This window comes from Phyllopteryx taeniolatus, chromosome 9 (assembly GCF_024500385.1).
Source record: "Phyllopteryx taeniolatus isolate TA_2022b chromosome 9, UOR_Ptae_1.2, whole genome shotgun sequence".
Lineage (NCBI taxonomy): Eukaryota > Metazoa > Chordata > Actinopteri > Syngnathiformes > Syngnathidae > Phyllopteryx > Phyllopteryx taeniolatus.
Window position 1 is genome coordinate 20,570,684 of NC_084510.1, and position 60,948 is coordinate 20,631,631.

Below are 60,948 nucleotides of genomic sequence, written 5' to 3' on the forward strand. Positions count from 1 at the left end.
GCTGTACTCTACATTGGCTTTGCAGTACGGAGGGGGGCTTTTATTATTCAAGACATCTAGGAACTGTTTTAAATGGAAGAAATTGCATAGTATGTCCCCTTCAGGTTTTGGTTTTTAAATTACCTCTGAGTTTTCAGTGTGCCATTTGAAAAGGGACTTGTTGATGGACAGCACTTCGTCAAAGCTTCCAACAACCATAAAACTCAGATGTGAGTCGCTCCAAACCCACTCGATCATGCCGTAACCTATGTTGGGGTTTCCGCTACTGTCAAACACTAAATGATTGCCATTAATGTCAAAAGATGTGTTCCGTAATACTCGTAACAACTGCAAAACAAAACAAACACACATGCAAAGTCATTGTTAGTAACAAAACCAGAATGGCCTCTCTTCAAGGTAGATTCACCTTCCAAGGAAGAATTTTGGTCTCAGCATCCCATTTGCAGGTGGTCCGGCTGCATCCCAACATGTTGTGCAAAGACTGTGCCACACTGTAGATGGCGGCATACACACTATAAGACGCTCTCTGCACTGGAGCGTTCATGACTAAGCTCATGTTTGCAGGTGACAAGTTCCAACATTGTGGACAGGGATCGTCGAGCTGTGGTGCATTATGTGACACCTTCTTCTCCTCCGTTAGTTTGGTGAAGAGCGCATCCATGTAGGCCGGTAGCAGATCCAGGGTCTGTGTTTTGTAGGTGAATCCGATGATCGTACCGATGGTTTGGATATCAGGGATGGATGTTAGGCGATTGTGAACGACCCAACTTGCACTGGCGATCCACACGCCTTTTATTTTCCTCTTTATAACCTGTGAATGATGGCTACAAAATGTAACCCTTTTATGCATCAATTACAGTAGGAATATGGACGTTTGTGCCCAAGTTAAGCAATGCAATAGAACATTACAATATGCTTTGAATGAAATTAATTACATTGTTCATTCATAGTTACATTTAGAAAAATAATAATTTAATTGAATATTAAATAGATTTTCAATTCAATATTAATATTTTAATGACATTTGTGTTTAATAATGGTATTTTGATTTTTCATGTGCATTGAAAAGACATTTTAGAGTGCCAGTAAATAAGTCATTAAATTAATACAAGCGCCACTAATTAACAACAAACGGCATGAAATAAATACAAAAAATGTTTACGAATAATAAAAAAATATTTTAAATAAATAGAAATGTTATTCAATCATAAAATTAGTCAATAATTTCTTTAAAGACTGTATCTGAAATAAATGTACTTATTCTTTGTTTAGTAGATTCAATATAATCATTAAATAATATATTTCACATTTAAAGGGATAGTTTGTAATTAAAAAAAAAAAATCACTTGTCATGCTTGTTAAAACTGTCACTATAAATTTTACAGTAGTACATTATTAAAAGGGTCTGTGAAAACCTCAAATTAGATTTTTAAGAAACCTCCTCGCCCAGAAGGTGTGAGGTTTCAATGATCTGCCGTGCACTCGTGGGCATAGCCCCTGCACGTCAAGCTGACTTACTTGGGGCTCTGCTGAAAGTAAGAGATGGCAGGGCCACAGGCAGCTGGGAGGTTTCAGAACCGACCAGCTCTTTATGATTTTTAATTGATTGTTCATTAAAAAAACAACAACCTTCAAATCGATAACATTTAGTGTTATAGTAACAGTCTATTAGCAATAAGTGCCATGGCCGTGGGTAAAGTTGGTTTGTTTACAGTGCACGTCCTGTGCACATATTGTGAGCAACGGGTGTGGCTTTGGTCAGAGACTCGAGGGGGAGGGGGAGATTGGCGAAATGAGGCTACATTCAAATCTTGCTAGCAGGTTTAAAACTACAAACCCTCCCCTAATAAATTAATATTTGCATGTAATAATTGAATTCCCTTTATAATCCTTTATTTTTGCCACAAAGAACACTCCACATATATGGCAGCAATGCTTTTTTTTGTTACTCGTCGAAGATAAAAAAAATCTAGGCCCTACTTCATTTTTTTGCAAGGAGTTGGTGACACGTCCACATGCATTTGAACTATTAACGTATGGAATATGTTTTTAACAAAACAGTTTGTCAAACTTTTGATCTCAGAGCTACGTACATCTTTCACTACATATACTGCCACCCACTGGTCAGCCAGTCTTTAAAAATCAAGATGATGAAAGGCCAGAAGTGCAGCGCAGGGAAGGTGTATCTCTGTCCAGTGGGTGGTAGGATAACACACTAACATCCACTGGAGTTATTCAGTCACAACTTTGCCATCAAGACTCATGCATAGAGAAGAAAACTGATTTTGAAAAGGAATGGGTAGTTTATCATTACAGTTGCTTTCTTTTCATGATTATAAGTGTCGACTTGCCTCTTTAAAGAAGACCTCAGCTGGGTCTGGAAGAGAAAAGACCAACACCACTTTGACATTGGTGGCTTGGATGTTGTCGACAATAATCTTGACCGCTTCGACGGGGTCGGTGTAAATCGGAATCATGCCCTTGTAAGCCACGCACGTCGACATGGTCTCGGCTTTTTTGGTGAACTCCTGTGTGCCTTGTTGGCCGTACTCTTCATCGCTGCCCACCACCGCCACCCAGTTCCACGCGAACTCCTTCAGCAGAAGCACCATGGCATTCACCTGCCATGTGTCACTGGGCACTGTACGGAAGAATGACGGGTAGACGCGCTTATTGCTGAATTTGTTGCTCGTGGCGCCAAAGCTGATCTGAAGCGGGAACAGTCATATGATGGCACTTTTAGTAGAAATCAAATGATCCAACATAATCTGAAGTGGAAGTCGAGATTAAATATTAAACCACAAAAAAAGCTATTGGTTTGATATTCGACTAAAGCACAAACACGTGTTGTACGCTTTGGTTGTCGAATGAAATCTAACACAAGCGCTGTCTTTACAAAGATAATAACACTCAGTTTTGACTGACAATGTCAGAGAGGTATTAATTGAACTGTATGTTTTTTATTAGGACCCAAGCATACGATGGGACGGCTGCCTTTAAATTTGTTCATTTCTTTGTCGTTATTTGTAGGCCAAATAAATCCCAATTTTAAGGGATTTCTGCTTGTCAAATTTTCATTATGTTCTTCCTGGTCAAAATTTGTCTGGTAGTGCTTGCACACGTGCGACTCTGTAAGCACTCTCCAAAATTAGCCTTAGGCCCCCTGCACATCCAGTGACATGGCCAAACGCGACTCAACTGTCTTGGAGTGTGTGGGGTTTAGAAACTAGTTTTCATGAAAGGCTCACCGTCGGCCACTAGCTTTGCTGTGATTCAAGGCGTTACAACGTCACAAATGTAATAGCCAATAATTTTTTTTGGGAGGAAACCAAATTGTATTTTTAGGGAGGCTGAAGATCAGTATTAGGGGGGCTCAGATTATAAAACTTTTTGGGGGGGCTTGAGAAGTTCATCTTAGGATAAAAGTCTTGGAGCAGAACATGGATTGGACTGTTTTTATAAGAGTGGAAAAATCAGAGATTTTAGAACCAGTCTGATCCGATACTCTTTTTTTTTTTTTTTTTTTTTGACATCGGACTGATTTCCGATCTCAAATATCTGATCGGAACACCCCTAATTTGTAGTGCACCTGCGCAGCACTCGTGCACCCGTGTTTATAATTTCATATGTACTTGTGGATGGAAAAAGCGAAGTGTCGATAGTCTCTTGCAGAAAGAACTGGATGCAAGTTTTCCCAAGGAAAGATTATGTCAGTTTGGCGGTGGCATCAGTTCAGTCGCTTTTGACCGTGTTGCTCGGTGTGCGGTAGGCTTTAGCAGCATGTTATTTGGCGTCATTTCGATCATGAATTAACTCAGAAAATAGTCTCAAAAGGCCATGCCCAAAAAGACAGGAAGCCTGACATTTTGGTTTGAAGCAGCCATTTTAGAGTTATTTACCATTTTCAGGTGATCTCAAAAGTGAATCTGCCCTTGACATTTTGTCCAATTACACTTTGTACTAGATAGATGGGTGGCACTAAATTGTGAAAATATTTGTTTATGTCATTTCGTTAGGGCTGTGCATGGAAGCAAATTTTGGGCCTGTATTTGTGAGTTTTCTGTATTGCATCATACTGAAAGCTGTTTACGCCCCTCATGTATCTTAAACAACCAACATACTATGAACACATCTAAATCCCATTCCATTCTACATAATCTCAAACATTTTGTTCAATAGAGTAATCTGATAGTATCAATCATTGTACTAAGTCATTTCCATCCAATTGACTGATCATAAGTCGTTGTTAAAATAGGTCAAGGAGAATGTCTATTGAAGAACCAAACCTGCGGCATCAGAAAGAATCCCAGAACTTTCCCAATGACTGACACCATTTCGGAGTTGAAGGGCCCAATCACGGCCACCACTCTGGTCTCGTAGTCAGTGTAGTTGCACTCCACAGATAGCTCCCCGCTTTTTTTTGCAGTCAGGAAAGAGATAGTCGGCCTCACAATGACAGCGCTTTGTTTGCACGTGTCATGGATTTCATAACCAAGCTTGACGCCGGGGAGCAGTGCTGGGTTCGCGTTGACATCGTCCACCGCATATTTCATCACCAATGCAAGTCCTAGTCCGAGCTCATTCAAACTGGGGAGAAGGAAAATAAAAAGCTTTCTTTTATCCTTATGAGGTCTTTGAACTATCCACTCTCAATGTCAAAAATTGCTACATTCCTCAAAACACCTGTGAAAATATCACTACTATTTTTTTTTTACTTTAAAATAGTCAATCTTTTAGAACTACTTCAGCCTGAAATATACACGTGAATTGTTTTTTAATAATCACAGGATGCCACACGTACAGTGTGAAGGCAGACATATCCCAGTATACCTTTCACATCTGATGTCGTTCGGCTTGGTCCTCTGCGTGAGGTTGGTAGTCAGCTGGTTGATGGTAAAGAGGCCACCCAGCATAATGTCTCCAGATAAATTGAAGAGGCTGGTGGAAATGTTCTTAAACCATGCAGGTGAAGTCAAGCAGCAAGTCAGTCTCAAGGTCCAACACAGAACCAGAAGATTCAAACATGCAACCATGTTTCTTATAATCACCGTAGAAAGAGGCTGGAGGGATGAGCTCAGCGCTTGCAGGTTTACCATGAACACTTTTGGCATGCAAACTCACTTGTAAGGTGAGCGTGGTATTGCCGCTCCCCCCCCCCCCCCACCCCCCACCCACCATCAATGCTCAGCAGGACGTATTAGATGAGGTGGTAAAGTGGTCGTCTCGCAACCTACTGGTAGTTGGTTCGACCCACAGCTCCTAAGGAGCGCTGTTAATTCTTTTTTTTTTAAAAAGCTCTGTGAAGTGAAGATAAAAATGTCTTATAAATTTGACACACCACAGAGAAGAGTGTTGTTAATAAGCCTGATAAATTTGAATGAATAATAAAAGTATATAAAACGAGGCTCCAAAATCATGAAAAATAGAGACCTCCTTCCAGTTGAAGAACGCTGTGGGCGTGTCTGCTGAATGCGGTGAAAACACGCCCAGCTCGACCTTCATCTGTCACTCAAATACGTGCCTGTGGCTCACACAATGTCTGTAGTGTCAGCCACGGACGTGTGTGTTTAATAAACAACTTTAATAACTTTCCTTGAAGTGTCTTTGTTTATGTGGACCCCCACACCGACATAACACCAAACCAGGCGGTGATGTATTAGATGACCTCGCCGCTGGTCTAGCGACCTAGCTCGTTCGCTTGCTAGCTTGTTAGCACGTGGGCTAGCGAACGTAATAAAACAGTTAACTTTCCCTGAAGTGTCTCTGTTGTGTGGAGCCATGTGCAGCGCACAGAGCATTGGCCGGCCCAAAAGCCGGTCTGTGAGCCCGCTAGTGGCTACTAGCTACTAGCCACTACCGGGCTCGCGTACCTGCGGTTGGGCTGCCAAACGCTTGCTTCAAACAGTTTATTGCCACTCCCAAAGCCTACTGTCAAACTAAAGGAAAAACAATCACATAACATTGATTTTGGAAAGTCAACTAGCTCAATGCTAATACAGAATGCAAAACACCATAGACAGGTTAACGAATAACATAAAGTCGTGGTGTTGTAACCCTTTTTAATCAACGGATATTTGAACACAAACGGTGCACGGCACATGAAGACATAACAATATAATCGGCAAATTTTCTTTATCTTCTGAGAAAAACAACGACTGTTTTACTGCAGCTTACACGGTCACTTAGCTGTGAAACTCTTCTTAGTGTATTATATATGTCTGTATAATAATGTTTGCCAAGGCATGTATAACAGGAGCTGCACAATGACTTAATCATGATAAACAAACTGTTGAATCATTTAAATTATATTTAAAAGTTATTACTGTATGCTTTTATTAAATAAAATACTACAGGGTGCTATTTTTCTTATTGAAAAATGCATTCCAGTTTTTGTTGTTTGTGTCTTCATGGGGGGGGGGTGGGGGGGGGGTTTGGCTGGAAAAGATAAATAAAATTTCCATTCATTTCACTATGCCCATCCCTAGTCTTCATAAGTCATATGTCATCAAATATGCCAGCATCGCCAGCAATTGTGTGAAAAGGCAGTTAGGTGACGTCAGAAAATGGAAAACGTCGGTCAGTTTTAACCGTGCTTATTTGTACAGGCAGTGCTCAACTTTCCGCCGCATTTTCCTGACATTTGTTTGTGGTTTATTGTTTGATTGTCAGGAGATGAGCTCAAGGTCTTTATTTTGAAATTGCACTCATGACTATACATCATAGCCAAAATATTTGAACGAGATTCCTGCCAAAAAATCTAACAAAACAAAAATAAACATCAGGCCACTAAGTTAAATAACGCAAATGTGTTTGGAATTGCTTCTTCAGCTTAGTTTTTTTTTTTTCTTCCCCTCATTGTCTTGGTTTGCATGAACGTTTGCATATATTGTTCACACACGCAAGCAAATTGACACATTTCCTCCCAATAGATTTACATTAGATATACACAAGACATAGGATATTCCTCCAACAACCATACACTCACTATATTCTTGATTACCCCAAGCATTCTTTATAGTGGTGGGGTTGATTTTGCTTTCATTTTCTCTGAGTAATTGCTGCGTGTCCTCACTTGCGCACTTGTGACGTGCGATTGTAGCATTTGCAATCAGCCATCATCGTTTTAAATCATGTTCCTTTTTGACTGCTTTGAAGCTGTATCAGCTCCAGAAAGGGCTTGTTCAGAGATATAAAAGGAGGTATTCTCCTAGCTATCTCATTTGAGCATCTTGACGTAAATCCGGTGATGAAACCTCGATGTTTTTCTTTGGTGCAACTCGTCTGTCTTTTTCTCCTACTGCATTGTCAACCATGAATCAGACATGGTTGTAGCCTGTCTTTTATTTGCAGAAACATTCTTAATTGTGTAATCTACTTTTTTTGTGCAATTAGTTTTTTTGTTGTTGTTTTTTTTTTAGCATAGTGTTTATGCACTGGGCTTGTGCACAACAGGTGGTGGATTTCGATTAGCATCTGTTTCTCTCGTATTATCTAATCTCTTTTGCAACATGTACCCACAGTAAACTTAAAATGATTCCTCTTTCAGGTTGGATTTTTTTCTTCTCCATTCAAAAAAATATACAGAAAGTACACCATCAAATCGTTGTTCTATGAATTTCAATGAATAAACAATATAATACTGTTTAAACATGCATTTCTCTTGCACTGGATTGTGCAGACATACTTAACATTGAGGCCAGTGAGTGTAAATTTGATAAAAATAAATAAGTAAAAAAGTATCAATTTTCTATTGCACTTGTCCTCATCAGGGTCACGCCTGAGCTGATCGCCTGCCAGTCACAGGGAACATATAGACAACCAACCATTCATACTAACATTCATAATTATGGACAATTATGTGGCTTCAGTTAACCATACATGTTTTTGGGATGTGAGAAGAAGACAGGGTACCCAGAGGTAACCATAAATAAATGAATGAAAAATTAAATACAAATAGACAATGCATAGTCACTGACGGTTTAGGGATTCACTCTCCTGACTTCCAGTGCTGGCAGTGTGAGTTCAGTTTCCACTCACCGATGGTGTGAATGTAAGAGTTACTGATTGTCTGTCTCTATATACAATATGTCCCGTGAATCATGGTGACCAATGCATGGTATAGCCCACCTCTTGCCCTAATATTGATTGTAATTATGACTTCATCACAAAGTTAGTGATAGACTACGGCACTTTCCGACTTACTGAACGCGTCCTGACCCCCATATGTCTTTTATATTTAATACAGAGCAGTAATTAAATTCTCATTGGAAGCTGAATTAACAACAAAAATAAATGAATAAATAAAACCTCAGAGGAACTGCTTTGAAAATTGGACCCACTTGTAATATATGACGTATTTTTTTTCCATCAATTTATTATATATGGCCCTTCATAAAAACTGAAAAGGCCTCTAATAGGAAAGGGGCTCCCCACTCGAGCTTTAGACACTGCTGCATTGTGGACACTTGCTGTATGTATCTCAGCCACGAGGTGTCACATGTGCATCTTGAAGCTGCTTCACCTGCAGAGCGCACGCACACACTTTGCTGATGAAGTTGCTGGCTTTTAAAAACCAACCAAAAAAACACATAAATGGTGAATATTTATTTGAAGAGAAGCTGTAGGCCCAACACGTTCGGTGCTGGAAGAAAGGTTGAAGGCTTCTGCAGCTGCATCTGTGTGGCCATGCAGGTACACACGGTGTGGCGATCTGATAAGAGGTAATCGCATTGAATCTGAAAAAACATGTTTTGCCCTGCTAGTCTGTGTTTGTATACACTTCCATGCGTTAACAACACATCTCAGACTGAGTCTGCACTGTTATTTTGTAAAAAAAAAGAACATTTATCCACTTCTCTCTTCCCAAATCGCAAACGCATCCCTCCATGCGAAACAACCAGGAATACCAACTAATCTCTCTTTCTCTCTCTCTGGCTTTCCTCTCCCCCTCTTCTCTCTCATTACTCCCCCCGACTCGCCTAGTGGCCGGATCAGACTTGCTCTCTAATCTCCATCGCTGGCTTGAGAAACACTGGGCCTGTTGTTGACATGCTGGCCTCATACCCCGACAGGCGCTGACAAATTATTAGCCGGCCCCTCTGTGCACAGTCAGGGCTGTCAGCTAGCCCGTTCCGGCCGCAGAATGCTAATTTGCGCTCGGCTGTTTGCCGAAAATGCTCGGGAAAGCGGAGAGAAGACATGCACCTGTTGTATAACGTTGGAATTTCAGCAAAAATCTTCGACAAAAATTTTCCTTAAAAAGTCAAACAAATCTTGGAGTTCAAGTCGTCATCAAAATTTGTGAGACTCAGTGATTAACCCCACAAATGTGTTTTTCTTTTTCTTTGGCCTTTTCGTGCCATCAAACTGTTCTTATGTTGCTGTGCAGCAGACAAACACCCATTAACCAGCACTACCTATAAAATGCCACTTGTTGACAGTCTCGCTCAGTGTGAGTAGTTTTATTTTTATGTTACAGTTGTTAGCTTCTCTTTAGAATGTTATGAATGTTACTTAAAACATTGCCTGATCACGTGACCCTAGGTCAAATGAATTCACTTCTTTACAGTGAACCCCGGGAGATATTTACAGGAGTTGGGACCAATAGCAAATGTCCGTGAATAATTGACGTTCGCCTAAAAGTGTTTCAAATGTATTCCTATTCACTGCCAGCCATTTTCAAAGCAGAGTTCCCCATATTGCCAGCCGTTTTAGAGCATTGTGACTGATCTTTCGAAATCCACAGAATATTGTTATGTGATAATGTAAGCACTCAACCTACCAAAAGGAGGTAGAGTTTTCTTTCACCAGAAAAAGTTAGCTTTCTTTCATTCTCTAGTAATCAGCAGTAGTGGGTTGGTTTCCCCAAAAACAATGGTTTCTCATCAAAAAGCGGCGAAAACTACCTTTCTGTGAAAATAAATGTTTTTTCTTTTTTTTTTTTTTTTTGCTCAAGTGACACCTCAAACTATCCATCCATCCATTTTCTGAGCCGCTTCTCCTCACTAGGGTCACGGGCGTGCTGGAGCCTATCCCAGCTGTCATCGGGCAGGAGGCGGGGTACACCCTGAACTGGTTGCCAGCCAATCGCAGGGCACATACAAACAAACAAACAACCATTTGCACTCACAGTCATGGCTACGGGTAATTTAGAGTCTTTGGGATGTGGGAGGAAACCGGAGTGCCCGGAGAAAACCCACGCAGGCACGGGGAGAACATGCAAACTCCACACAGGCGGAGCCGGGGATTGAACCCGGGTCCTCAGAACTGTGAGCCTGACGCTCTAACCAGTCGCCCACCGTGCCGCCCACCTCAAACTTAAAAAAAATAAATAAAACAAAACTGAGAAAGAGCTTTTTATAGCAAAATAAAATGTATTTACAGATATGCAAGCACCGTGAGTAACTTTCACTCGCCGCATGGCTCGAGTGTGGCTTTTTTATATGGCGTTTGCAATTCCCTGAACTGCGCCGTCTTTTCTCACTAATGTGTCACTTTCTACTTACTACCACGACACATATACTCTGTTTATGCCATACATGTGCATACAGTACTCTGTTAGAGTTTCAGGTGGCTAAACCTGTCCGACTTTCAAAGTGTTGCGATTCACCCATTTATCTTCAACTCAAAAGCTGTGCTGATTTCAAATCCAAAGCGATGCAACTCTGCCATCTACAGGAATCTGTTCGTCATTAAAATGGATTACAAATTAATTTCACAGACAAGTTGGGTGAGATCCGTTGAAAAACCTACTTGTAATATATATTTTTCGGTGGCAGTAAACGTTTGGACTCCAGTTGACAAATATGAACATCCGCGGCAGTAAATGAATTAATAGTTTAAACCATAAATATACCACAAACCATGATCCCAAAACAAATTGGAAGAGTGTCATGGCTATTTCAATGCGTACAAACATACAGTAGATATTATTTTGCCCCAAAAATGCAAAACAAAAATAAATAAATAATTCAGACTTGTAAAAAATAAATGTAAAAAAGCGAATAGGCAAATCTTTCCACCAATAATGGCGGATCGGTTAGAAAAAATTATAATTTGTGAATAGGTGAATTTGCGAATGCCAAACCTTGACGATGTGGGAGTCCACTGTACATTATTTCCTATGGGAAGCATTATACATTGTTTTTAAATTACAACACCTTGGATGTTAACTAAGTCCACTTGAATGGATTGTGTTCCACTCTAAAGTAAAATGAGGTGTTACCCTGGAAACCAGTTTGTTTTACAATAATTCTTCCAAGAGTCTTGATCACAGTCCCAACACGTGCTTTACACCTCCAAAGGGTTAAAGAAAGCATCCCTACTCCTCCCCCTCCCAGCTGTAAAACTCGTTCTTCTTCGTGTCTTTTAGCCTGCGTGTGTGCATGTGTGCTTTGCGAGTGTGTTGCAATTTTGTGCAGAGATGCAAACACATATACACTGAACAGCCACGACATGGTGCATAATGCAATCAGATCTAATATAAGAGCTAAATCAAATATTCAAATTCAATTGAGAGAGTGAAAAATATTAATAACTCATTATGATGCAGTGCAGTTGTACACCACTGCAAACCACAACCACAATGAACACATTGTTCATAATGACTACCTCTGAGCATTATTACCTTTGTAAAGGCAGAACATTTGATATTGGATCGCATTCTATTTTGCATTTCTTTACACCCATGCATAGTTAAGCCCTTTCATGCGAGCCAATTTTATGGATACTTTTTTCCACTATTACTACAACTACTATTTACAAATGTTTTTGTGACAATTTAAGAGATACTCAATGGCAAAACCCACAAAATCTACAGTCTAAAAGCAACCCTGAAACCTACTAAAAGAGTGTAAGCATTTTCCAGGGACCGCACTCCTGACTGATTAAAAACCTGCACGACAGGGAAAGCTCTTCATCACACTTGCAAGCCAATCTCAGTTCAAATTGGGGACAAATATTGTTGGGACTGATTGCTGTCATCTGCTCACATAGCAGTGCTCCGTGGGGTTTGTGCAGAGGGAATTTTTATGGGGTAGTTGAAAAATGTGAGTATTAGGGAATGAGAGAAGTCTTTTACCTTGTGCTCACTGTTCACAAGGGCACTCATGTCTTTGGGGAAGTCTAACAACGTCTGGAGATGACATTTATAACGATATCCAGAAATCTGCTGCAGATATTAATGAAGCATACATTATATAGCCACATTCCACTAGTACATTATTTTTTAAAATTCCATTTGATTATTGTTTTACTGAATACTTTTGGAATTATTTTTATATTTTTATCATTTTATTCATTTCACTTATTTATTTTGCATTGTTTATTTATATTTAAATAAATACACATCATACCAAAATAATATATATTATTAAATTAAATATATTACATATAATTTGAAAATGCTGTTTATTATTATTAGTTTTAAGAGGACCACAGTCAGGTTTGGTTGAATTTATTTTTGTCTAATTCAAGATGTTCGATTTAAATAATAATAAAAACAAATTAAATTCCAAATTAGAAAATAATCTTGTTAGTGAGTGTACAGTGCACTGGCCTTTGTTGCACACGTCCGCAATGAAGAATATAAAAATAAATAGATCAAACAAATACTAAAACAGTAATAAATTACATTAAAATCAAATACATTGAATACATGTAAAAAAAGAAATACAATAAAATGTTTTCATTAGAGAGTATTCACTGGCCATTATTGCACATGTACTAAAATGATGAAATAAATACATTCAATAAGTGACTAGAAAAAATAGATTCAATTTAAAAAAATCTAGAAAAAAGAATACATTCTACAGCATCAAAAAATCTCGATCTCGTCTATTTAAATATGTGCAATTGAAATAAAATAAAACAGATTGGTTGCATGCTAGTCAACACAAATAAAAGAATGAGCATCAACCTTGAATCCTTACATCACTGCGGTGATTCATTTGTCCGTCCTTCGACTTGTTCCCTTCCTGTTGCACAACGCTTGTTTGACTTGCACACACTGGTACAGTACATGCATAAACTGACTTTCCAAATTTGAAAAACTAAGATGTGATGTCCTCAGTCACCTTGTCACCCGTCGAGGCGTGTGATAAGATCTTTTGCGATAGCGATGTGGAAAACTATATCGAGGTAGAGTGTTCACACAGAAACAAAATACACAGCTGTGATATTACTTACTTAAATTACTTTTTTTTTTTTTTTTTTTTTTTTTTTTTTTTTAAAACCCTTTCCCCACCGAACATATGCACTGCATCATCCAGGATGGGGCTAACAGATCCACTTTATTGATGATACACTCACTGCACTTGAATCAAGTAATTATAAGTGACAGAGCAGAGCTGTCCTGTTCAACTCTGCATGTGTGTGTATGTGTGTGTATTCCTTCCTTTGTGTTGGTTTTGTGTTACATCCCAAAGCAAACTGATAATTCTCATCTGTCGTTCTCTAGTCTGTGACTCATCAGGCAACTAATGCGTGATCTCACAGTCTGCTTTCTTGCTGTGCTATTTATTTATTTTTGATTATTACCTGCTTGAGACACTCATATGAGACATTTCTTGTGTATGGTAAAATGAAACTAAATGGGCTGTGCACCCATAATAAAATCTGATATTGATGTAACGCGCCAGATCTCATGTTAGATGATGTGCACGTTTTGTGCGGGACTATTTAAATGTGCTGCGTTATGTTCCTCAGTGGACCGCAAGTGGCTTTCTGGAAATTTTCTTGAGCGGTAGACAGGACCCCCGAAAACAATGACACGCAGTGTATCCAGATGAGTGATTCTCTTAAAGGCGAAGTCTCATTTGAAGTGAGGCGGCAACGGTTGGAAGCAGCTGTAAAAACATCCCCTGAGTGGGTGGCTGGATTTAAACAGTGAGAAATTGTTGTCGCTGCCGAGCGTAAGACTTGGACGATGGAGGCGCACTGTGGAATTTTACCAGGTCAAACCTTATGTAAGAGGCACAACAGCCATAGGTCGTAGGGGAAGCGTGGCACAATCAGACAGGCGTGATGATAAGTCGTACCCCTGGATGATATTTTTTGAGCAATAACAAGTTGTCATTTGTTGTATCTTGTGTCTGAAGTTTTGTCCTAAAGGCATGTTCCCGCCGTCTCTTTTAGACAATTGTACAGTTGATGTTGGTTTTTTTTTTGGTTTTTTTCCCCGTCAAATACATGAGTCACCCTTCAAGGCTGCCAGTCATCGGATGATTTGATGTGTGCTATAAATTGGAGGCCTGACTCAATAATTGCTTCCTCCTGAGGACAGACAGAGATCAGCATCTGCTGCGCACATCACACGACGACGGCCCGCCTGTTTATAGAAACATACCGGCTGCTGCAGTCTTGCCCTCGGGGTGTCTGTCCTCCTAAGCACAGGTTTGGAGCCGTCACAGCCCATATGCCCAGTCATCTTAGGCCGATCTGTCTCCACTCTCCTGTCCTCTTTGTGCCTCACAAAGCCAACGTAAATACACGTTTTCACATAAGTGAGTGAGTGAGTGCCAGTGATTTCAGCTGCATTTTATTTGTTGTTTTAGGTTGGTTCTGCTGTCAAAGTGCTTTGTCTTTGCATTGTCTGCTTACGTTCTATTCAAACAGCCGTCCATCCGTTTTCTATACCACTTATCCTGTGCAGTCACATTGAAGCTGGAAATTATTCCAGTTGATTTGAGCCACTTTAATCCATGTGTCATTTGTTCTTTCCGTTTTCAGTTGCCGATCGAAAATTAAAAAGCGAATGATTATTTTGCTATTTGTTTTCCTACTGTAACACACACACACACGAAAGAAAAAGAAAAAATAGAAAGGGGAAATGCTCAAGGGTTCCACGGTAAACAAGTGGTTAGCACACCTGTCTCACAGTTCTGAGATTGGGTATTTGAATTTCGAATTGCTGGTTTTCTCCAGGCACTCTGGTTTCATCACACATTCTACAAAGCATGCATGGTAGGTTAATTGAAGACTCTAAATTGTCCGTAGGTCAGAATGTGAGTGCGAATGGTTGTTTTTTTTATATGTGCCCTGCGATTGGCTGGCGAGCAGTTCAGGGTGTACCCCGCCTCTCGCCCAAAGTCAGCTGGAATAGGCGCAGGCCCACCGAGTCGCAGGTGTGCTTGCGCCTATCCCAGCCTAGTCCCATCCTAGTGGGGATAAGCAGTTCAGAAAATGGATGGATGGATTGATGGTTCTGAACATATACTTGGTAAATCTTGCTGATCCTTTAGTTATTATGGCTTCATCTTTCATACATTGTGTTCCTCTAACCAATACATATCTGTCCGTGTTATACTTGCTGACACAAGATCTGGATTTGGTCCCCCCCCCCCCATGGGGATGGGATGTGTTTAATGCAGAAAGCAAATATCACTAAAATGTACACGTGACTAAATAAAGTAGGGCGATTGTGAGTGGGAAACTGAGTGGGGATTTGTCCCACGCCATCTGCGTCAATAATCAGCAATGTGACCCACTACCATTACCTATAGCCCACCCTCCAAACCAAAGCCAAAGAATAAGCCATAATGAAGCCTGTTTAGCCAGCCTTCTTTGATAAGTCCCCAATGTCTGCTTGGAAACAAATAAGGGCACAGTACATCCATCGGGAACAGAAAGATCGTCTTCATTTTTAACCTGGTCAGTTGCATTACACTACTGCTGGCATGAGCCTCCGTGTTGCAAAATGGAATGAATGAATCGTCACTTGACTGTAAAAATCTACAAATGTGGAGAAGTGGGCTTCTGTTGACTTAGCTTTTTGCATAACTGCTTCCCAGTACCACACACATCTGAAAGTAATAAGCTCAAACATGGGTCTCGTATTTTATTCAGACAGATGACTCAGTTTGTGCTCTAGAGACGGAGGTTCTGCGTCACTCTGGTGACATTACAGGAAAATCCACATTGCATTACTCCAGGCAGGCGACAATACCAGTCATCACCACGTTTATACATTGGTAATAGCCCTCAACATGACAGCCTGAGTACAGGTTGGTGGTGGACGTCAAGTTTTGGACTGAAGACCCCTGATTCTAAAAGCACTTTCTGTATCCCCACAGTCTATCTTATGCGAAGACTCAAATTTAACTCTTCTCTTAATGGTTCTTAATATGACCTTTATCAGTGGCCTTTAACCTGAGTCATTGGCATCGCAAACTGTACATGCATCTGCTATCGACTCTCCTCCCATGAGGACGAGTGTTCATATCTAAGGCAGGTCCAAATCTGTCCCCGTGTAAACACAGACACCCTCACTGGAGACCCTCTGACTGTCTGTAGTGTGTTGAATGATAACCTGTACGTCTATTGATTGACAGCAGGCTTGCGTGCTAAGATGCAGGCTGTGTCTTGGCTAAAAACCTAATAAAAAATGGGAAAGGCGGAGGTGTTAAGAGGCCTTGCTTCAATTGCAAAACACCTGTATCTGACTCATGCGGGGTTAATCACACACACCTGACAGCGTGGCCCTGTTTAACACTAAGGGACAAAATAGGCAGGGACACTGCGTGATTTTATCAGTTTCTTTTTTATGCAGTTACGTATACCTCTGCCAAGTGTTTTGAGCATTGTTTGTTAGCAGAATTCTGCAAAAACTACGCAACCAATTTCCTTGACATTTTTAGAGGGTTGGCCACCAAGAAAGGCAAACATTTGGACCCTAAAGCAAAACATTTGTTTCGTCGTTATTTTCCTCTTTCATCCTTTATGCTAAATAAATAAAACTAACTTGACCTAACTTATGTCATTAGCATCATGACAAGTGGCTGCCATCTTGGATTTTCCTTAAAAAAAAAATGGACTTCAAATGCTTCTAAAATCCTCTGTAACAAATAAATTCATGTAAAAAAATAATTGATGACTAAAGTGCATGACCTATACTACCACCCACACTGCTCTTCTCACAAATAATATTCAATTTGCGCTATTTAGGTCGAGTTTCTCAAGGCAAGTGAGACAGTTCATTTTTAGGGTTCGATTTAGAACAATATCAAATGTCGGCCCTTAAGTGCTTAATGGTGGATATTTTTAACTAAAACTTGTCAACTAATTGGGGAAGGAGTTCACAGAGTACAAGTCGAAAGGAAAGTATTGATGTTAGCTGTGAGTATGGACATTGCACCACAGTTTAGTATATTCCTTAGAGTCGTGAATCATTGAGTTTTCATGCCCATAATTAAACGGAGAAATGAGTGATGTGCGTGCGGCACAATACGCGTACACTTGTAAATTCTACGTCCTCCTCGCTGTCCGGAATGAAGTTGCCAACCCACACTCGCTACGTGACGTCACCATGAAAGAAGGGGAAAAAAACGAGAATGTTCTGCTGATGTAGTTTGCTTTGCTTGGGTTTGCCAATAAAATGTCAACGATTGTGTAATCTTGTAATTGTTTACCAAAGATGAGCATGAACTAAACGCTTCCTTAGAAATAGCGTTACTGGTGAAATCACATAATTCTATTACAAAATTCCTGGCACCATGGCAATCAATGCTGACATTTAGAAATTATATTTTTAAAAGTACATTATGGGTTCATATAATGTATTATGTTCAGATTTGTATATCTTAGCTTCATTATTTTACTTTTGGCGGAAAAAAAATACAGAACATCCCTAGGAAAAAAAAAGATGAAATTACGTCAAACCTTTTTTTTTTGTCAATTTACGCTAAGTAAGGCCTTTAAATTAGTATCTTTATAAGAAACAAGTTCAAAATCAAATTCAGCGAGGCCAACCCCATTAACGTGTGAATTTTATGTCAAATTATTATTTTTGTGTATACTTGCATTTGAATACGGCGATCATGTAATCATGTTTCAGTTGAAAAACTTTAAAGCAAAATTTGTATTAAAAAATATTTTTGTGCTCTAAATTGTTCACGTTTATACATATATACATGCATTGTTGTTGTGACTTATCCCATCAGGGGTCACCACAGTGAGTCACTCACATGATTTGTTTGACACGGTTTTTACGCGAGCTGTCCTTCCTGACTCAACCCACCTATTTTAAAATTTTGTTTTATCATGGGTTGGGACCAGCAGTGGCCCCGTATTGGGGCACTGCATGGGAATCACACCCGTGTCATCTGCATGAAAGGAAGCAGCATGTACCACTGGACAACCAGTGCATATGTACTGTAAGCGTATAGCCTGCCAACTGTCAATATTGATTCAGTGCTTTGGTCTGACTATAACATTTTTATTATTTTGTTTTCTGACATATGCACTGAGCAGCCTGGTATGGACAAGTTAAACTGTTCTATTTCAGCAAGAAGATTTTTAAAGTACTTGGCTTTGGCATTGCAACCTTAGAAGAGTAATAGGTCTATAATATTAGTGGATTATTCAGGTCTTACACTAAATTCACACTAAAATGGTGAGACAAAGTTTATATCAGCAAATGCCTTTATGACAAGTTCTTGGCTTCTTCCGCCTTTATCACCTAACAAATTAATTTGCAGCTTCTACAGTGGCCCTAAAGTGAAATACAAGTCACCACTGTAGGGGGAGCCCTGGAGCAAAAACAAACAAAACTGTGTTTCTCCAAGCTAGTTTAATAGGCTGATGAGTTTAGTTGTTGTTTGATTTAATCCATCCTATTGTGTACATTTTGTTGAAGCGTAATTAGTTTGGCTGAGATACCAGTCAAGTTAGGTGACGCAATAATCCGCCTTGATTGCGGCTAGTTGTTCGACACGAGCTTGGTGTGTCATTACCCTAGGGCGACCCGGGTAAGGATACCGATTTGCTCTGGGGGGGGGAAAAGCAATATCCACTTCCTCTTTTGTTTGCATAATGCCAGATCCGTTTCCTGTGTGACTTCCATTCCGATGTTTAGTAGATTAAAAATCGTACTTGGTTGCGCTGTGAAAGCAAGGCTCAGGATCAAAACCAGTCAATACATCATGGTGATGTCATCATGCTGTAGCTATAGGTATGCAAGCAACACTTATAATGATAAAGTTAATGCGTGTAACTTTAACATGTATGTCGAGATGGTGTCAACTGTGCTTACATGTTGATTCCTTGACAGACCGGTTTGGGGATCAGTCTTCGAGTGAATGAATGAGGGCCCTTGGTGGATAGCAGCTCAGCATCCAGACACGCAATAGCAGCTGCATGGGGATATACTGTACTGACTGTCATGCATTTTACACGAACACAGGGTCTCGCTCTCTCTCTCTCTCTCTCTCTCTCTCTCTCTCTCTCTCTCTCTCTCTCTCTATCTCTCTTTTCTCTCAGCCTCTCCTGCTTGCCCAAGCTCGTACTTCCATTGACCCCTGTCTTTGTGTGTGGAATAGAATAAATTCAAACCTCATACATTTTGTCGGCACCAGATCGTCTGCCACATCAAACCAGACTGTCTGCCAATCAAATAAAAGGAACGTAGTACAAGGGTGATGTGCGCTGAGCAAACGGTATGTGCACATCGTGAGTAAGAAGACGTGACAAATGCATTTATGGGAAACAGTTCCCATGGTTAATTAGATGGTGCACCTGTATAGTGCACACTGCGATGGGGAGAAGCAGATTTAAGAGGTGATGGATATACAGCGTGCGTGTGTGTTTTTGCGTGCAGAGGGGTGCGTGTGCCGAGGGTAAAGTGGATGGGTGACTCCACTGGAATGTGGCGCTGAGTCAGTCCGCCTGTCAGCCACGACCATGTTTGCTCTGTGGACTTATTCACACTCTGCGGCCCTTTCCGGGAAGGGGGGTGGGCATGCTATAGCCTCGAGCTGGATTTCCGGCAAGACCCTCAGAATTCCAGGGAATAGAACTCCAGGAAGTTCATGGCCCATGCAGCATGCCCTTGTTTTGGGTCACAATTTCCAATTTGCGTAATTTGCGTCTAGCGTTTTGATAGTACACCACACGTGACTTTGAAGGTAGTGTGTTGGAAATTTTAACAACAGTAATTATGCCATTCCGTATTTTATTATTATTATTATTTGCCATGAGTCTGTTAGAATTTTCATTGTCCCAAAAGCCAGATGTAAAGACTTAGACACCGTAAGCACAGCTCGTCTGTTTTACAGCAGCCGGTCTGTTGTGTTTGATAAAACTTCATTGCGAGCAGTACGGTGGGCGGTGCAGTGGTTAGCACATCTGCCCCACAGTCAAAGGATCCATGTTTTGAATCTCGGCTCTGTGTGGAGTTTGCATGTTCTCCAAATTGGTTTTCTCCGGGTACTCCGGCTTCCTCCCCCATTCCAAAGAACATGCATGTTAGATTAATTTAAGACTGTCAATTGTGCATAGGTGTGAATAGTGTGAATAGTGTGCAGTGAGCGCTCTTCAGGTGTGCCATGGGAAATTATAAAATTCGATTTAATTGCTCCAAAAATTATTTATTGACAAGAAATAATGTATCTTTGTTCATCTATTTATGCTAGGGAGGCATAGTGACAGAACAAATAAATGCTCTTCTATTAGATGGCAGGAAGTACATACAGTAATTCATGTATCCAATTTTTGTGACATTTTTGTTTGTTGGTGTGCCATGAGATTTTTCAATTGTAAAATATGTACCTTGGCTCCATAAAGGTTGGAAATCACTGGTCCATTTGTATTTAGGCTTTCAATTGACTGGCGACCAGTCCAGGGTGTAACCCACTTCCCAATTCTGCTGGTATAGGCTCTGTCTGAGACACGGATAGGATAAGCGTAATAGAAAATCACAAGTGGAATTAAATCGTCAATGCCTATTGTTAACATATAGCATACGAACAGGGTGGGATGATACGCTAAATGTTAACTGTTGGCTAACGTCTTTCCATAATATACTGCAAAATGGTGACATTAGGCTATTTCATTTAGATGAAATAGAGGATAATGTGGCTTTAGTCACTTCGAAGCTAAAACACCTCACAATCTTCTGTGTGTCTTGTTATTTAGAAGAACACCAATCTACTTGGAGCACCGTCTGCTCGACAATCCTAAGTGTTAAACCTGTTTAATATTTACACCCGACACTGAGTTGAAATGAAAAAAAAACAGCCAATCATGAAGCAGCCTGAAGCTTGGGCTGTTGCCGACACAAATAGAGGAGCGTGATTGCGTTGAGTGCGCGGAAAACGGGATAGCTGACTTCCTGTGTATGCTACGCTAGCGAGCATGACTACGGTTTGGTGACATGACTGTTTGAAGCTGAACATGCCAAAATTGTATAATTTCCCGATAGCTGGTGTCTTTGGACAAAAGTTACATACATGATGTATCATTTCTTTTATCAACTATACAAATATGTTATATGTCAAACGAAGCCTAAACATTGGCTATCGTCATCTTTGGTGGCTCTGTGGTGACATCTTGTGTTTAAAAAAAAGACATTGTAGACATTTGAAGTTCCCACAGCTGCTGTGCCATGGTCCCCTTCGCCACTCGCTCGGGTGAGGAGGAAGTGCTTTTACCTGTTTTGCCGAATGCGGAAGTAGGTTGCGCATATACCGGATTGTCGGTAGAGATATGGTTATGTGTGGGGTATGCTGTGTTAGTCATCTCGAGAACACACACCGTAATAACAGTAAGAACACACATGCAGCTTTTTCCTTATTCTGGCTAGTCTTTGAAAAAACATTTTAAAAAAATCAGTTAAGATGTTGAAAATTGCTTCACACAACTCATGGTTGATTCACTAATTAATTAAGAGGTATTAATAGAGGTTTTTGTCCATAAAGCCATTAATCATGACACTAAACCACATCAGAAAACAGATTCTTAGATTCGACTTGGCCTTTTTAAAATGTATTTATTTATTTATTTTTTACCTTGCATACCTACACGTTGGCATTCAATAGTTATCGCATACTATGTTATATGAGAATATGACGATCCACAAATGATTCCCCCCATTAAGCCTCAAACATTCAAACGTGTCAGCAGTGTTCACCTCCAAGCCACCCTGCGCTGCTGAAAGTACGCGTGTAGACAGCCACGTTAATCACACTCCTGTATAGCACGTCCCTTTTTGGCTCTATATTCCGTGTGTGTGTGTGTGCGCGCCCCTATCTGAACAGAACACACCCTACATGAGTGCACACACACACACACACACACACACACACACATACACACTACTTGAACCCTAGGGCAGAATGCCAAAGAGCTGGAGGAATGTGACCTGGTGACCTTGGCTTGCAGACTTCCACATGGAGACCGGACACTAGGATGGGGCGTGGGTGTGTGGGGGTCACTTGGGAAGAGGGGGCCAGAATAGCCACGGTGTCTGGTAACGGCAGACATACAGTGTTTGTAAACCACGGACATATGACACACGCAGTCTGCAGCTCATATAGGCACATGTCTGTGTCGAGTATATGCACAAACATGCACAGGTGGCGGTGCACATAGTTGCTCATGTTCGAGGTTAGAAGGCGGTCTGATGACTTTTTGGATCATAACGCTTGTTTGCAGGGGCACAGCGCAGCTTCACCTTGTACTTGCATGAATCCGCCTCCCTTGTATCTTGTATAGTGCCTCAGATGACGTGGAAACCTTAGGTGGCAAATAAACATGATTGTTTAGTATAGCCTTCTGTAGGATAAGCAAACATACTTACATACTTACATAAAATGGAGGCCATACACATTACTATAAGGCAATAAGAGTGCAATGCGATTACTTGCAGTCAATTACCAGAGAACGGTAATGATGGTAATGTAAATGTTAAAATGAAAGAAAAGCATACAATACAGATATGTTCAACTATAGCAGCATTCAAAAATGTTTCTTTAATATATGGAATCTTAAGCAATAAATAATAATATAAATATAATCCATAGAAATTAAATAAATCAAAATAATATATATACTTTTTATTTTCAGGCTTTAAAATATTGATGTCCGGTGTCTCCAATTCACAAACAGGCAAATGTTGTTTTTTTTGTGGAGGAATTTATTTTCCAAAATTTCTTTTTTCCATATGACAGAAAAAATAAGTAATAGTGAACCTACATAAGATCTAATCTTTAGAGAAATATGAGTGCCTTTAGTTACATTCAAAATAAGTGTTACTGCAAACAAACAAACAAAAAAAAAGCCATCATATGTTCAGGACATACATTAAGTAAAAAAAAAAGTAATAAAACTTAAAGTACTTATATTTACAGTAATGAGGTTTGGTAAGCTTTACGGTCAAAACATGGATTGTAAATGTGCAATTCTTGCAAACTGAATCCTAAGTGCATGCTCCAGCACTTGCACTGCATGAAGCACACAATGATCGTATAGTGCCAAGCGGTTGCACAATATGCTGACCTGTTTTTCCTTCCCTCACTGACTCCATGCAGTGGGGATCCAAGTCATGCATTAAAGATGGTAAAGATTAGGTGTGCCATGATTGACAGAAATATGTTTATATAACACATATAGGTGAATGCATGTTGTCTGAACACTTGTTGTCCAAAAAGCAGGAAAAGTACACCTTTAAGGCAGCGGTGCAGTTATTTTTCAAAATATATTTCAGTTAGTGTAAATCAATTTTTGTACACTTATCTGAGGCAGGCTCCAGCTAAACCCCACCCTCTGCCCTTGGTGAAAGGATAGAGATAATTGTGACAGATCAGGTCCAACCAGTCACTGGTGACTAACATTCAGTGTTGCCCCATGATAGTCTGACAAGCTATTCTGCAAAAGTCATTCCTTGTTATTTTTTTACTTAAAAAAGTAATTATTTCTTACTTGAAACCGAGCAACTAAAATTGACAGTTCCGTTTTCAGAAAGATTTTTTTTAGTCGACTCTGATTAAAGTGAACTGAAGTCCAATAATCATCATCATTGATATTTTTTTTAGCCCAATACAGTGGTCCCCAACCTTTTTTGGACAAGGGACCCGTTTAGATATATTTTGACAGATCGGCATATAACCAAATAAAAACAAGTGACACAAAAATACAACTTACTCACTGTGTTGCGCTGATGTTATTGTTGTAATTAGTGTTTTTCTCTTCAACGAGCCAGCCAGTCTCTTTATGTGTTCCATAGCGGAGTGTGTTGTAAAACGGGACATCAATAGCAAGGCTCCAAAAAATTAAGTATTCTCCATTTCATTAGTTATTTTTTCTTGAGGATGGACTTGGATATTTTGCAAGTGTGCTACTGGTTTCATTTTTGGAAAATATTCTGACACACTTAGTACAACCGTATGCTGTTGTTGCCCGCGCATGATTGGGACAAAGGATTTTGGCTATGAAAATGGAGCTTCACCTCATGCCGCTGCCCTTGTTCTTTATTGCCTGACCTGTGGTCCCGCTGATATGAATATCCGGCAATGGCGGCAAACGGGCAAGTGGAAGGTCATCTGTTAATTGGCTGATTTGAAGACAAGATGCCAAAAACGCGTGATTAGCGGCTAGCCTACTTCAAGCTGTTAACACACTCACTGCCATTGACGGCTTTAGAAATCAAATATCTGTTCACTGTTATATCTGTTAAATATCTATGTTAACTGGGAAGGCTGGCAGTGAATGAGTTAAACATCGATGTGGGGTAGTAAAGTCGACTCGCTGACTAAGCGGAGATACTGCATCAGAGACGCAACAGATAAACTGGCATTAATCGGCCTGTGCCTTTTATACAAAACTCAACTAGTGTGAGCACTTTAACACAGTGACACGGGATCCTGGTATATCAGTCTGATCGTGAGATGCGTGACATCCGCGTCTGGTGTGACATGCAAAATACTCGTCGGACAGCAACAATTGCTTTCGACACAACAAGTGTAAGTGTGAGTGTTGAACTCCACACTCCCGAATACCATTACACAAAGCCCCTTTCATACTACTTGTTAAACCTGGCTTCTTCACAGATGTTTCCTGTGCTGTGGGTTTATATGCAAGGTATACCGACACGGAATGGGCGGTGAAAGTCGACTCATGAATTTGGTTCAATGGAAAAAGACATTTGAACAAAAAAACACCTTCACAGCAATGTGAAAAAAAGCAGGAAAATTACATCTTTTATATTTCTCTCACTGACACTGCCACACATCCAATGATCTGCTTGTGGGAAAGTCAAGTTGATGTGTGAACACAGACATGAACGACAGACACGTAATTTTTTACGGAAACTACACTGAAAGAAACTACAGGCCTCTGTGCCAGGTCAGGAACTACCTCCGAAGGCAGAACAAAATCCCCTGGCAACTTCCATTCTGTGACTTTGCCATTTATACAGAGGTGTGACATGGTAAAAAGACAAATTAACAGAAAATTACGCATTTTGTTGGCAGTCTGAACTGGGCAAGTGTTTTATAGGTCCATTTGATTGCACACACTGCACTCAAAGTACTGAATAGCAGAGTGAGAGAGTGGAAACTCCTTGTGTGTGTGTGCGTGTGTCCGTGCATGTGTGTACGTGTGTGTGCGTGTGCGTGTGCGTGTGCGTGTGTGTGTGTGTGTGTGTGTGTGTGTGTGTGTGTATGGTTAGTGCTTGTGACCTGCCGGAACACACAGGTGCAGAATGTACCTGAGGCAGACGGTCTGGTGCCAGAGGACTGTAAAACAATCAGATGGAGGTAATATAGCCCTCTGCCTATCAAAGAGCTGACAGAGCAGGAAAGGAACGTGATGTTGATGCAGAGACAAACAGCTTTTGAGCCCCCACCTCTCCCTCCATCTGGCCGTCTGCATTTCGGACTCTCTCCATCACTGTCATTTTAGAAACAGACTCCCAATGCGGCTCCACAGGGTGTAGGGTTACAGTACCAGTCGGGACCGCGGCAAAGTAACGGCGTTGAATGTTGAACAACGACAACACTTCATTCAATTCACAAGTCAAAAGCTAATCAAAATGTAGACGTCATTGTTTCGCCAACAGTTTGCATGGTCAACTTCTTGTGCTTTCTGCAGATGCCGTGCTAACAGCGCTACCTACCCCTGCAACATCTATTCAGGTCAGCTATTGAGGGATGCCACTGTCCCTATGGCAACGAGTCAAACAAACAACGTGTGGGTTTGTATGAAACACTAGACTTAAATCAGAGGGCCTCAAAAAATGCAGTTTGCGGGAAGACCCTGGACCCTCCCGGTGTTTTCGACCACGTTCCTGCCCTTGTGAGAGATGTGTGGGAGTTTGACAAGTTGTCAGATCCTAACCACACTGGGGGAAACTCTGTGAACAAAAGAGTTTGCTTCACTTTAAAAAGCCAACACACTAGCACACTTTGATCGCGGGATTACTGAGGTTGTCAAAGGATGAGGCTATTCATTCATTCATCTCTTTATGCAGGTACAGTGGAAGCTCCTGCTTTGAAGTCCAACTATTCAGCATATAGTAAAATGTCATTAGTCTGTTCCAGCCTCCCCCAAAATCAAACAAAAAATTCTATATTGTGTTATTAATAAGAAAAAAAGTACTGTAGTAGAGGTGAAACGATAAATCGATTAGAGATCATAGAACTTAAAATTATCAAAATCCTCAGTCCCTCAACAGTACATATTTCCAGATTTTTGTAGTCCTCCGTGAAAGCAAGCTGGATGAGTTTCATAAAAATAAGACATTTACAAACATATTTTACTTTGGAAAACAATAATCAACATTCTTTGCCTATTTTCTGACATGTTAGAGACCTAACTAGTACGTGAATAAGAATCAGTTTATGTTTGTGCATTTTCTGCACTGTCCATTTGAAATAATGTTCATTTGAAAGCTCTGTGGCGGCACGGTGGTGACTGGTTAGAGCGTCTGCCTCACAGTTCTGAGGACTGGGGTTCAAATCCCCTTTGCATGTGCTCCCCGTGGGTTTTCTCCGGGCACTCCGGTTTCCTCCCACTTCCCAAAAACATGCATGGTAAGTTATTTAAAGACTCTAAATGGCCTGTTGGTGTGAATGTGAGTGCGACTGGTTGTTTGTTTATATGTGCCCTGCGATTGGCTGGCGTCCAGTTCAGGGTGTACCCCGGCTCCTGCCCGAAGATAGCTGGGATAGGATCCAGCACTCCTGTGACCCTTGTGAGGATAAGCGGCTCAGAAAATGGATGGATGGATGGATGAAATCTCTGTTTTTGAATAAAGATATGTACATTTAAAAATGTTTTTTTAATCCAATTAATTGAAAAAATAATCGACCGATTCATCGATTATTAAAATAATCATTAGTTGCAGCCCCACTCTATATAATGTACAATACTTTATAAAACCACACATTATGGCGTTTTGCATTGTTTGGTAGCATAAACTTAAACGGACTGTCAGAAGGCAAAGCTCTGTGGCTGTTTTGAATACACAAAGTGTAATTCTTTTTGTTAAGTTTATATATATATATATATATATATATATATATATATAAAAGCATTCACACTCACTCACATGAGGCGGATGTGCTGGACTCTCTTCCACTCTGGAGTTGCCCACGGTGAGAGGCACCGAGCAGGTGTCGGTATACTTATTGCCTCCCGGCTCGGCGCCTGTACGTTGGGGTTCATCCCGGTGGACGAGAGGGTAGCCTCCCTCCGCCTTCGGGTGGGAGGACAGGTCCTGACTGTTGTTTGTGTCTATGCACCAAACAGCAGTTCTGAGTACCCACCCTTTTTGGAGTCCTTGGAGGGGGTGCTGGAGAGCGCTCCCGCTGGGGACTCCATCGTTCTGCTAGGGGACTTCAATGCTCACATGGGCAATGACAGTGAGACCTGGAAGGGCGTGATTGGGAGAAACGCCCCTCGATCAGAACCCGAGTGGTGTTCTGTTATTGGACTTCTGTGTTCATCACGGATTGTCCATAACGAACACCATGTTCAAGCATAAGGGTGTCCACACATGCACTTGGCACCAGGACACCCTAGGTCGCAGTTCGATGATCGACTTTGTGGTCATCGGACTTGGGGCCTCATGTCTTGGACACTCGGGTGAAGAGAGAGGCAAAGCTGTCAACTGATCACCACCTGGTGGCGAGTTGGCTCCAATGGTGGGGGAAGATGCCGGTCTGACGTGGCAGGATCAAACGTATCGTGAGGGTCTGCTGGGAACGTATGGCAGAATCCCCTGTCAGAAGGAGTTTCAACTCCCACCTCCGACAGAACTTTGCTCATGTTCCGGGGGAGGCGGGGGACATCGAGTCTGAGTGTACCATGTTCCGCGCCTCCATTGCTGAGGCGGTCGACCAGAGCTGTGGTCGTAAGGCGGTCGGTGCCTGTCGTGGCAGCAATCCCCAAACCCGTTGGTGGACACCAACGGTGAGGGATGCCGTCAAGCTGAAGGAGTCCTATCGGGCCTTTATGGGGCTGTGGGACTCCTGTGGCAGCTGATGGGTACCGGCTGGCCAAGCGGAATGCAGCTTTGGTGGACGCTGAAGCAAAAACTCGGGTATGGGAGGAGTTCGGTGAGGCCATGGAGAAAGACTTCTGGATGGCTTCGCGGAAATTCTGGTCCACCATCCGCCGTCTCAGAAGGGGGAAGCAGTGCACCATCAACACTGTGTATAGTGGGGATGGGGCGCTGCTGACCTCGACTAGGGACGTTGTGAGCCGGTGGGGGGAATACTTCGAAGACCTCCTCAATTCCACCGACACGCTTTCCCATAAGGAAGCAGAGTCTGGGTTCTGGGTTGAGGTCACCGAGGTGGTTAAAAAGCTCCTCGGTGGCAAGGTCCCGGGGGTGGATGATATTTGCCACAAGTTCCTAAAGGCTCTGGATGTTGTAGGGCTGTCCTGGTGGACACGCCTCTGCAACATCGCGTGACAGTGCCTCTGGATTGGCAGACTGGGGTGGTGGTCCCACTTTTTAAGAAGGGGGACCGGAGGGTGTGGATCTCCCTTAGAGATGGGGTGAGTAACTTGGTCATCCGGGAGGATCTCAGAGTAGAGCCGTTGCTCCTCCACGTGGCTGGGGCAACTGATTCGGATGTCTCCCGGACGCCTCCCCGGTGAGGTGTTCCGGGCACGTCCCACCGGGAGGAGACCTCGGGGACGACCCAGGAAACGCTGGAGAGACTACGACTTTCGGCTGGCCTGGGAACGCCTCGGGATCCCTCCTGAAGAGCTGGATGAAGTGGCTGGGAGAGGGAAGTCTGGGCGTCCCTGCTAAAGCTACTGCCCCCGCGACCCGACCTCGGATAAGCGGTAGAAAATGAATGGATGGATGGACAATTCCTTCTTACCCTTGTATGACACCTCCCATGAAAGTTCCATATACGTGTATCTATGTGCATTATCAAAGAGTTGAGTACTTTTGTTTGTTTTTAGCTTTTTGCACTTTTATAATAGCCACATTTTGGACTCTGGAACAGATTCGTCCCATTTCCCTGATTTCTTATAGGAAAATGTGTTTCCTCAATTCAGACAATCCACTCATTTTAATTTAGATTATTGTATCTTCTTTTAATGTATATCCTTCCATTTTCTATAGCGCTTGCCCTCATTAGGTTTGCAGGTGAGCTGGGTCCTATCCCAGCTGAGTGGGTGAGAAGCGGGGTACACCCTACTCTGGTCGCCAGCCAATCGCAGGGCACATTTAGACAAAAGAACCATTCTCATCTATGAGCAATTGAGCGTCTTCCATGAACCTTACATGCATGTTTTTGGAAAGTGGGGGGAAACCGCTGAAAATGCAGACTCCGCCAATCCAGAACTTCACAACTAAGAGACGGATGTGCTATCCACTAGTACACCGTTTTTTAAAATGTTTTATTTTATTTTTTTATTGTCGTGTTTCTTTATAGTGAATGCACAGTGCAGCTGGAACTGGTTGCCTGCACTTCATTGAAAATAATGATGACAAGCATGCCTCCGCCCCCGGCCTGTTGCGTAATCACTGCCATGCTCGGTTCTCTTTCCAGGAAAGTGCGTGTGCGTGTGTGCGTGTGCATCTGTGTCACTGTTCATCTCTCTGCCGTCAGATTAGATTTCAACGTTTCCAATCAAGAAACACTCTGGAAGAGCTGCTGCTATGAAGCGATTTATACACACACACACAACACATGTATTTTGTTTGGGTTATAAGAGTGCAGGCTTGCTTTTCTATCAGCCATAATCACAAGCTCTTATCTTTACGGGGAGGAAGGGTTGGAGGGAGGGAGGTGGTGGGGTGGGGGTTATCAGCTTTGCTGCACAGGCTGGAGGCGTGTATGCAAAGTGACTGGGGACACTCAGATGAAAACAGGAAACGGAGGCGAGGTGCTAAAACGCACACACGACACTTGTATGTTCGCACACTTGTTATGCACTCACTTGATACGCAAGTAAGATGAGCGCCATTTCTGCTCCCACTCATATTATAGAATAATGCTCTGTTTAGAATGCACACTAGCAAACAATTAATAATGAAACAATATGGACATTATTATTGTTGTTTTTGAATTAGTGTAGCCCTGCATTAGTCACACTGAGGGAAGCTTCTCATATTTTAGTTACCTTATAATGCTAACATGAGAAATATCTCTTAGTATGAAGCTCCTGTACTGGGTGTCATAAAATTGCGTACCGTGCACGTGCCCGTAGCCTGGATATGCCCGATATCAAACACAAATGGAAATTGATCATTCATGAGCTCTCCCATCCAATAAATGAGGGAAACACATTTGCCTCACATTTGAGAAATCGAATCTTGGCTCAGGCCCTCCTGTGTTGAGTTTGCTTGTTCTCCTCGTGCTTATGTTGGATTTCTACGTGTACGCCGGCCTGCTAACACATTCTGAAAAAAAACATGCATCATAGGTTTATTAAGGAGTTAAATCTGGTGGCAGGTGTGAATGTGAATGCTTGTCTATTGTGCCCTGTGATTGGCAGGCCTCCAGTGCAGGGTTTATCCCGCTTCTCTCGCCAAAAGTCAGCAGGAGTAGACTCCAGCTCAGTGAGTACAACAGGATAAAAAAGATGTGTGGATAGTAATACTTTTATTTCGAGCATGTGTATATATAAACAATTACACTTAAATCAGTGATTAAAAAAAAAAACTATTATGGGAAAAATAACTCATTGTAGTCGGAGGAGATGTTTTCTCTTACCCCTTGTTCTCTATTATCAACATCATATTGCTAACATACTGTTTTGTAATCCTGGAAACTTCAAACTACATGACAATATAATTGTGGTTACATTTGTAAATACTTAGAAAGCCACTTCTGAGAATGAAGTGACCTTGATGAATAACAACATTCACAGGCATACAAAGCGAATCAAATTCAGGGGGGGAAACCCCCACAATCAGCATGTCTTGTAATATATTTCATTATTTGGATATTGTTGAAATTTTGAATGATCAAGTATTTAGGTTAGCGCCCCGCAAAGGTGATAACAGTTCACTTTCTTTCAGTGTTTTTCCATTCAGTGTGAGTGTTTGTTTATTGTTTTCCTCCACTCACCTCACAGGGAATCATGCTGTTTTGCAACATAGATGGAACACAGTGTTCCGGTTGTCAGCAGTGTGTATCCAAACAGTACAGATCAGTTTTTATGAATGGCTCCCGGTAGTGTAACAAAGGGCAGGGATGGCTAAAAAATGTTTTTATATCCTGTCATGGTGAGCTATTCAAAGGTAAAATATTCCATGCAGCCTCACGCTGGCAGTAGGAGTGACATTTGTGACTTGTGCCGTCTACTTTAGTTTAGCATGTCCCGCAAGACGAGACTCTCCCGATAGTGTGTCCCTGTCCTCTGCCAATTAAAGTGCATGAGTCAAGCTTTTGTGGTCACAGTGGGTGGCTTCCCTTCTGTAACTTCTCCCGGAACCATGCCTCTCAATCTCCCTTGTACTCCTCCTCTATAACTCCATTTTTTCCGCCTGAATCACCCCAGCCAATTTAGCTGATGAATGTTTGGCTTCTTTAGAAAGTCCTCCTCCTCCTAACCTCACCATCATTTGGCTGAAGATGTGAATAACACCAATACTACACCAGCTTGGAGCAATATGACAGGGCCATGTTTGCCAAGTTACAGCTGTGTCACATGAGCGATCAGCATTACGTTATGTGGACACGTGCCCGTGCAAACACGAAAGGCCGGTAGACAACAGGGAGTGGCGTTTGCAAGGTGCGAGGGACAGGCCAGCTGGTCCGTTCCATTTATTTGTATCTTTCCCCATTAGTAATGTCAATTCCCGCTCTGTATGTGTAAACTGTCAGAGCAGCCATTAGCTGAGTAGGAAAATGCAATTAGTGTCAAGTCTGCTTTTTGTCACAGAGAGTGCCAGCAAAATTATTTTGAGTTTGTTTAGTGCTGGCACAAATTTTTCCTAAGGTTATTCCAACTACAACCTTTGATTGACTGACTCTTAATTTGGAAAACATTTAAGACAGTAATATTTTACATGGATTTGTTTGTAGTGTATTTATTCCAAAGCCTACACCCAGGCAATGTTTATACATATTGTATATTGTGATTTGTCCCATTGTTGGATCCAAAACAATCTCAATTTACACGATTGGGACTCTCTTCCCGTGACCTGCGGAGGGCAAAAACTGGTGTATCTTGATTTTCATTTACATCATCCGGCCGTGGAGGTGTGCTTGCAGTTCCGTATAATCGTACTTTTCCTGCCATCTCAAAGACTCTCAGCGCCCTACTTGCGCGCCGCATTTAAAGGGAATGACGACACAACGCCGCAGACCGTCCCTTTTTTAAATACACCGGCCGCGCTCCTCTGCGAAATTTCGAAAATCTGATCTAACCTGCCTCCGTGCGGAGTCACGCCAAGCGCTAGGCCACATTTATGCAGATCATCAAAATAGAGCCCTTGGAGTGAAAATTCTCAGCCTGCTAAATTACAGGGAGCACTACAACCCCTAACCATGAGGCCGTTTCAAACAAAATCAAGTCTGAAGGAAGTCAATTTAGGCATAATACCATGATGACAAATTGGATAAAGCCTTGCTTCTTGAACATACAAAAATAGATCAAACATCACTGCCCTTGTACTTCCATTCCATCCTGCGCTCGTATCCATAACCTTTTCCTTTCTACGACAACCAAGAATTGTAATTACAGGTGACAGTAGTAGATTTACCAGTCAATATAGACCTTATCCTTTTGGCTGCACTCCACCATGATTTGTCACTTGAAGGACAACCGTACTCCTAACTTAGAGGGTACAATGCAACGATTCGAACTGAGAACCTTGGCCTCAGATTTGGAGGTGACGGTTCTCCTCTAACTGGTCTGCTGAATGCTCAAAGTCCCTATTAAGTGAAGCCACTAAAATGAGGTCATCTGCAAATAACACAGATGAGCTGCTCAGGCGACCAAACTGGACAACCACCAAACTTTGGCTCAATCAAGACATTCGGTCCATGAAACTTTAACCACACCAACTAACTTCACCCTGATTGGAGTTTTCTACAAAAAGCCTTATATACTGTAGATGAGAATAATCTACAAGTATAATGTTCAACATGGATATTACAGAGGAGCACTGGTATGCAGTAAGGCTGAGTGGTAATTGGATGGTTGGACATTGTCACTTACAAACGTAGAACACTGATCACACATATGCACTCATGGAAAATTACACATTTTAATCTGAAGCTTTGTGGCGGTACATCCCTTGAAGCTATTTTGAGGGATCAAAGCTACTTTTTAATTAGACGGGTATAATTATTAGGCAGGCATACCCGAGGGCCATCACTTCCTGTTCAGTAAGCTGGGTCTCCTTGAAACTGCAACAGAAAGCCAGACTATTTTACTACTTTCTCTTCCTGTGCATTCTTGCGAGAGTGCATCTTGTTAGAGAATACTAACGAGGCTCTTTTAACATGAGCAATGTGTCACAATGTCTAAACCGCTTTGACATGAGTCCCTATTTAAAGGCAGTCCTTCACCCAAGGCGGTCTGAGGTCAGCGGGAGTGTATGTGAGTGTGATATCTCTTAGAGATGTGTAAAACGACACCCGTCTTCCTGCGCACTGGAAATCTGTGGCTCGATTCGGGATGCAGCGAATGCATGTAGCGTCCCGTTGTTGTGTAAACACAACAACTATCAAGTGACTTATTTGGGCACACCTTTTTTTCCCAAGTGAGTTAATGTGCGTGACAGTGTGGACACAACCAACTTGGCAAAGAAGTAAGAAGCACTTTGTGCGCTTAGAGCTCAGTGCACACCTCCCACACGCCTTCATGCTCCAGAGGCTCTCGCAGTGTTTGGTCTGGGGCGGCTCCACGGCTGATCTACTTCCTGCCGTGTGACCACAACAGTGAGTAGGCGACAGAGTCTCCAGAGGTTTTTTGGAAGGCACTAATGTGGATAGAGTCAACTGAGAGTTGCAATACAAAACATTGGTTAAACACAAAGTGTCTTCCAGAATGAAGTTTCATTTAAATGTACAGTATTCTACAGTTTTAAACCCTATTTCCAACTTTGTTGAGCAGATCCCTTCCTGGCTTTGCTTAAATATAGAACATGGAGCACTGATAACCCATTATTGTTCTACACAGTCGAGAGTAATCGGCCGGCTCCAAGATAATTACAGCCCTTCTCAAACCTCTGCACTGTGTTCTTTCCACTTGCTTCATTTACAAAGCGGCGACGCTGACTCAAGTTAAGCCTTTTTTGTCAAGCTTTTTTTTTCCGTTTTAGTCCTCATTATCAAGGTGGTAGTCACGGTTAATCTTTGTTCTTTTATTTTTGGGCATCTGTTCAGTCTGCTTCATGAATCCGGATGCTACAAAGCACATGAACACAATCAATGTATCAAAGATGGGAATGTTAATCATTTGGAAATACGCTGATCAGGATTGTAACGGTACATGTACGCATATTCAGATTTTTGGGTACAAAACTATCAGTACAGTGCAGAAGAACATACTAGGTAAAGGACAGGAAATGTATCGCTGCCTTGCGCTCTTGCCAAATGCAACTTGCAGACATCATTGCTAGCAATGGCTTTTAGCAGTAAATCATACAGTATATCATTAACGTCAACTAGCGTTGTGCTAATACAATTTATAGAGGCTCTTCACACGGAGCTAAAGCAGCTAACAAATGCCATTGGTGTTTTTATGACATCATAGTTCATCTTCATCACAGATGACTTAAGGTGATAGGGTACAACCTGGACTGGTCGTCAGGCAAATAACCATTCACACCTATGGACAATTTTGAGTCTTCAATGGCCCAAACAAGGATGTTTTTGGGATATGGTAGGAAACCAGAGTACCCAGAGAGAACCCACGCAAGCAAAGGAAGAACATGCAAACTCCACATGATTAGAACCCATGTTCAAACTATTCCTTTTACAATCGTCTACATTGTTCATTTCATAAAAAGAAGACATACTCCTGCTATTACATTTTACTAAAAAGAAAATATTTAAGATGTTATACATTAAAAAGCCGCAAAAGTTGAATCAATGCAACTGGACTGTTCTTGTTTGTTGAAGACCTTTCACCTTTAATCCAAAAGCCTTCTTCAGTTCTACTGAAAAAAACATCTTCAACAACAAAAAAACAACAGTTCAACCTTTGCGGATTACCATAATTTGAGAATCTATACAGATGTAAATATTAAAAATGTTAAATATTATTAAATACATTATAAAATATTTTATGGTATACATTATTCTTTAGGAGTTTGCATGTTCTCCCGTGCCTACGTGGGTTTTCTCCGGGCACTCCGGTTTCTTCCCACATCCCAAAAACATGCATGGTAGGTTAATTGAAGACTCTAAATTGCCCTTAAGTGTGAATGTGAGTGCAAATGGTTGTTTGTTTGTAGGTGCCCTGCGATTGGTTGGCAACCAGTTCAGGGTGTACCCCGCCTCCTGCCCGAAGATAGCTGGGATAGGCTCCAGCATGCCCGCGACCCTTGTGAGGATAAGCGGCACAGAAAATGGATGGATGGCATTATTCTTTATTTGTAATTGTTGAATTACAAAAAAAAAATTCATTTTGTGGCACAAAATACTGTTCATTCATCTTCCGTTCCGCTTATCCTCACTAGGGTCGCGAGAAATTTTCATTTTTCTTGTTATTAAATCTGTTCCTGTTAGCACAAAAGAACGGACGAATTTTGATTCAGCATTTTGTTCCCCTACTGTACCAAATGTCACCAAAACCAGGTACAAATTGACTACTAAGTATCAGTACACACCTAACCCCCTATTGTTGAAACAATCCATGTGGATCAGTGCCACTAGCACTAGCTTTGATGTTAGCTGAACTCTGGTGGCTGCACATTTTGCATGATATTCCAACCATGTTTTTGTGCTTTCCTGGAAATGTTGGGTCGGTTTCCAAATTGTCGGGTGTTCACTGTACATTTTGCTGTTGTGCAAAGTGGTTGGTGGTTTACTGATTTTTCAAGTATATTATAGTCTCAAGGCCTTAGCAGCCCTCAAATTCCATAGACGGAGTTAAGGATTGGGCTGAGCATAATCACCCACGCCTGGTTGCCTCTGTGGACCGCCGCATTCTGTTTCAAATGTATGCACCTGCACATCGTATTTTCTTGTAAGAGAAGGAAAATGGCCGCCGGACCTCACTGTGAAAACGCTTGTGTGATCAGTGATGTGGATCGTTTCTGCTGCGAGGAATTAATGCGTCCGCTGGAGGTAGCCTGGCTTATCCCCCTCGGCTCCACCGAAGCCCTAAGCCCAAAAATGGAAAAAAATAAAATAAAATACCTCTGACACTGCACATAGTCTGGCCCAAATGATTCACCCGCCGTCACCCACAGCATGTGCTCACACGGGCAGGAAATGTGGAAACAAGACGTATCCATCTGACTGAGTGCGCCCCATCTGTGGACCATCCATCTTTACACGTTTTCCTGCCCTCTTGGCTCGCCACGAAAGAGAGCAGTAGTTTCTTAACCCTGTGGCTATGCATTCATACCGAACTGCATCACAAATCTGATTGCAAACCTGCCGATTTCCTCGCTGGACATCTGAAATCTTTATCAATTCCTCAAAGGAGGCTCTGGTCTCTGATGTGCGATTTTAACGTCCCCCGTGGGAAATGGAGGGGGGACTGAGCTCCCCTGGCTATGGCTTGTTACTGTAAGATTGATTGATTTTAGGTAAACTTTTTGCTCTGTCGGCAACATCAAGAGCACCGGAAGCCTGGGATAGTCATTGGCCATGCGCCAGAAACTCCTGTTTTGGCTTTTTGAAACACCGTCCAGGGGATACATCTGTTCACAGTCCCGTTCAGGACTGACTAATCACTAAAAGATGTTCACCACGCTGCTCAATATAAGCTGTGGGAAAAATGTGCCGGAAACAAGGCATATTTGGAGTCACTTTCCATCTGTGCCTAATCCAGCGGTGCGCGCGCACACAACAGCTGGAGAGTTGGAGAGCAGCATGACGTCCTCCTTCACACCACAGCTGTCATTTTCGCAGCTTATCCCCAGACGTCAGACACTGTAGGGAGGGTGTGCGGTTTAATCGTGACTACCAATGGAATCTTATGTTCCCATGCTCTTTTAGTGCGCCCAAACCATGACGAAGTGAACTAACTTCAACACGAGTATTACTAACACGACTTTGATTCACGAGACGTCCTCCCAGTAACTCCCCCGGCCTTCTTCTTGGAGACAAAACACACCCTGTCATGATCAACAAGGCAGACTGGCTTGGGCCAACCCGTTCGTAACACTGCGACCACTCAGCATGACAATGTGGAGGCATGACGCAACAATGAGTTTGTATCAGGGCTTTGTGGTGTGTATTGCTCTCTAGAATAGAACATTCTTGTATTGTGAGGCAATTTACAATCCGATCTCTCCATTTCCCATCAGCCTTTGCTAATGGAGGAAGTGATTAAGAAGCGAAACATCTAAGGGAGCTCGGCCTTGTTTACAAAGGTGCTTTAATAAGGTTTACGCTTGGGTGAGTGATGACAGCCGAGTCGCCTCGTGATTGGTTGCCATGGAAGGAAACAAATGTGTATGTGGGAGGCTCTGCGAGACAAAATCACAATAGAGCGGTAACGTACTGGCATGTGTCATCAGCTTTGAAGTGCACTACTGCAGCTCTTGGATGCATAAAGCAACTACTGTATGAGTAAAATAACTTCTAGAAGCGCAATTAAATGTATGGTACTGTATACACACTCTGTGATCCGGCATTTTCTGTATGTGAATGTAAGCTGGCATTCATTGAACTGGTAATAATTTACTTTTTTTAGCATCTTTCTGGAAAAATCACCTACAGTATATTGTATTGGGATAGTTTGTGTTCTATTATTGGCTACAGTTACAATTCTTAATACAGTAGAAACTTCAAAGTCAAAATCCAGAAGAAATCCATCCATCGATCCATTTTCTGTACGCTTATCCTCACTAGATATTGGGCCAAAATTTTGTCTATTATGATAACATATAAAATAATTCTTCGAATTATGAATTTCACCCCAACTTTCTGTAAAAGTACTCCTGAGAAGTCACACGCACATAAAAAAGACTGACTTAAGCACATATCTTGTTAACCAAAATGGTTCCTAAATAAAGGTTTGAAAATAGACAGCTCTTAAAGATTAAATGCAAATGTGTTATACTTTAAAGTTAAATAAAACTGAACTGTACTGACCAATGGTACAAAACTGGATTTAAAAAAATGTTTTAGCCACTATAACATTATGCACAGTTTGAACATTTAATTCAGTGATTCATTTGCATACCACTAGAGGCAGCCAGCGTACCACTAGTGGTACTAGTACGACACTTTTCGAATCACTGATTCTAGAATATCGACTCTACTCCAAGTTTGTTTTGCTTTTTCTTTGGATTTTCAGTGGGATTTTTTTGGGGGTCTTTGTTACGTGACCATAGAGGGGTAACTTTTGATGACAGAGGAAAAGCAAGATTGCAATTATACAACTGGAAATTGACCAACATAGGAAACCAGAAGAACAATGGAAAGTTTAGCAGGAGTGGGATGATACTCACCTCCGAGGGCACTTCTCCATGGTGAGGACATCATTGTATGTTTTACTGTACTTTGGTTATCTTATTTTTACACTTGTTAGAACATTGCCTCAATACTAAATATTTAAGATTTCTTTGGCAACAGTTTCATTGTAAACTGTGCCTATAAGGGTTCACCTTCCAGGAACTTCAAATGAGGTCAGGAAAAAGGAAGTGCGATGCTGCTCTGCATGAATGATGGTTGAGATTTCTTTCTGTCAACAAAGCCTAAACAAGTCAGTCGGACGCCTATTGGTACACAGTGCCGGTCGACAGGCTCACATGGTTGACGTCACCTTACAGCCTCCTACTCGTTCGTGTGTTTGTATCTGCGTGGACTTTGGCTGTGGGCTGAATATGCATGCAATTTAATAACCTCAGCAGGCTGGGGCAATCAATGCTCTGACCTCCATTGTGAAGAAATCATTTACGCCGATGAGCCTAGGCTCCACCCTTTCACACTGTAGTGCTACATTTGTGTTGGAATGCCACTAAGGGGAACTCCTTCCTGTGTGCCACACAAAGGAAAGCAAGCTAAAAAGTGTATTTTTTTTAAGTGGTGAAGGAAGTGTGTGTGAGTCACAATAATGAAGAAGAACCACCTTAAGTGTTCCTTTCTGTGCCATGTTGATCTCTCTTCCCTACTCGCTTTATAAGGTGCTTCCTGTGAGTAATGACATCATGACGCAGGCAAAGGGGGCGGGGGTGTTGGGGTTGTGGTGGGGGGGTGGGGGGCGTGAAAAACGAGTACGAAGCAGACATACCTCACTACTTGCGCTGGAATATGTTTGAGATAGCAACAAACTGTACTGTTATAACTCGATTTCATCATCATTTTCTGATTTCTTAAAGTACCTGTAAAGTCTTTTTTTCCCCTAAATACATTAAATATGTTTCAAGGTAAGTGCTGATAACGTACAGAGACTGAGAACAATTTAAAAATGAATTTTCTACAGTTTTTCAGCATCTCAGTTGTCCTGATTTGTTTTGGGCAGGGCTAAAACAGGGGCGCGCTGATGCAACCAGGGAACAGCATGAGTCGGCCCTTCCTCACTACATAAGTTCTGAGCGCCGTCTGTGGCTATTCGCCGCAATTGCCGATTACTTAGTAATAATATCTTGGCCTATTTCTACCATTACATCATGCAGTTAGCCGTCAAGCTATGCATACAAAATGAAAAATGCATCTTCCCTAAAGTGTTATGTTATTTGGGCTACGTCCATCCAATACTCCACAGCCTCGCTCCATATGGCGTGCGTAGATCCACACAACAGAGACACTTAAGGGAAAGTGAACTGTTTATTACTCACTCGCTCGTTAGCTCACGGGCTAGTGAGCTAATATGCTAACGAGCTAAGGGGCTCGCTCGACTGTGGTGGGGATCCAATATGTCCACGCCTTGCTCGTTTTGTTCCATGTGGGTCACAACATAACAGAGACACAGGAAAGTTAACTGTTTACTGAAGACAATGGCGCACGTTATTCAGCAAGTAACTGACTACAGACACTTGCGCACATAGCGTACGAGCGAATGTATTTGATTGACAGGTGTAGGACTCATCTCCAGCATCTTCAGCAAACATGCCCAAACAGTCCTACAGTTTGAGGGCGGGCCTTATTTTTCATAATTTTAGAGCCTTATGTGCTTTTAACGTACATGGTGATTTTTTTTTTTAATTCATTCAAATTTGGCAGGCTTTTTAAAAACACTGTTCTCTGTGGTGTGTCATATTTACAAAACCTTTTTTTTTTTTTGTCCCTTTACAGACACTTTAAAATGTACTGTAACATTCCCTACTAGACTATAATGCACACCCTTTCTGGCCCCAGAGGAATCCCAGAAATGTGCTCAAAATTAGAAAGGTTCCATGTCAGGGCCCGCAATGTAATGATAAGCCTTTTGGGTTTAGGGGCCCAAGCTGTAAAGCATTTACAAACTTAGACACAAGAACACTCTGTTCTCTTAACACACACACACACACGCACACGCACGCACACACACACACACACACACACACATACACACACACACACACACACACAAACACACACACGCATGCACACACACACACACACACCTCTGCTTTGGGCCACTATTGATTCAATGCATGAGGTGATTGTCGCTATTGTTTGGGTGTGTTTGGTTTGCGTGCTTGTCACTGCGCAGGTTTGTTTAGCCTGGCTCGGTAAGAGCGACATAGTTAATAAACCACTGCTTCACTGCTCAGTAGGCTGCACAACTGTAAATTGACAGTATGGGAGCGTTGCATGTGACTCCGACCACAACATTAGGTACAACCGCACAATCTAACGACAGCCATTAGCCAAACTGTCTCTATCTTGAAATCCTTTATTGACTTCCAGCCTGGTAATATTTTAACATGACCGACTATTATACAAGTACTGTCATCTGAAAAATATTCAACAAAATTAGCAAAGCTGGAAGGTAAAAGTTAATGGAATTACATTACATTATCCATTTCCTATACCGCTTATTCTCACTAGGGTCATGGGTGAGCCTCAGAATCAGAATCATCTTTATTTGCCAAGTATGTCAAAAACACACATATAAACACATATAACACTCGACCTTTTGACAAGCATATGGCACCTAGCCAGTTGGCAAGCGCGATTAGCTATCGTAGCAGTCGAGATCGTCGCTTATCAAAGACCACAAATGGATGGGCTCAAAAGGGAACAAAAATGGTCAGAAGAAACATACCAAAGTAATGCAGTAAGAGCTGTAAAAAAAGTTTAAGTGGGGTCGACACATAGCGATAATCAGGACAAATTTGAGCATTTCTTCTGAAAAAGTAAGGAAAGGATTTATTATCCGATGTCTCAGAAAGATTATTCTGGGCGAGTATCCTGTGGCATAGGGTGTGCTAAGAGTCCTTCCTGATCTGCTCAGAAAGCACTTGTGGCCGACAAGTGCCAATGTTAAACCTGTTCAATCTCAAATCCTGATGCGTGTGGAAATCACAGACTAACGGCAAGCAACGGATTTCGTGTGATATACATATATATTTTTTTGTCATCTTGAGTGGGCGTAATGTGTGTGTTTCGTAGACGGTGCAACACAAAAGCTTGTGTGTCTTGATTTTCGTGCGAGCGCACCGCTCGCTGCCCGTGTTGGTATGCTTGGCAGATCGGTCTGCACCAAGCTGGGCGTTTCGGTGCAGCGAGGGTGTGTCCTTGGAGATGTGACCCGCAGGGTGAAAATTTGGTGGCAGATTTTCTGTCTAAACCTATGCCTGCTGATTCCACGTCTAACTTTAGCTGCAGCTGGTCTAATGCGATTTTGTTGAATTTGATTGGGGCACAGAGAGACAGATTCTGAGGTCCGTGGACATGTTTGGTGGATGACAGACCTATTCCATTCATAAATGTGGAAACAACGGGCATTAAACCCTCTCAATCATTGTAGAAATCACTTAATTGAATGCATTGTTATTATTATTATTATTATTATTATCATCATTATTATATTTTTAAAAATCATTCCAATGGCTGGCACACAGCTACTAGGAGGGGAAGGACAAAAACAATCGGGGTTGTCGATAGATACATGAGGTGGTGACTTTTAAGTCACCAGCAATTATCACTAGCTCATTCTGTATTTAATAAGGGTACCCGCAAACATTGTCTGTTGCCACAGTAGTCAAGACAATGACAATGCATGGATCGCTGCAATTACAGATTGTCCTTTTCCGTACAGAGATGTCTCCATGCTAGACTGTGAGTGTCCTGCATTTAAAGTGAATGAGAGGAGCCGCTTTGATTGGACAGCATTGAAGTCGGCTGTGATCACGCCGTCAGCAGAGCAGATGTCGCTCTTTTAAATGGGCTGCGGTGTCCCGGTCCACGAAATTACTAACATGGGGTCTAACCCACCTCCACGCAGTTACGCCACGTGGCGCCCAGATTTAAATAGAGACCAGAGGCTTTACTGCTTTAAAGCAGGCTTTACTGCTTTAAATAAGTGTCCTTACTTTATTCATCCATCCATTTTCTGAGCCGCTTCTCCTCACTAGGGTCGCGGGCGTGCTGGAGCCTATCCCAGCCATTATCGGGCAGGAGGCGGGGTACGCCCTGAACTGGTTGACAGCCAATCGCAGGGCACATAGAAACAAACAACCATTCGCACTCACATGCACACCTACGGGCAATCTAGAGTTGTCAATTAACCTACCATGCATGTTTTTGGGATATGGGAGGAAACCGGAGTGCCCGGAGAAAACCCACGCAGGCACGGGGAGAACATGCAAACTCCACGCAGGCGGGGCCGGGCATTGAACCCCAGTCCTCAGAACTGTGAGGCAGACCCTCTCACCAGTCGCCCGCCGTGCTTACTTTATTCATAAAATGTATTCAAATGTGGTGTGGCCTAACATTAAATAAGGCCAATAGCAAACAGGATCATCAGTTAGAGAAAAAGGCTCGGGGCGATCTGATAAGCTTTGCAGCAAAACAATGTAAGCTTTGTGCAGCTGGCAGCACAATGCATGTGTCCAGCACACTGCATGTGTGCAGGTACAATAAGTGTGAGCTCTTGTGGTTGTTTTCATTGTAGTGAAGCCCTGTTGGAGGGAAAAGTTATCCATTGCATGCAAAGCTCTTAGTAAGACGAACATTTTTGGTTGAGAAATGTATAAATGCAAATGGTGCAATGTATGAATGGGAGGCCAATGTTCCGCGAAAGGGGTGTGAAGTTTAACAGCCGACGTTCAATCACCCCGCCTGATGGTATTTTATACTATACGTCACATCAGAACCTGGTGCTGACGTTATCTATCGATCTGATTGCAGGATGCTCTGTGATTGCATAAAAGACAACAGCAGAATCTCATTGTAAAACATGTTATTATTGGCACTGCCCATCTGTTCATCCACCCGTGGTGAACCAGGAAGTCACTTGAGGTCTATACTCCACTGGCTGCCATTCTAGTTCTAAATGGTGACTATAACATCAATTAAAAAAAAAAAAAAAAAAATCTAATAGTGGCACCTATCAATTATTATTGTTTCCCGATTATCTTTTAATCTTGTTACGGAAATGTTTTACAGCACAAGTATACTATTATCAAAATACGAGGACGTGTTATACAACCGCTTAAATTGGGGTTTCAAAAATTGGAGGATTACCCGCGACACCTGTTATTATTACATTAAACATTAATTAATTTGCATCGCTGGTGATGAGGATGTATTAAATTTACATTTTTTTATTTTTTTTTCATTTTGTCATGAGGCAGTGGATTAAGTCAGGTAAGTCCCTACTGACGGCCCAAGTACCAAATACATGGCCTGCCACTGGATCGCTGCATTCACTTAAGCAACTTTTACCTGAAAATTTTTGTCACAAAGAAATGCTACTTTTACTCCATGACTCTGAGCTACATTCCGCTCGCTGCTTGTATTTTTATCTGTAGATAACTACAGGTATTTACGATTACTTGTGCGATCAATTTTTTCGTTTGTCAGATGGATTTGTGTCACGTGACTCTGTTTCACCAATTCAACGTATCTACTAGTGACGTTTGATTGCATTTCATCAGTTAAATGGAGCCAGCGAGCAAATGACCGCACACAGTCTCTGCGGTGGCGCGGCCCCACACGGACGCAAAGTTTTCAAAGTAACCTATTTACTTGAAGCATAGCAGAAGACTGTAGTTACCGTACAGATAGGCTCCAGCTCATCCACGACCCGAGTGAGGATAAGCAGTATAGAAAATGGATGGATGGACTACAAAAAAGAAAAGCTCTGCCGTGCTTCATCTTGTCTGATTAAAAATGTTAGCATTTCAGTCTACAAGAACTCCACTTGAAACTTAAGGAACATACAACAGACTGTTTCGCTCTGCATATTGCAATGTGTAATGCTCTATAACAGGGACGTCAAACCCATTTTTGTCACGGACCCCGTTGTTGGTACAGTTTCCCTTAAAGGGCCATGACTGTGAAACCATGTAAATGTTTCATGTCCTCATCATAGTATTACATACAGTACAGTATACACAACCAATGAATGGATAACTAGTTTTGAAATCAAAAGTCAAGGGTAATATTTTTTTTCAACTGTTGTTCAAGTTACTGGTGAAAGGGGTTGGGTCACAAAAATAAATGCTTGTAATATCTCAACGGTATTATTTATCACATACAGTAAGGTGATTAGAATTTTTTTTAACTAATTTTAGCAAGAGTCATGGAAGTTGGTTTGCTTTCACGGGCCACATAAAATGATGTGGCGGGCCAGAACTGGCCCCCGGGGCTTGAGTTTGACACTGTGCTCTGTAGTGTAAAACCAGCAGGTTGAGCACACCAAGGTGATTGCAACTTACAGTTCCTCTGACCTTATCAGACACATCAGTTCCTCTCTTGTTGAATGGGTTGTACGCATTGAAAGAGAGCAGGAAAAAAACCAGTCATCAATGTGTGCACAGCACTGCACTGAAAATAAGGCAAATTTATTTATATACATAGTCCTTAATCAGAAAAGAGTCTCAAAGGGCATTACAGGCTCACAATTCACAAAACAACGACATCCCCTGGTCTAGACCCCCTCATCTAGGAATGTAAAAATGCAGAGAAAATCCATTTAGGGGGAAAAGAAAAAAGAAATCTTGAGAAGTGATAACAGATGGAGGGATCACCCTTCCAGGATGACAAGCCAGCAATGGATGACGAGCAGGCAACATTTATCACATGATATGATGCCGGGCAATGTTAGTTTTAAGAGCATGAGAGTCAATTTTATAAAATGAAGCGCCACAGGTAGACACCTCCAAGGTAGCGGTTCTCCTCTTCAGGACCTGTTCCGGTCGGTCAATGCAGAATCCTCACCGTAAAAGCCTCACTTCGCTTATTACCACCTAGGCCGCTCTCCAAGCAGGAGAGGTGGGGGGAGGAGAGAGGAGAAGCTGCAGTAAAACAGGCCAAAATCCAGATGTTAGGGGATGAGCATGGGCGAGAGACTAGACTACATAAAGATGTAAGCTGTCAGAACTCATGCTGTTTTTGATTAATGTAACGGATATGACCACTGCTGATAAATGTGAGTGAATCCACCTGTCGAAGTTCAATATAATCAAATGATATATAATTAATCATTTTTAAAAAGTAAATTTAAGACCATTACTCGTGGCTGAATTGACCATATTTTATATTCTTTTATAAAAGTGCCATTGTTTTGAAGTGATAGTGTCTGGCATTGTTCGAATTTGCATATTGTATTTTATTATATATATTTTTTCTATTTGACAGTCATGCGCTGTTCAAAAAATAAATATATCAGACATTACTAATTCAGTACTTAACTCATTCACTGCCAGCCTTCCCAGTTAACATGGATATTTGACTTCTAAAGCCGTCAATGGCAGTGAATGTGTTAAGTACCTAAGTAATTATTTGGAGGACTACTTTTTACTCGAATCATATTATTCTAAGGTAACAGTACTGTCACTTGAGTAAAATTATTGACTACTCTTACCAACAATGTGCACCGCAGTCATTATCATCACTCTTTCTGTAGCCACTTACATATTTTGGCGCTCTGGCTGTGAGCTCCAAAAAAAAAAAGAGAGAAAAGGTTTTAAAAAAAGAGGACGTGTGCGCCTTTAAGGGCGAGCGTGCGCCTGTGGGGAGGGCCAGGGCGTCTCTTGACTGGGGCTGCTGCCTGCAGCCTATAAGGCGTCAGCTCGCTCCCATTCAACACTTTATCTAAAAGTGTCACATTGTACGAGGGTGGGAGGGGGGGAGCGCGTCAGCCATTCGTAGGCGTCTGCTGGCTTCCGATGTTAACTCCAAATAATCTATACGTTACAAACAAACCGGAGCCCTTTTAGGAGCCAGAAAAAAAGAGGAGTTTTATTGGAGCGTTACAAAAAAAAAAAAAAAAAAAAAAAAAAAAAAAGGCGCTTTTTGCGGGGATCTTGGAGGAGACCTTCGCTTGGTGAGTGCTGCAGTTTGAGTCGTGTGAAGTGTGTGCGACTTTTGTTTGTCTCACCATGTTCGTGTGTGTGTGTTGTTGTCAGCCGGCATCGAGTGATGCAGCTCGTGGGGGGTTCACCTTAACCCTCCCTTTTTTTTTTTTTTTTTTTTTTAGATTTGTTTTAATATGTGCTTTAAATGTAAAAAATTCAACAACAACAACAACTAAAAATTGGAGCGATCGGGACTGCCAATCACGAGCGTCCGCCCAAGCCACTAGAATAAACAGCCTTAAATTAATACAATGAGATACATTACTACACTGTAAAAACGATTTTTTTGGCTCAACTTAAAAATACCAGTAACCTGGTTACCTTAAAATTTTGAGTTAAGAGCGCTAAGGATTTCTAGTTGTTTACTCTTCCCTGTGAGTTGATGCCACTTACAATGATAAGTTAAATTGATTCATATGAAAGTGATAAACAGTTAGCTCAACTTGATATTCCAAGTTCTACTAACAAGGAATTGTAAGGAAATTCAAATGCCTAGTTGAGGTGACATTGCATTACAAGTCCAACCAACAAAAATGTATTTCTCCATTTGTTTCTCAAACAAGGAAACCTAAGTTTTTCCAACTAAGCCTATTCGTTGAATCAACATAAAATATTTAGGCAGCCAGGTTACTTTTTCAGTAAAAGTTGCCTCACTGACAATCTTAAGTGTGATCAATACCTCCATATCGCATTATTTGTCAGGTCCACTAAATCACTTATTTTCTAAAATGACTGAGTGGAATACATAAAGACATTACTTTGTTTTAAATGACTTTTGATCATCAATCTATAAATTCATAAAACAAGGAAAATATCATTAAAAACATAACAGTTGCAAATTTAGAGGTGCTTTGAACAGCTGCACTCCAAAAATGGTGAATATTTTTTAGAAGTATCTGAATCTTACAATGAAAGTAATTTTGACATATTATGTTGATATTTTTTTAAATGTCTCGTTCAATTTTTAATCTCTTGTCAACAAATACTGTTCTCTCCCTCCCCTGTACCTTCTTTATTCTGGTAACGTAAAAAGACAAACAGAAAGAGCGAAAGAGGGAGACACTCTTACAGCATATGGCCAGGAATTTGAGCTAGGCAATGTTTACCACAGAAGAGTATCAAATAAATGAAAATGTTAAAAAAAAAAAGAAAGAAAGAAAGAAAGAAGGAGAAAGAAAGGACCCTGCAGAAGTCGCAGGAGTTTTCAACAGATGTGTAAACCAAGACTTGAACTGAGTCAGGTCTCATTTAACAGTTGCAGTCCAAAAATGGATAACATTTGAAGTGATCCCACCTGTCTTTATCCATAAACAAAGAAAGACGGATCACTTGAAGTGATCTGATCAAACTGTTTGTTGCAGAATCTTGTTCTTGTGCAAGAACTTTGGATGAACATGTCGCACTGCCAACATCCATGAAAACTTTCTGGATTATCTCAAAACTGTATTTCAGTCCCTTTGGATAGTCTCCAAGAGGCCAATTAGGACAGCAAAGGCATTTAGAACACTTTTTAGCTGACGGATGATGATTTTGTCCTCCAGTATCACTGTAACATCCAGGATGTCTGTGAGCATGTCGCCATCCTCAGCTTCACCGGCCATGAAGAGTAGGCCTACATTGACCCCTCTTGCTATTTCCTTCTCCGGATCAGAAGCCTGAAGACAGAAGGTGAAAACACAAGAATCAGGTATCCACATTGAAAGATTCTAGTCCGCTAATTATCTGCAAATTAAGGCAAGGCCCTTATTTGTATAGCCTGTTTTTACAAACGGTTTGTCGCACAGGGGTTTACACAACATCAAAGCATCCTCTGACCTTAGACCCTCGTATCGACAGAGGAAAAAAACAAAACACGCTCACCTCTCTGTCTCTTTCTCTGCTGCTGCCTGCACTGCTGTTGTTAACACACACCTTTCTCACCAGAGCAATCAGCTCATCTGCTTTAGCTGGGCAGCAACCTTTACCCTGACTGACCTGTTGACGATGGGTTTTGTAGTCTTTTAATGGCAGCCCTGATGGGTTGTAAGTCCCTTTTGCAGCCACCCAGAGGGAATGTATTTCCCCTCTATGGCTGTGTTCGGAATGTCATGCCAACATACTGTTAATACTAAGTATGATGTCAAATTGAGTATGTAATCTTCACTCTGTACAGTATGGGAGAAATTCCCGGATGTAAACTCGATTATCAAGAATTTCTGAGTATGTGATGGGAGGTTTTTGCACATAATCAGCTCCCCGCAAATGCATTGCAGCTCCGGGCTACATGAAATGCTGCATTATGGGACACCAAAACAACCTCCGAACTATACATTATACCTTACATATTTAACATGTAAGGAAAAAATTCTGTCTATTTGCCTTTGTTAGTGTGCTGTTAAAAAGTGTTACGTATACGTATGACACACCTCACAGAAGTTCGAGAGACAATGAGCTCTCGTTCATTGTCACACATTTAACTCCATAACTTCAAAATAATCAGATAAGTCGCCAAACAAATACTTCCTAGAGCCGTAATAGACATTGTTCCGACACACTTGTGAACATGAAAAGTATAATTGTTTTACATAAAAGAAAATGGCCTCCTTTGCAGGGGGCAGTCTTGACCGGTCTCGACATGTCGGCTTGTGTGGGTTGTCCTGGGGAGTTTTGCAGGGGCTCCTCATATTTAATTGAGTCAACTCAGCAATCTGAGTTACCTGGACTCCTCTGATTTAACGGATGAGTTGACAATATTAGAATTTATTATTACTATTAGGTACTTAGGTACTTTTAGTTGGACTAATTCAGAAAAATGAGTTGAGGTCACCAAAAAAAAACCCAATTCATTTTTACAGTGTACAGCATAGCATGCTCCTGTTATTAGCTTTACATTGACTAGTTTATGATACAGTTGATGCTTCTTCATACATTGCTGCCAGGCTCCTTTTACTGTATGCGCTGTTTATATTTTCTTTCTCATAATTGTGCATCCTTTTGCGCGCGTGTCACCAAATCGCAAATACATGTGCGTGTATGTGTGCTCCGTGGCGTGACTCAGCCCCGCTGCTGCTAGAGGGCTTTTAACCACGATTGTCTCAATCCAGTAAAGTGAGGGGGCGTGCACTGCTGCGTGCTTGCTGCACAGGTAAAGCGGGTATGGTTGCTCGGAAACCGCTGCAGGGGTGTCGTGCGCTGTGCAGCGGCGGCGGCAACTCCCTCTCTATTTCTGCAAGGCAGAGCGCGCCTGATTTGCTGTCACAAAGAGGGGAGGTTTCGCATTTTCACCATCCTTTAAGACGCAGGTGTCAAACTGGTGTCCTGGGGGCCAGACCCGGCCCTCCACATCATTTGATGTGGCAAAGCAAATCAAAATCGCTAATTGCTTTCTGGTGTAATACCATTGAGATATTTGCAAGCAAATACAAATATTTTTTGTTACCAATCCTCCTTTGAAAAAGAAATGTAATAGTTGAAAAACACGTTTTTATAGGCTTCTGATTTCAAAACTGGTTATTCAGCAATGTGTTGTGTGTACTGTAATTACAGTAACCCCATATACTACACCATACAGTATATGGGGTAATCTTTCATTTTATATGGGTCCAGAGTCATAGCGGCCCTCCGAGGGAAGTCATAACTGGGATATGGCCCGTGAAGAAAATGAGTTTGACACCCCTGCTTGAAGAGCTGCTTTTTTTTCCTGCTTTTGTATCTGAGAGACTTGTCTTTTACAACTTGGGAGCACAGTTGTCCATTTTTTTTTTTAGCACTGGAGCAAGTAGAACTGTAGGTGCCTTTGTGGTGATACAGTGCGCTCAAGAGTCACAAATTGACTCAGAGAAGTCGCAGTCTGTCACTAATACCGTTGTAAAAGTCATCATCACAGTGGGTCTGTGTATGGAAAGAATTCTAGATGATGAATATAAAACAATAACTGCGGCATGATGACGTATTCTTACATCATTGCGCAAACTGTTTCATTGTGCGTCATTTGAAACCTCAAAACGTCGTAAATGTCGGTACCGTTGCAAGCCGAGGGCTCCCTTTTCCCCTTAATGGGATGATGCATGACAAAATGGATGGATGAATGTTACAACAATAGTCTCTCTGCATTTATTGACCATGTACCAATTTGGCCCAGGAATACCGTACATATTTTAGTACAAGTGGTGCTAACTTAACACCGGTAGACTCTTAGAATTCCTGTCTCTTCGCCATGTATGCTTTTGTCCCTATGAAAAGGTACCTTGGACTCTAAAACCTAGCCTTATGGAGTGGAATGTTAGCACTGCAGTATCTTACAGTACAGTACAGTGCAGTACAGTAGAAGAACTAGTTCATCAGTGTGGTACATAAAGGTTGATTTGTGCCTAAAAGGCCCCCTGCTTTCTTGACCATGTATGTTTTTGGCCTTGATACATTAGAGTCCAATAACCAGCCCTCAAGGGATTATATTAGAGTAGATTGTTTCTTTACTATGTACCTTTTTGGCATTGGAAAATGTACTTCTGACAATAGTAGCTTGATTGTGTAGCACATTTGTGGAGATTATACAGAGAGTGGCAGGAGATTCTCTACTTCTTGATCGTGACCTTTTTGTCCGTGGGGAATATGTATTTCCATTTCCAGTAATTAGCCATATGAGGTACATGAGGGTATCTTCGAGGAGACTAATGGACTTTTTGAACCCCTATTGCCTGACCAGTGACCTTTTGATCCAAGGAAAATGTATCGTACCATACGATAACGAGCACAACGGCCTGGTACGTTAGGGTAGTTTGCACCGACAGGGATGACCAAGAGCTGGTCTTTATTCACCATGTATCATTCATTTTAGCCATGGAAAAAGATGCCAAAAAGTCGAGTAGTTTGCATGACAGGGTACAAGATTCTACCCACAGTGATTTCAGTGGACTCCTACAACCCCTTTTTCTTGATCAAGTCCATTTTGGGCCCTGGAAAAACCTACTTTGGAGTCTGAAAATAAACCTTACGGTGTACATTGGGATAGACTCTATCACTTTGGAAAGGGTACCTTGGAGTATAGTAATCAGACCTTACGAGGGAAATATAAATGGTAAATTGTACCTTGAGGAACACAAATGAACTCCACATAACCCCATCCTTTTGCCCAATGAGCCGAATTAAGTGGTTCCACACCGCACGGCCACGTGTCGTTTGTTTTAATCCCGTTGCCTGCAAGTGCTTTGGTGGTTGAGTGCCAGGATAAACTGTCTTTGCACCTGTTGCAAGAGGAAGCACAAGCCCCTGGGGGTTCATTATCAAGGATCGTATTGCATCCCGTCACCCCCCGGCCCGCCGAACCCAGTGGACGGACCCGGGGGGCAGCCAGGGGTGGATGGCAATGGCATGTCCCGTTGGCGCAGTTTGGCTCCTACCGATGCCCCCGTGCTTCCTGTTGTTTTAGAGCTTTGTTTCCTCGCAGCTGTCATTGCTGCGCATAAATATGGCTCACGGGAGACAAGGAATGAGTTTTTACAAGGGGGGGGGGGGGCTAGTGTTATTCTCACTCATCACTCCGACATCATGAGGAGGACTGCTCGTCTGTGATGCCATAGAAACACATCCACAAAAAGACTTCTGCTGTTTTCTGCATTATTTCTCTACCGATTGTGAAATACTAAACAGGTTAATCCGGTCAAATTGCATCTCGATTTTGGCCTCCGGTGTGTGGTTTTGTGACCCCAGTAAAAGGCAGGGGCACAAAATGGATATGCTACTCGGGTCTCTTTCCCCGCTGAATATTGTAGACATTGTTTATTCAGCCCTGACACATACTTGACATGACACAAACATTCAGGTCATTTGACATGAGGAGTTGTTGCAACATCAGGTGCCGTTCTAGTAACAGGAGGAGCCCCTTCCTCTGCACTTCAGGCCCAGCCGGATTGCAGCAACGGAAGCGCCTCAGCCTACTTGAGAAATGCTCTCTCCAGTCACTACACGCAGCTATAGTGGTAGAAAACTGTAGTCTATCACTCAACAGCTGTGATAGATGTCGTACGTTTGAATCATGTCCAAATTCTGAGTTTTAAGATTATTATTTTTTTATTTCCGATGTGTGGGTTTGCTTTCTATCCAAACATGTCTTTTCAATGCACCTGCTTTAGCATTCAGGTTTCATTCCTTCCTCTGTGATTGATGTATTTTGGGGCCCTGTCGCAGGCACAGCAGTGGCAGCCAGCCGGGCCGACGATCCGAGTGTTTCCTGGCTTTGATGCGACCCGAGTGCGCCTGGAGCATGTCCACAGTGGGGCTGACTGCCCAGGAGACATCTTTTCCCATAGAACACCCCTTCCTGCGGGGCAGCTACTGTCACAGCATGGCTGGATCCAAGTCATTGTGGAGCTATACCCACGACATGGACAAGTGAGTACACTGGGAGACGGAATGTTACGCGGTTGAAGTGGGTGGTAGTAATCGGTTTTATCCTTGACAGCTTCTACTTCACTATGAAATCTGCACACACAGATCGCAGCTCTCATGGACAGCACAGGAGTCCGCCCTTGCTAAGCTATCAAAGTAAGTGTCATCATTTGTCAGCTGCCTCCGATCTGCCTTTGGTAACACAAATGCTGCTTAGCTTTTATTTTGTCATTGGCTCGCCAGACCTGTTTTTAGAGTATAGTCAATGTTTTAATGGACTGGGTACAACAATAGGTACACCTGCATAACCTAATGAGATCCAACACAAGAGCCGTGTCAAAATAATGCCCACGCTATCAGAGAGGTAATCATTAAACAATGTTATTATTATGATTGTGGTTGCAGGTTTGCTTTTAATTTTTCGATTACCATATTTAGTGACATGATTGGTTCGAAAAACACCTCAAGGAATGCAAATGGAAACCACAATGATGAAAGAAAATCTACAATCATTATCTTCAGATTGGCAAAACTTTTGATGCCAATCTTGTACAGCAATCCCCTGCATAGTCGCGGTTCAGTAATTTACCAATTTGTGGTCTTTTTCCTTCTGAACCTATCCCCAGGTATTCGTTGAAACGCTCACTTATTTTTGTGCTCTTTCTGAAATACCCTTAGCCTTGTCTAAATGGGAAAGTGATCGGTGTCAAAGAAGTACGTTGGAGTGACAAGCATTGTATATCAGGGAGGAGCTAAGTTTAGCCTGGGTTGTTAGTGGAAGTGAAGAGTCTTTGGTAAACGCTCACACTTCTGGTGCAGAAAAAAAGAAGGTTAGGGGTGAAGAAATGATAGTAAACTGTAACTGTATAGTACACTGGGATCATAGTTTGTGGTATATTTTCGGTTTAAACTAGTAATATAGGCAATTATAAGCATTGTTGGGATGTGGGCGTCAGTTACCGATGTTTTGTTTTGCTTTTTGTCTATATAGATTGTATTGTAGTCCGTGTCTGTTTCCATGACTAACGTGCTAACGTGTCATTGTGGCTCTTCTGCCAGGACATAAACACAGTTCCAGCACCCAAAAATTACCTCCCAAGAAGTCACGGCCTTCCCATCTCTCCCTATCCTGCGGCGCCGAACCTACCACGCCGACTCCGGCCGACGGCGAACAGGCGGTCCCTTCATTACAACGGCTCTCCTTTCACGAGTGCAGCAGTCCGCCGCAGACTCCGGACAGGTGCTCCAAGCCTCTGCCGCCCATCCCGCCGCACGGCAACGTCTCATCCGAGCAGGCCATGGACAACGATGTGGAGTTCTTCACCTGCACGGACGAGAGCTGCTGCCTGGTGTCTCATCAGTGTTCCAAACCCTCTCCCTTTCATACGGGACTTACCGGTCGAAGAAGCTTCAGAGACTGCGGACAGATTAACCATGCCTACTACGACGGGCCTTTAGGACCGCAAAGCCCGAGGCAACCCCAACCTCAGCAGCTTCCCGCGCATCCCCCGCAGCAGAAGGAAGTGCACGAGCGTGGACGTCAGGAATTACCGGCGGTCTGCCAACGGCAGCAGGACAAAGCTCAAAGGAGACTACAGCGCTCTCACTCCGGACCAGCCGGATCCTTTAACAAGCATTCCCTACTGCGCCTCAACTATCACAATCGCTCCGCCTACAACGCGGATCCGTCGGCGGTTCCTCCGCCGATCCCGCCACGGCTCAAGTCAGCAGATAGAGGTAGCCATTTAACATTGGCATTATTATAATTGTCGTTGCAGGTTTGCTTTTAATATTTTGGTGACTTCATTGGTTAGAAACCCTTCAAGGAATGCAAACGACAACCACATTGATAGAAGATATATATTTTTCTGTGCATCGAAGAACACATGTCACAGTTTGGATTGGATTCCGTTCAAATTTTCATTGTTAGTGACATTACTTGACATCTCAACACCAGCCCAATATGTTATTTCTTCTTCTTTTTTTGGAAGTTATGACATTTTTCCCGTATGTATTTGTGGAAAGTGTTAACATTTTGTCAGAGAGACACTTCTTTGCGACTTGGAGACACTAGGTTGGAATGACCACATCATGTGCAAGCCGGTGTGGTGAGAAATCCTTTTGGGCGTTGAATTTTTCGGTTGAGTTCATGTAACATAATTTCTTCATGCTATTGGTATCCAGGGAAAGCTTTTCACCCACCCAGCCATGTTCTGTACCGCGTATCCTCACTAGGGTCGCAGGTCCGCTCGAGCCTATCTCAGCTGGCTCAGATAGCCAATCGCATTTACAATCACATTCTTCGGACAATTTATGGTCATCGGTGAACCTCACATGCATGCTCCTGCCTGCCAAGGACCCCCCCCCCAACCCCCTCCGAAATGTCAGCTTCATACTACAGTCATTACATTTAGTTGTTTTTTTGAATACTCCTCAATTCTCATGAGAAAAGGCTCCACGGATTATTTGGGTGATTTTCTGTATGTTAGCAGTACAGCATGCGTTTGAAGTTTACAAACTGTGTTGGCAGTAGTGTGCATTCAGTGGCAGGGTTACAAAAATGCTCGCGGTAGTAGAACAGTGTTCGAGTTTGTCGGAGCCAAGACCAGAACCTGAGCACCCTGTTCGACACAACCTCAATAATAAACAACTTGATGAATATCTCTGATGGTGTCAATCAAGGTTGATTATCTTTGTCAGCCCAAAGTTTTTTATATCAATATTTGACAGTAATCCCCGCATAGTCACTAAGTCACCCATTTGGGGTTTTTGTACTCTTTTAGAGAACACTTTAAAATGGCACAAGGTGCTGCCAAAGCCTTGTCCAAATAGGAATTGGTGTCAAGGAAGTATGTTGAGATTATGCATCTCGGCTGAGAGATGAGCTATATATCTCAGGGAAGAGCTAATTTTAGCATGGGTTGTTAGTGGAAGTTACAGAGTCTTCGCCACATTCCGGTGCCGCTAAAACTCACCTATTCTCTTTTTTTGTGTGTGTGCTCTTTCTGGCAGACACCCGCCGCTGGTCAGCAGAGGTGTCGTACAGCGACGAGGACAAACCGCCAAAGCTGCCCCCGAGGGACCCCTTGTCCTTGGGCAGCTTCCGCACCCCCAGCCCCAAGAGCCTTCCGACGTACTTCAACGGCGTGATGCCCACCACCCAAAGCTTTGCACCGAACCCCAAATTCGTCAGTCGGGGTTTACAGAGACAGAACAGCGAGGGCTCACCTTGCATCCTGCCTATCATGGACAATGAGGGGAAAAAGGACAGCAACACTCATTACTACCTGCTGCCTCACCGGCCCACGTTTGCAGACTCCAAGTCTGTGGAAAAACTCCTGCTGCCTATGGACAACCCGGACTCTGACTGGGACTGCCACACAAGGCGGAAAGCATCCGTGGATCCAGTTTGAGGATACTCGCCACTCTCCAAACCGCTGCTTTCAGTTTTGAACCCGTTCGGGGTTGAACGACACAGGGTACGCGCGCACTGTATCCAGTTACTGCTGACGCAGCCTGCCAGAGGTTGCGTTCAACGCCGTTGAAATTTAGATTATTTTTTTCTTCAGATTTTCACATCACTCGAAAAGATTTTATAGTCCATAAAGGTACAAGCGGGCCTTGAACCTCTCTCTCTCAGTGTTTAGTGTCTGGAAGGTTGACCGTGATGTGTTGGGGCTTTTGTTTGTTTATTTTTTTTTTTTTTAAATGCTGCTTTTTATCTCACTAGGGACAAAAGGTCAGTAATGTAACCATGTGACATTTACTAGGGATGGGCATACTCGTCGATAAATCACCTCTTAGGTTAAATCAATGTTATATCGAGTGCGCTGCTTAGTGGCAAACGGGAGAGCCGCCGTTGATTCGGTTTCAACTGGTTTTGCTGGCTAAAGTGGAGTTAAAAAGTCAGTTTTCAAACTAAACGAGGGACTACCTAAAAATAAAGGTAGCTCTGCAAGTACTACCATGACTAAGTGTCATCAAATGCAGTCACGTGTTAGGTGTTCATCAAAAAAAAAGGCAGAGGTTTTACGTCTAAAAACATTTTGTAATTTAATTTCATTGTAAGCCACTGTAACATTATGGACAGTTTTAACATTAACGCTTCGCTTAAATATAGGACAATAATAAAAAATATATTTTTTAAAATGTATTGCATATAAAAGTTCAATAAAACATTTACCTAAATCAATGTAAAATCGAAAACTTCTAAAAAATTAAATGCAAACTTATTGTACTTAAAAGTTACTGTACTGGATTAAAAGAAAATTTAAGGCACTGTGACATTCATTATGCACAGTTTGAAAATGAAATTTAGTGATTAATTCGCATACCACTAGAGGGAGCTTGCGTACCACTAGTGGTCACTTTCAGAATCATTCATTTACTCAATACGACTCTGGCATGGAAAGAACATTCAGAACATCCATCCATCCATTTTCTGAGCCGCTTCTCCTCACTAGGGTCGCGGGCGTGCTGGAGCCTATCCCAGCTGTCATCGGGCAGTAGGCAGGGTACACCCTGAACTGGTTGCTAGCCAATCGCAGGGCAGATAGAAACAAACAACCATTCGCACTCACAGTCACACCTACGGGCAATTTAGAGTCTCCAATTAATGCATGTTTTTGGGATGTGGGAGGAAACCGGAGTGCCCGGAGAAAACGCATTCAGAACATTCATTTATGGAAAAAAAAAAAAAAAAAAGAACATTTTCCCCCATAGTCGCACAAAGAAATTCAGCCCATCCCTAAAATCTGAAGTCATTTTAGGGTCAAATGAAGGATTATCGCACTCGAGTATCTACTGTATATGAGGGTATGATTATCATCATTGTTTTTTATAACGCATAAATCACCAGATGTTTTTTTTTTTTTGTTTTTCCCCCAACTCGTAAGCGCTCGTAGCTTTGCGTGTGCCCACGGGAAAGTCAAGTGCAGCAGCCGTATCAGATCCGTAAAAGAACTCTCCAGGGTTCATCTGCCACCTTTGTTATTTTAAAAAATATTTTTTTGCTTTTTTACATGCAACCCAGCGAGCGTGGGGTATTTTGCCATAACTGTGTGCGCGCTTTCCCGTATAAAATGGTTTGGCAGACGTGAGTGTCAGGCATTAAGGCTTTACACCATCTTGTCCCATATTCTGGCGTACACCAGTTACAGTGGATATAAAAAGTCTACACACCCCTGTTCAAGTTCCAGGTTTTTGTGATAGAAGAAAATGAGACTGAGGTTAATCAGTTCAAAACTGTGAACTTTAACCTGTGCAGTGCAAGGGGAAAAAAATGAGAGGGAAAGTAAAAATAAACAACTGAAATAATGTGGTTGCACAAGTGTGCACACCCTCTTATAACTGGAGAATGAACCAATCACATTCCAATTTATGTTAACTGGGAGTCAGCACACTCCTGCCACAATTTAAAGCCTTCTGATTAATCCCAAATTAAGTTCAGTTGTTCTAGTGGCCTTGTTGTGTTTTTTGTTTGTTTGTTTTTTTAGTTTTTGTCCCAACGCTGACAGATATTTGGAACTATTTATAATTACCCCCCCCCCCCCCCCCCCCCCCCCCCACACACACACACACATACACCTTGATTAAGGCTCTAGTCTGAAGAAATTATTTATCTAGATTTTTTTGGTTGTTGTTTTTTTTTTTTGGAAATACCACAAAAAAAAAATTAACAGGGGTGTGTAGACTTATGGCTCGGACACTGCCTCCATAAGGCGAAAAATTGCCCAGGCAGACTCCGTCCGCCCATTTCATGGATGGAAAAATCACGACTAGAACAGCCAGTGTCCATCGTCCACTGAGTGTCGTTTGTCTGGGTATTTTTTTTCCCGCGACCATACTTGTTACTGCATTTTTTTCTTTTCTTTCTTTCTTTTTCTTTGTCCTTTTTTTCTTTCTTTTCTTGCTTTTGGAGGTTGCACAGAGAAGCGCCTTGAAGCTGGACATACACTGTAAGATAAAGGCACATGCAACACAGCTAGGAGAAGCACAATGCTGTGCTCTTAGGGTTGTTTTTAGCATTAGCATTCCTAGTCCACATACGATGGAAAAAATGCATTGATTTGTTTTGACAGTTGGCAACAATTTGTAAGCGCTCTACTGACAGCTAGTGGACTTAAGCGGTACAAATGAACCCTTCAATCGTTAGTTTTGAAGTTCAAGCCCTTATGTGAGAGTTGCAATTTAAAACGAACGCTTTGAACATTGTATGCCCAGCTTTAGTGAATGTAATCTTACTGAAATTATTATTTTTTTAAAAATATATTTAGTGGTCAAGCTGTGAGACATTGTTTAGAAAACATTTGCTACCTCCCTCGATATGAATCCTCCATTTCACATTTCTGCCTTTTTCGGTGGGATGATCTTTTTATTTTTTTATTTTTATTTTTTTGGCTGAACAACTACAAAGGAGTGTTAGGGTCACACGGAAAAGAAATACAATATTACGTAAAGAATAAATCAGCGATGGTTAAAACATTGTAATATGAGAATGAAGTCATTTTTTTTAGTTCAAAAAAGGGTAAAACTATGAGAATTAAGTTGAAGTCACATTTTTTTTCGAGCCAATGTAATATCATAAGAACATTTGATCTAAGAAATCTGACTTTTCTCAAAACCACAACTTCATTCTCGTAAAAAAAGAAATTTAGCTTAAGAGTGACTTTTTTTTGCAAATGGTTTAGACATTTTTCTTCAAAAATTGGATTTTATTCTCATTAATAGTATATAAAAAATACTAATTATATATATATATATATTAAAAGAAAGACTAATACTCCTTGGTAAAACAACCAAACGACAAATGTATGGGGTTCATTGTGTGCATGCGAGAGGACGAGTGTTGTGGGTTTACCTCCGGGGTGTGCGTGGAAACAGTCTTTCCTGTTCTGCTCATGCATTCCTGCCTGACATGATTGCAGTGGGTGTGGCCTGAGAGACTTTGGCTGCTGGCAGCCGACAGAGAGAGAAAACATGATAGGAATATATATATATATATATATATATATATATATATATATATATATATACATGAATTTTTATTGTTCTTGCCTTACCCAATGGACACATGAGGATGATATTGTAAATGTAGCACACGTATCGAAGAACACGGTGTTCACTTTGGGGGAAAACTGCTAACTAAGGTCAACCGGTTATTGAAGCGTACATGTTTATTTAAAAAAAAAGCGTTCCTTTTTTATTTTTTTTTTAGTATTTCTGCTCACAAACACAATGTTGCTTGGACTTTAAAAGTCCCCCCACCCCCACCCGTCCTCAGAGAAAAAAAAAATGTTTACATCATACACTGGTACTATTTAATCTTAAAAGGTATTCAAATGTCTTATTATAGGAAATAAAAACAACAACTGAAGACTAAATAACTTCTCTGCTGTGGTGAAGACATGCACTGGGAGAGTACAGTATGCTGTGTACAGTATTTAACGATTCCATTTGTTTGTTATACATAGTCGTTAGAAAGCAAAATAAAACCTTATTTATATGTATTATTTTGAATGTGCTTGGTTCTCTCTCTCTCTCTCTCTCTCTCTCTCACACGCACACACACACACACACACACACACGCACACACACGCACACACACACCCTGCTGTGCCTAATTGTGACTGGCCTCCATCCAGAAAGGTTACAAAGGTTGACTGACAGGTGACAGTGACAGCGTTGTCTTCCACTTCCTGGTTCCTTTCGCTTGCTCGCCCCAAGTCAGTTGCTATAGGAGATAGCTTGGACGGTTA

At 41.9% G+C, this 60,948-nt stretch overlaps 2 protein-coding genes and 1 long non-coding RNA gene across 4 annotated transcripts in view; 1 reads left to right on the forward strand and 2 right to left on the reverse strand.

The window, feature by feature from the left end:
- Window positions 1-5,104, reverse strand: part of LOC133483689 (taste receptor type 1 member 3) — a 9,716-nt gene extending 4,612 nt beyond the window's left edge. The window contains exons 1-5 of the mRNA XM_061785219.1: window positions 4,831-5,104; window positions 4,287-4,587; window positions 2,352-2,708; window positions 407-811; window positions 124-327 (exon numbers count right to left, since the gene is read on the reverse strand). Of these exons, the coding sequence (XP_061641203.1) occupies window positions 124-327; window positions 407-811; window positions 2,352-2,708; window positions 4,287-4,587; window positions 4,831-5,096 (1,533 nt within the window). The 5' untranslated portion in view covers window positions 5,097-5,104. The remainder of the gene's footprint in view (window positions 1-123; window positions 328-406; window positions 812-2,351; window positions 2,709-4,286; window positions 4,588-4,830) is intronic.
- Window positions 5,105-45,170: 40,066 nt separating this feature from the next.
- Window positions 45,171-48,784, reverse strand: LOC133483648 (uncharacterized). The gene is made up of 3 exons (XR_009790169.1): window positions 48,686-48,784; window positions 48,120-48,480; window positions 45,171-45,763 (listed from the first exon to the last, which is right to left on the reverse strand). It is a non-coding gene; the product is annotated as an uncharacterized LOC133483648 (long non-coding RNA).
- On the forward strand, window positions 46,582-60,699 carry errfi1a (ERBB receptor feedback inhibitor 1a). 2 transcript variants are annotated; one of them, XM_061785139.1, is made up of 6 exons: window positions 46,582-46,794; window positions 48,367-48,512; window positions 52,991-53,194; window positions 53,265-53,347; window positions 54,251-54,928; window positions 56,204-60,699. In XM_061785139.1, exons 3-6 carry the CDS (start codon window positions 53,043-53,045, stop codon window positions 56,602-56,604), a joined length of 1,314 nt encoding a protein of 437 aa, XP_061641123.1. In that variant the 5' UTR covers window positions 46,582-46,794; window positions 48,367-48,512; window positions 52,991-53,042; the 3' UTR covers window positions 56,605-60,699. The 2 variants fall into 2 exon arrangements, with proteins under 2 accessions (XP_061641123.1, XP_061641122.1); XM_061785138.1 differs by lacking the exon at window positions 48,367-48,512 and having other exon boundaries at window positions 46,583-46,794.
- The last annotated feature ends 249 nt before the right edge of the window (window positions 60,700-60,948 follow it).

Bases quoted from the DNA above. Each gene is read 5' to 3' on its own strand.
- errfi1a (XM_061785139.1), top strand. From the start codon at position 53,043: ATGCGACCCGAGTGCGCCTGGAGCATGTCCACAGTGGGGCTGACTGCC. The intron at 53,348-54,250 runs GTAAGTGTCATC...CTCTTCTGCCAG, and splicing joins GCCCTTGCTAAGCTATCAAA to GACATAAACACAGTTCCAGC. The intron at 54,929-56,203 runs GTAGCCATTTAA...TCTTTCTGGCAG, and splicing joins GCTCAAGTCAGCAGATAGAG to ACACCCGCCGCTGGTCAGCA.